This window comes from Cydia splendana, chromosome 3, assembly GCF_910591565.1.
Source record: "Cydia splendana chromosome 3, ilCydSple1.2, whole genome shotgun sequence".
Taxonomy (NCBI): domain Eukaryota; kingdom Metazoa; phylum Arthropoda; class Insecta; order Lepidoptera; family Tortricidae; genus Cydia; species Cydia splendana.
This window is the reverse complement of record NC_085962.1, coordinates 18,350,190-18,421,806: the sequence shown is the minus strand read 5'-3', so window position 1 is coordinate 18,421,806 and position 71,617 is coordinate 18,350,190. Positions and strand designations below refer to the sequence as shown.

Sequence of the window (71,617 nt, the reverse complement as noted above, 5' to 3'; positions counted from 1 at the left end):
ATGATTCCACTTTTTAGGCAAGAGGGTAGAAATTCGTTATGTTACAAGGAACAAAGGAAACCAATTGTACAGAATTACTGCGGCGAAGCGTAATAAAAGGATCTTAACTACAATTAAGCTAAACACACACCTTATTAGGAAGAAATAACTATCTAATGATACAATTATAGTAGCTATAAAATATAATTTTGCAACACTCACCCGAGCGGGGGAAAACACTCACGCACAAAATAAATTTAGAAAACGATAGTTTCTATTGCAAATTATTAATTTTCCGACGGCACATTTTTGGAGTCTTGCTTGAGACCGTTACAATTTAAGATGGAGCGAACACATCGCGCCGCCGCGGAAGTTCAAATGAACGAGCCATATGCATGAACTCCCCTCGCGCCCCGCGATGACGATACATACGTCACATACGTGTTTCGCGATGGATAAGCGCCTACATTGCTACATGAGCAATAATATTACAGTAGAATTATTTGTTTAGTTAGGCACTTATATTTTAGTTTTACCTTTTATAATTTATTTCGCTTTTAAGATTATTCTTAGTATCCTTTATGACAAAATTGATCACTCAGGGAGCGTTGAAACGCTAACGTTACAGGTGATTTTGGAAGATTGTTGGATCGATTTTTCTTATTATGAGTATTACTATATAGCGCCATTTTAAATTGGAATACATTATTTTTGTAGCAGTAGCCTTAAAATCCCATCTCGCCCCCCTTTCATACCATCTCTCCCCATTCATAACCCAACTCTCCCCGCGAACCCTACTCACCCCATTTTACGATATACAAGGAAATACCTATAGGCCTATAGGTAGATTATTTTGCTCGGAGCGAGAGAAAAAGTGAGAAACTCTAAGATTTTTTTTTGCACCGATGTTTCTCTTACCTCTTACCCCTTCTCACCTTAGGGTAATACCAATATAGATGCCCCACTTTTTTAAATAGCTTTACATATAACGTGTTTATAACTCAATAATTTATCATTTTACAGCAAATATACCTTCACTTCATTTTCAAGTTCTAGAAGAGAGTTGGAACTTATTGATATTGAAAAAGGCTGACAAAAGCTCGATCGACCTTAAAAACAGTTAAGTCATTATGACATTACGCCCATTGACGCGGCACTAGCTTGTCGATTTCCGTATTATTTATGTTTATTTATTTTACGCTAATGTTTGGCAAAGTCCGTGAAAGCATATTCTATGGGATCATTGATCTTCTCGACTCCATATCGTTGGAAAGCCTAAATTTATATGATAAAATTACTGACAATTTGATAACAACATTAAGGTTACAATTCTCTAAACCAAAATGCGGTGATAAATTCATGGTATGATTTTAATTTAAAATAAAGAAAAAATTGCTAAATTTTAAGTGGTACAATTTCTTATACAATGGAAAATCCGGAAACGGGAATAGAAGATTCAAAAGTAGCTGAAGGTAAAGAGGCAGTCAAGGAAGCGGTTGAAGGTGAGCACGTAGAAGGAGAACACGGGGAAGGAGAACAAGTCGAGGGTGAACAAGGAGAAGGAGAGCATGTTGAGGGTGAACACGCCGAGGGCGAACAGGTCGAGGGAGAGCAAGTCGAGGGCGAGCAGGTCGAGGGCGAGCAGGTCGAGGGCGAGCATGCCGAGGGCGAGCATGTCGAGGGCGAGCATGTCGAAGGCGAAGAAAAGGATAAGCCATTAGGAGAAGGGGAAGAATTAACCGGCGAAGAAGTTCCGGACTTAGAAAATATCGAAGCCGAACGAACTGAAGAAGAAAAACCCGAAGAGCCTCAAGTAGAGGAAGAAGAACAATATGTGGAGGAACCTCCACCCGACCCGGCAGCACCGTACAACCTAACCGATTCGCAAGAAGCACTGAAGCCTAAGTTTGAGTTGCGGCCTGACCAGTTGGCCGAAGTGGAACAACTATGGGCGCTTTATCAAGACCACACACCTGCTTATTCCGATCTCGACAATTTTATAACTGAAAAAGAACTCATCTACATGTTAAAATGCCTCATTCTTTTGCCCGTAACTCCTGAACAGCTCCAGGAGCTTATAGAATTCTGCGTTAGACCTCCTCATCCTGAAGGTCACATTAACTTTGATCAGTTCGTTAAAATTGTAACTCTTAGGCAACGGAATATTGTTATCGAAGAAGAATTGCGATGTGCTTTAAAGGTTTTCGATAGGGGTAACACTGGGGAAATTAGTAGAGAAGAGTTAAAAGAAGTACTTGCAACACAAGGTCATAAATTTCCACAAAAATACTTGGATAGTCTAATAAAAGAAGTCGATATGAGCAATGATGGTATCCTTGGTGTGGAGGACATTGTAGGCACGATGTGTATCGATTTAAATCCGGATGATTTAATAATGTTAAGAAATATAGTTTACCCGTCCGGAGAACAGCCCGCCACCACCGAAGATTAATACATGAATCATTCAATACGGTCGTATTATCATACTACATATATGTTTGTAACATTTTAAATACATACTTTAAATACAATTACTTGATTTATATTACTAAATTAAAATTAGATAAACATTATAGATATTATGATATGATTAATACCCGTCGCGTCGGACGTCCACCTTACAACAAATTGATGCAAAGCAATTTGGCCCATATTGATCTGTGGAAACACACGTCTGATGCCGAGTCGCTACGACCCAATGTGATACTAGGGCTAGGGCGCTCCACGGCTTAACACCCACTTCCATACCTTCAGGCCCCGTGGTTTCAAGTTCTTCTCTCACTGAGCGTAAGCGTGACCCAGATGGCTGATGTGCGTTGCGTGCCCAGGATTGCGGATATCATGTTTTGGAATTTTAAGTTTTTTTGTAACTTTGTAAGACCGATCAAAAATAAAATAGCGCATTTTTAGAAGCAATTTTCATATGTTAAGCAAGCGAAAATTGTGACATACTTTCTAAGGTGCGTTTTAATACTTTTAATTTAGACATGTACAAAAAGCAACACTCCTAACTACACATCGGTGGACCTTATTACAAAAGGAATAAAGTACACCGATGTACAATTAACAGTGTTGGCTATGGTACCATCAGCCGCAAAAATGCATGGCAAATTTATCAATGAATTCATTCATAATTTCTCCATGTAATTTCGCCCTACGTGATTTTTTTCTATCGAGCGAAAGTCAAAAAATCAGGTTTAGTTTTATGTTTGGTACCTTATAAAAGAAAACGTAGCACATTAAGCGATACTTTATATAATATATTTATAGATATACATACATACAGTGAAAAATTTAATGTTTGTAGGTATGTAAGAGTAAATACAGTTTATGTACTTCACGTAAATGAAAATTGTAGGATAATGACAAAAGCATTTGTTATAATGGCGAATATGTTGAGCAAGAGGCGTGCGTCCATGTACCACATATTGTATACGCAGAAGCGGGGAGTGTCACGTTCTATTATTTTCAGCATTTTCTTAGCTTTCTGTCGCAATGGCCCTGGAAGAATTACATAGGTAAATATACTGTTTATTACACACCAAAAAGAAACAGATTTAGAAACAAAACAATTGATAAAAGGTAGAGCCAGACAACAGGCGGTCGTACCTATCGCTAAACAATCTCTTCAGACAACCTTTCATATTTTTTTTATCCCGACTGAGTTTTTACTTATTGGCTTAACTTTAATCCGCCTAGTGTATGACGTACATAAGTTATTTATTAAGATTTATTCTTAATTTTATTGCCGACTTTTTAAATTTTATTTTAGTCATTATCTCGATGCCACGTAAAGTGGAAACAAATACGACCATCATATATATCCGTACGGGATTAGGGCTAGGGTATTAATAGTCGGCCGGATCAAGAGATCGTTTTGTAAACTCCTAAAATCTTTAATACCATCGAAATCTCATTCCAAACCTGTTCCAAACATGTTTAAATTTACGTACATATTTCTTAAAAAGAGTCTTTCTGCTTGTACAAGCTCAAATGTATTGGTTAAAATAGGTATAGAATAATCTAAATAGGTAATTCAAAAAATTAAAAAAAACAACGGGTTGCACTCCGGGAGTGCCGGCATCAGAAGTGAATACTCAATGACATTGTAACAGTTTTTCGATCAGGTCACGTGTCCGTCTTACGAATTTTCAATCTGTCGAATCTGTCGGTCACGTGACCTGTCGCGAGTTTAACATTTTTTCCCCATCACAAAAAGCGCACAGCGCCGCTAAAGAAGTTTTCACAAAGATTTGTTAGACAATTTTCACAAAAGCATATTATCAGAGTAGCGAATTTTCACATCGCATTTTATCACGATCGTAAATTTCATTAATCGTCTTTTTTAATGCAGCGATTTTTCATGTAGCGTTTTTCAATGCTCGTATATTTTACCAGTTGATCATTATATGACAAGCAAATATTTCTAGTACCTTTTTTTTCGAAACTTTAATTGCCATACTGAATTTTAAGTATTAGTAAAGAGTCTAACGTACGAAACTTTCTTTTCAAAAAATATTTCCTTTACAACTTAACTAGACGGAGCCCCGCTACGCGGGGCTCCTATTTCTGGGCGGTTTGCCCTTCGCGCATCTGAAGCTACCTAACGAACCTAACTTACCTATTGATGATAGATGTGTTTTAAGTGTCTATTGTATATTTAAGTATTTAAGTACTGCGGAATGGAGTATCGAGACAAACCATTCTGGTTTAACGATGCTTTTGGATCAAAATATTATGTAATTGTGATTTATCTCTAATAAATAATAATAATAATTGATTTAGTTTAGTGTGACGTTCGTGAAAATAGTACACTTTGGGGGGAAAAGCCTAGGTAGATAGATACTGGAAATATTTGCTTGTGATATAATGATCAACTGGTAAAATATACGAGCATTGAAAAACGCTACATGAAAAATCGCTGCATTAAAAAAGTCGATTAATGAAATTTGCGATCGTGATAAAATGCGATGTGAAAATTCGCTACTCGGAAAATATGCTTTTGTGAAAATTGTCTAACAAATCTTCACAGAAATCCCCGACAAAATTATAGTGGATTAATGCCTATTTAAGAACCGTCGTTGGCTTTAAGCATCTGGAAAAGGTGATCATCTGGAAAGCAATGGTTTATTTCATTTGTCCCTCAGGCCTCAGCAACTTACATGTGCGACCTGCCGCCAAAATTCCAGGGGGAAAACGATAACAATATTTTTTTTCCTAATATTCGAAATTATTAATTACTAAGTACCTACTTATGATATCTATTCAGAAAATAGGTAATTCGTATTTCAGCTATACACGTACAACCTCGATAGTGCTTTCCTCAAAAATTGCGTGGTAATATGTACAACCCAAAAAACAATAATAAAGGAGAAAATTCATTGTCATCCTGTTTCTCCTGGACTCAACCATATTCACCGTCTAAGTAACGAGACAGAATAGTGTTCGACAGCTTTTTTGTTTTGTCCACTTCACGTAGAAACATTTCGCTGCGAATGCTGAGCAAGAGAAGCAAACAGATGTTCAAAGCAGTCATCGTGGCCATGATCAAAAAGTCCAATATCAAAGCTCTCTGGAATTTTTTTAATGGATTTAATCGATGTAGTAGTTGATACCAAATGCGCCTAGCCCAATTTATGTTAGATAAGTTTTTCAAAAATTCTGAAAAAGAGATTTTAAGTAAGTAGGAATCGTAGGATTATTTGCATAAATTTGACTCTATGGAAATTAAAATCGAAAATACCATAAATCGGCCTTTGCATGCTTTCCTTAATTAAAGTATTTTATTAATGAGTAGAGTCCGTATAAACTAACTGCACCGACTTGGTAACGAGAATGTGGAGCACAAAATATAATCCTTAATACATATATACCTATCTAATGGAAGTTGATAGGCTTTTGTGAGTAAGAAGGAAGAAAACACATTTATACTTGGTCAAGCAGATCTTGTCAGTAGAAAAAGGCGGCAAATTTGAAAAATGTAGGCGCGAAGGGATATCGTCCCATAGAAAATTTGAATTTCGCGCCTTTTTTACTGACAAGATTTGCATGACCAGCTATATTAATATTTTTTTAGTAAGCACCACCATAGACGTCAAAAAGTTTCGCAGTTAAGGGGCCCACACACAGATTACCAGTTCGCCGGACGATACCAGCCTGTCAGTTATTCGGAGCTGTCAAATTTTGCATTTAACTGACAGGCCGATATCGTCCGGCGGACTGGTAATCTGTGGGCCCCTTTAGACTTTCGGTGCAGTATTAGCCTAGAGGAACTCTATTGGAATCTTGGAATACATACCAGAGGAATATTGCTCTGCAGTGTAATAATTGTATATCGAAAAGAAACCACCATATATGCAACAAATAACTGGCAAAATAAATAAATCTAAAAAATACACACGTATATTATTTTATGGACCTCAACCAATAATTATGTAGTTTTATTGATAACAAAACAAGTCTCAGGTACCTGAAACCGATATTGATTTTGAAAGGAATTAAATGTAGAAAAAATCTCGTTTAAATATATGTCTGTCGCGCTCGATTCTAAATCCTGACGCGTATTGCGTAGATTAATGGACTGTACAAGTAATGTCCTTCCTCCTCGCTCCGAATTCAAATGGTTGGAAATAATAGAATTAACACGATTCATTCGATCAATGAAAAATTTAATGTGACTAGAGCAGCAACCCATTTCGAAAACGAAAGAAACGAGAGCCCAGTTGTTGCCAAGTATCTCATGAACTCCGATAAGTCCGTAGGTCAGGTAGATAGTGACGCAGATCATTACACTAAAGACCGACAACAACGATAATACAGATGTGAGGTTCTGCTTGTAATGACTCATATCATTTGACCAATTTATTTTCATAATTCGATCGACATTCTGCATTTTTTGGTACAATTCCACATTTCCCTGGTTGTTTATAAATCGACAATGAAGTACGCTTAGAGAGAACGTGAAATGTAGGCTAGATAAACCTATAAGATATATGTAGGTCAATTGGAGTCCGGTAATAAATCTTTTTGAATAGGTAACGATCAAGGATCTGCCAAGAAAAGTCGATGCAATAACCAAGGCGATTGTGTAGATCTTTTGAACGACAGTTGGAGCGGTCACTACTTGGTCGCGTATGTTCACTCGACACGATCCTAATATTATCTGGACAATACGAAATGGCGCAAATACTTTAATAAAACCCTTATTCAAAATATCCTTTCCGGGTACATCTCCTGTTGTGAACCTATTTATATTATTGACTGATGCAGACATATTAAAAGAATTCGTATTAGTATTTATTTCACTATGATGCGTCTTTATGATAGTGCCATTTAAACTAAAATGTCTGATAGTTAATGACTTAAAGTTCCATTAGTTAGGTACTTACATCGGCAAAGAAATAACGCTATTAACAACCTATAAAAGTAATTGCGTTTTATATTCATGAGAAAATATAGTTATTAAGTTATTACGTTGATCTATTACGCCTACTGTAGGTAGGTGTGCTGTCAGAAAATTTCCAAAATTTCAAAACTTCCACATGGTAAAATTTCAGAAACTTCTCGTGTGTTTTTGTATGCGAATCGAAATTATCCATTTTATTGCCAATTAGTTCTGTTAATGTTGCCTTAACCCTAAGCTTTTGAAACTATGGGAATTCCTGCAATACGGGAAATATGACATCTGTACATTTTGACACCATTACTAGAGTTGGTCTGTGTTCCGAACAGACTCTATTTAACATAATTTTACATGTGGATTTTATTACATTTTGGACATTGTGATACCTTGACATTCTCACATTAGGACACCATAACATCCAGACTTATAGACAAAAGGGTAATTGTTATATCTGGACCTTCCGTCGTCAGGCCATCATTACATTCGGAATAATTTACGATGTACATGACACCTAGCCTTTCCGACACTTAGACATATGCATATTATGCATATGTCCCTAAACGGGTACCTACCTATCAGTAGCGGCGGCTTCATACAACCCGATTCCCACCGGCTTGCCTAAAATTTATTGCTACATATATATCCATAACAAAAACACTCCGTATTACCTTGTAATCGATAACACGATTTACTAAAGCTTCACTATTGATTAAATTTCAACTAATCATAGCGGGCGCGCGGGCGACTAAGTTTAAGCTTTAGTATTCATTCATGAGCCACCACACACATACGAAAACTCACGCACACGCTCATAAAGTTCGCTAAAGAAAGTCCGCGTATTTACGCATCAAAATAACACGGTTTTGTATCGAGTTATTCATTTAAATAAAAACCTTAAACGTAATATGATAAGGTTTATATTGGAAAAATGCACGCACACAGTCAAAGTCCGCGAGTGGCGTGAGTGCTGTACACCATGCTTCATTTGAATTTAAACCTTAAATACAAATAGGTAAGATTTATATTGGAGTGTAATGTTTCACAATTTTGAATCGAGTCGCGTTTGCCGCTCGTGTGGTTAATGTTGCCGTACCAAAACATTGAATTGAATTAATGGGTAAATTTTTTATGTATTTTGCTATTATTAATACCAAATTTTCAAAAAACCTTTAAAAAAAGAAATTTTATTACAAAATCTAAGAATATTATGGAGTCGCAAGTTTAGTTAAGGTAATTTGATAACGAGGGTTTCTTCGAAGAAAGTACTGTTTATAAATTTGTAGTAATAGGTTTTGGAAGTCCGTAGGTCGTGGGTGAAAATGGAATAATATTATGACAACACTTCCGTTCCGGTTATTGCCAAGATTTGTTGTTATTGTTGTTTTTATTAGAGTTTTATAGGTTTTAATGAGATTTTACTTAGTTGTGTGCATATATTTATATATAAAGACTAAAGCAGTGAATTTTTGAGTGTTATTAGTGTTGCGTATTGTTCGTGCAGGTGTTTCAAGGTCAGTCCTTGTTTTTAACAAGCTTTTATTAGGTCGATCTGTATGTAACTAATGTAATGGAATCTAAGGTAACTAATTTAAACATCTTCCAAGGATCGTAGCGTCATGAAAATTGACAGCTGTATGTAGTTCTGCTGACAATACAATAATATCATACTGTCGAACTGATCTGATGATGGAGACAGGAGGTCGCCATAAGAACTCTGTGATGAAACAACGCAACCTAATTGTGTTAGGGGTTTTTAGAATTGTCTCGATGAGTATTAGTTGTCTGTCGTAAGAAAAGTATAGTCAGCGATAAAAGCTTGTACCAAAAATGAAATTTTTGCAAAAAACTTATTAGTTAGGATTGTTAGGAATTTAGGAGTAGGAATCCGCTTTTGTCATACACGACATACACTGTTTATGTGACGTCAGTGATGACAAGTATGGCAAAGGTGGTTATACACTAACTGCAAAAGAACGAACTCAAGGACACACCTAGCGCTTTACTTTACCTTCGCTTATCATGAAAAAATAAGTACATAATGTAGGTGTTTCATGTAGGTGTTTTTTTTTGCTCCGAGTTGTCTAGCGAAAAATTCCACGCGCCGCTACTGCTACCTATATTAAGTATACTATACGGCGTACACGCAAGTTGGTGGAAAACAAACTTACTATAAGTATTTACAGGAAAGCAAATTGCAGAAGAATGACTAAGAAGGTGGAGAGATGATATTGGATAAGTTGGGCAAGAGTCTCGCGTCGACATGCCACATCCCGTACATATGTTTATGAATATGTTTGTAGTACATTTTTAGTAGAAATAATAATAGTCATAGTAATGCAGATGATACTCGTAGTATAGAACTTTTGTAGCAATGTTGGCGGGGTGACAAACCGGTCTTTGATGTCCAGACGACATGATCCAAGTATTTTTTGGACAACACGGTACGGGTGACAGAGTTTTATGAACTTTTCGTCCAAGATATCATATGACAGACATTCAGATAATTGGTTACATCTAGTTCTCGTTATAAATACCATAGTTAGGCTAATTCAGTTGGAAAAATATACATGAGTCGTGACTCTAGTAGTCACAAATGAATATTGAAGGTTATTGTTATGTCATGGGCCTTATTTCATAGAAATTATATATGCCGAAGTCGAAACAAAATTAGCTATTAGCAATATTAAGATTACATTATTATATCATTAACAATTCACATTACAGTAGCTCCATTATGTCTCAGATAACATCGCTTAATTTAAGTTAATTTTATATCATTATCCACAATATTTCAAACAAAATAGGTAATAATGACGTACTTTATTACAGAGCGGTAATTGAAACTAAACAACTGACTAATGAAACACAATAACTAATTTCATAAGTATAAGTTGGTATAAGTAAATTAATTTAATAAACCTCAACCAATGTTCGTAAATTTTGCCAGTACCTAATTTAAAGTTATATTTTTAAAGTACCTAGATATATATTTTAAGAGGGAGGAGGAGATAACAGAACGAGATGGTCTTATGGAACTTTCAGTAGGAATAGTAGAGAAAGTGCTGTGCTATTGTCTTTTTCATATAGAATCGCTTTTCATTTCTGCCTGACTACTTATAAAATCCCGACTGAATCACGTGATCAATAATCACCTGTCAAAGAAGTATCGGAAGCTTCGTCCCGGGCCCGGATCGTTCTAATGTGGGTCATGCCCTTAAAACGTGTTTTTAATATCGTCGCATTACGTTTGTTCTGTGCTTGTAGGGGACTGGCGCATGCATGTGGCAACTCTATGTAGGTATACTTGCTTAGAGAATTTTCAAATTTTGTTCTGGTAAGTGCCTGTCCGAGTACATGACGTCTATAAATTTAAGTCATTGTCAATAGAGTAACAGAGGGGTACCGTCTGTTAGGCATTAGCATGTCGAGTCTGTGCTGAGAGAAGAGTCGTAGAATTATGGGTTCCTTACATTCCACGACTCTTCTTTTTCCGCACAGACTCTATATAGGACGTTTACCATGCCTACCTTAATTCTTAAGTCATTCGGCCCGATTCGAACTTAAAGGTACGTCAATTAATAGATCTAGAAACGATATGGATTAGATATGATATGAATGTGACATTTCTTCAAACAAAAACGTCACTTTTGACACTGACACATCTAATCCATATCGTTTCTAGATCTATTAATTGACGTATGTTAATGTTCGAATCGGGCAGATGTTAGCAGTCAATCATCGCTCTATTTTTAGAGCACCGTACAAAACTTTGTTCACGGTGCTCTTATGGGATCACTTCGGTCTTGCAAATCGGTTAAATGCGTTTTTCTCAAAGACCGTTTGATGTAGGTACCTGAAATTTGGAATAGTTATGGCAAGTACCATCACTAACACTGTGAATAAGTCGAAACTGCTTATTTCTGATTTTAGGGGGAATTTTAGGGGGTTAGAGGGTTAGGCTGAATTTTATTTTCAATTGTAAGAATCGTGTGAGGTACCATTAGAAAGCTTGCAAAAAATTGAGTCGATGGACTGATTTTGACTTCATTTTAGAATGCAATAGTTTCGATAAAAAATGCATTTAAAGTTGCAAGTTTTCATACAAAATTTTTCACCTCTGTCCTGTCGATTTTCGCGAAAACTATAGCTAACAGGCAGCTGACCAGTCAATATCCAACTAAAACAAGTATGGAGACGGCGGGAAAATTATCAGGTTAACTCTATCTTTATTAGTTTTTAAACTGCAGCCTGATCTTTGGTTGCTTAGGGCTAGCTAACTGATGCTTACACTGGTCATTCATATTAGGAAGTAGTTTTAGTGAGAAAGATCCTTACTTAAAACTTTGGCATTGAAATTTATGACTTATGTCTTTGATACAAAGTTTAATTCTACTTACTTTTTTTTTAAACATTTATTTACATACAATATATATACAGTGGTACTACTAAACGAAATTAATAACTAGCTTAAATCTAAAATAGGCCCTTGAGGCATTGTACCAAGGATGCTGGCGGCATTTCCTCGCTGTATCGCAATGCTGATACGTTGTGCGAGGTAGCCGCCAGCTCTTCGGTCACCAGTTACGTCAACCAGACGCTTCGCGATTTCTGCGAACAACTTATGCGCGCTGGGACCCCATGGACCTAGAGTTTCAACACCAAATGGTACAAAATGGTACTCTCTACCGAGGCTCTTATATTTGTTACGTTTTAGAATTTCGGCGCTTTCCGCCGCTCCGCCCGCTTTTACAGTAGTCCGTTGGAGGTGGGACGGTGCCAGTGTGTCTACGCAGGTAGCATCCCACACCAACATCCGTCCCAAGCTCCAAGGAACTAAGGACACTCCATCGGGCCTCTTGCCATCATCTCTGATAATGCCAGTCGGCTCAAGAAGAGCAGGCACATTGATGGTGGCAAGAGACCGACGGACTATGTCATTCTACTTACTTACTTTTGTGAGATATTTCATTTTTTTTCTGAATAGCCTACTATAAGTATGAGAGAGTAAAAGATCTGCAAAATGCAACCTTGTTATAAAGCAAATAAGTTTAAATTTTGAACGGGCTTTCCAACCAATAGACTATCGCAGTGTGCTCAGTAAGAATCATATTTATTATTGGAGTTTATCAGTACAAATTTAAATTAAGAATTCCGTTCTTCACTGTCGTTGTGTTTTTTTTTCACATTAGCGCACATAGAGTTCTTAAAGCGTATAGAGATAATAAAGTCATTTAATATTTATTAACAGCTGCAGCAGTTCTACTAAAATATTTTTTCTTTTAAAAGCTGACTTACAATAAGTCCAAAATTGTGCGGTAAGTTAGGTTTATATTCAAATTATACGCAATTCTTTGTAGCAACTCCGCCAACTGGACGGAAACAGGTACTGGACGGCAAACTGACGCAGTTACCCTACTTGTACTAAAACTTAGACATTTATTAATACTTATTTCTGTGACTTATATGAAACATGAGCAAATTGATTAATACTTTACGTTAATTACATTTTGTGTAAAGCCCCCTCCACACTCGTGCGCGAATTGCGGCGCGAAGCCGCGAACGCGAGTGTGGCGTCGATTTTCGTAGACAGCGAAATCGACTCCACACTCACGTTCGCGGCTTCGCCCGCGATTCACGCGCATAGTCTGGAGGGGGCTTCAGAAACAAGCCTAAACGTCAAAAACCGAGAAATGCCGAATCACAGACTTAATTGTAATATTATTCCTTTTTGAGTCGTGCCTGCCCAGTCTACAAGTTTAAAATACAACAATTGCGACTATATCAAAGATTATCATGAGGTCGTATGTATACCCAGTATTTTTGACGGATTTAGTTTTTCATGCTCGAAGTTGCCTGTCAACTCTGACGTATATTAAATTGTCAACTATTTGGTGTTTGAAAGAATCAATAATTGGCAAAGTGCCCTGGCAGAAAAAGCCATTCTCACAAAAAAAGAATCAATAATAATGAAAATGTTCAGAAAAGTGGAAGAATATACTTCAATATGTTATGGATGCTAGTAAGATGTAAAAACAACAGTTTAGCGGAATATCAGTTTACGAAATGGTTTGTACAAATTACAGAGAAATTCATAATTAATAATTTGTTTCTACTACAAATGTGCTTTCACCAAACGTTTTAGATAAACGGTAGGCCTATATTATATAAACGTTCTTAATTTCGGTTGGCCGAAATGGGACTTACGATTTTTCCTCTTTTCACCTCCAAGATGAGGTTGATTGTTAGTGTTAGAAAGCTGTAATTTGCTATGGATATACAATCAACGCGACAAGATGGTAAATAAAATCTTTAATCTCTAAAAAATATATCTAAGGTAGAAGCTTTATAACTTCTACATTACCTATACTAGCCCAGAGCCCTTTAATAAAAGTCCAAACTCCAAGGTCCCAGAGCTCCCAGACATTACCTTCTTATTTCCTAATAGTGAATAAAATGTACTTATGGGATAAATTAGTATAAGTATCCAAACTTAAAACCACCTATAGTCCTGTAGCGCTGGCTATATTTTGAGCCCTAACTTAAAGTAATATTAAAGTCAATTATTTTTTCGCTTACGAATAGTGTTTTAAGATGTTAATCTTACATTTTGTTTTGTGTCACAGATATTATTTGCTTTTTAAGTAATTTAACAATTTGTGGTAATTATTTTTATTTTGAATTATTTTGAAGAAAAGAATATTCTAGAGAAAACATGTAACTGTATCCCATTTAGGATAGTTTTTTTAATGTGAAAACATAGTTTGTGTCAATTACGTCCATTGCAATCGGATACTATGCCATACTATTCAAAATGACTCAAAAAATAATTAAAGTAAAAAAAAATTGCTGACATCGCATTTAATCGTGTCAAAATGTACATTACATGTTTTTGTGTCTTATTAAGGCATAGCTTCATAAGATTTTTGATAATTTTGTTCTAACAGGCTATTACCATAACAAAAGAATATTAAAGTTACTAGAGTTCACATCTTATTAATTTAAAAGGCGGGATAAATAAGAAATATGAATTTGTGTCAGTTTCATCCATTGCATAAACAAATAATACAAAAATAATGTTTGCGTTCATACGACGCTAGCGGGTGGCTCTAAACAGGCAGTGCAGGGGGGGCGGGCGCGGCGGGCGCGGCGCGACCTTGGCGTGGCGGCGGGTAAGGGCCTCTCTCTAAAAACCACACGTTGTGTACGCAGCGCATGTTTACTTCGCCTGTGCGCGAAATGAATATTACTTCTTGAACTTAATTTATATTAATGTTATTAATATTTTTATTTCTATATCTAACTTCAATATGTCTTAATTATATGGACTAATCAATTTTAATACAAACATGTATAATTTTTTTTTCCTTATAAATAGCATAAACCAGTCTTTCCATACTTAACGTAAATTATGCACATTATTTTTTTAATGTATTTTTTTTTGTTCTTAGCATTTTTTTTATAATAGGTATTATTAATTTCACGTATTGAGGTTATTTAATGCCTGTTTATTCTGATGTTTTGAATACATTTACCTTAAATAATAATTACCAACACTTTTGATAGTTCAAGCTTCTTGGATAATAATTTACCTTTGGGTTCAATTGGCGTAAAGGACGTTTTGGCGAAAATTAGTTATATCCACTACCGTAGGCTCAAAGGGCTTAACTGACAAAACGCAATTTTTCAGGAGAGCCAACAAACAGTTTTGTTTTGAGAAACGAAATCAGACCTTTTTTGTTTGCTTGAATTAACTGATGCGGCTTATTCCTAACTTTTTGAGGTATTTTAAACTGATTTCTTAAACTTATAATACAATGCTTATTTACGAAAATAGCATGTTTGTTTATCTTATTAGAAAAAGGGCGTAATGTACTAAAAATTAAACTGTTTTAGTACCATTTGGCGTAAATCCAACAATTTTGTTGCAATATTGATAACTTGCATTTAGGGAACACTATACTTCTAAGTACTATAATTTACATTTTTTTTCCGAAAAATTATAGAGATGTATTCACTGTTAAGTTTCCCCCATTTTTGTTATTTTGGATACTTAAACGTCGAAAAGGTCGTTTTCTTAGCCACAAAAACAATGTTTTTTTTTATTTGTTTATATTATTTCATGGGCGAGGGGCCTCTCGCGCATAAGAGGAGGCCTGTGCTCAGCAGTGGGACGTATATAGCCGAAATGATGATGATGATGATGATGATATTATTTCAACAGAATCACTGCTGTCCCACCATTTATGTATATTGATATACTTACAACAATTTGTAACAAATTAATTTTACTATAGAAAGTATTACGCGTTATTTCTGTTTGTAATGTTAATTGGATTATAAATTTTACTTTTACATGCTAAAATATTATTAGGTACAATAGTAGTTTTGAAATTTCGTATGTCTATTCAGTAAAACTTAATGAATATGATCGCATATTTATGACATTACATTAGAGTAGAAAAAGGCATACGGCCAGGCTTACGTACTTCTATGGATTTAAAAGCAAACGTTATACCCAGACAGTAACTTTCATATTTAAGGTTAATCCTGTAAATTAGGGTTTAAACAAAAAAGTATTAATATTATAATCAATATTACCAATAACCCAGTCACAAACAAAACTAATAGTATTAGCCATAATTATCATTTGAATATAGTCATGTTTAATCATTTTCCTAAAACTGATGAAAAAGTACCCACTAGTTCAGTTTAAATTATCAAAATTTAGTAACCCTATAAAGAAAGCAATGAGCACATGAGCAGGTAATGCAAGTACCTACTTAATGAAAAAATTGACAAGGTCATCCCACTTAAACACAAAAAAGGAACAATTATAAACCCGAAATTATACATAGTATGGAGCCGTATCTCTTACATTGAATTATCTAACACTCGTATAAATATCCATTAGTTGTGGGCGTAACGTACATTTAGCACTCAAAAAGCTACTGCAAAGAGGCGTAACGTACAAAAAATTACCACATATTTAATAAAATTTCCGATGCAAAAGGGCGTATCGCACACAAAGTTGGGAGTTACGCAGTTGAATTCGCAGATCCGGCCAAATGCGTTGGAAAATTGTGTTCAAGCATTGATTTTTCATAGGGCTTAACGGATATTTTTTCCAAGTTATCGAGATTTTAAATATATTATTCGATAGAGAAAAAAATACTGAGTATAAATAACTGCATTTTCGCAATTTTGTCCCTTACGCCCTTTGAGCCTACGGTAGTCGTTATATACAGTTTTGTTCAGAATTCCAAGCGCTTTCGTTCTGTATTTTGAAAATTTCGATATCTCTTAAAAAGTTGCCTTTACGACCCAATTTTTGCACTATGAGATTGCAACAACAGCTTATCACAAGGGGCGTAAATGACCAGGTATAAATTAGAAATTCATAGATATTATCGTAAAGGTTACCGCTAAATATAAATATTGTTGTAAATGACTTACATGTCTTTTGTCGTCCGACTACGGCAACGCAAAAGGAGGGTTATGATTTTGACCGGTATGTATGTATGTTCATCTGTTCGCTCATAACTTCTAAAGTACTCATTATAATTTGATAAACGATATGTCATTCAAATCATCTTAATCGTCCGCTGGTTATAGGCTATATGACGTCACAAAAAATGAACACTGCGCCCTCTAGAGGTCATAAAGTCACGAACCAAAAAAATAAAAATAAGTAATGATGACGTGTTGTATATCGTTTGAAAGAGCTCAATTAGCACATTTCAAATATATAAATATTGTTAGCTTTTGCTTTCAAAGCATTTACGCTAAAAGTTTTTTCGGCAGTTATCTTTGTTCATGGGGGTAAAGGTCTAGAATGCCTAATAAATAAATAGTTTTATGGGTCCTTTATTACTAAAATGTAATGTTTGCTCTTCAAATTAAAAACCTCAGCTCGGTGTTTTTCAACAACTATCATCGTTTTACTCGGAGTGGAATTTCTTATAGTATATTATACATATAATTTCTTATATTCTATAATATCGTTGTTTATCGACTAAGTGCCAGTTGCACCAACCACATTTGACGGACTGATCAACATCAGCCGGCGCGCCCCGGCGCTTTATTATGAAACTTTCCATACATAAAAATTTAGCGAACTCTTTAACGATACGAACAGTTTGGTGCAACCGACCCTAAGCCAATCTGTGTAGCGAATGTCCTATAAAATCATTCATTCATTCAATTGTTTCATAATCGTTCTAACAGAAAATATATTTAAACGTTTGAAATTATAAATTATTGCAGCTAAAGGTAACGGGGTCTAAATAACACAGAAATTACTACTTAAATAGGAATTTTCAAACCGTATTTTAAAATAAGACCACTTGAAATAGTGAACCAATTATTACCTATTATAACATACTGTATAGAATTATAGTCTTTTGTTAATTAAGTAAACGTCCAAATGCTTGATAATAATACGCTCATTCTAATCATCGCTAGGCGATATATTACTTCCCTTGTTATGATTAAAAGCTGTTATGTTATGATTGTTATAAGGCAGTGGGACATTTACTTTACCTTCATTCCCGAATATTAGGTACTTTTTGAGCATGTAATTATTTTGTATTATTTGTGATTTCTTCTTTATTTAATTTAGGTCTTAAGTTAGGGTTTTACAATGTGAGTATAAAAGTACAATATAAAAACACTTACAAATCATTACAAAAAATATATAAACACATTATCAAAACCTAACCTAGGGTGCCGCCGGCAGCGGGGCAGGGCCCAAGCTGCCGGTAGTCAGGGCCGCAGAGTGAGGAACTGACGTACTATACGCGCCGTGTCCAAAATTACTGCCTTCTGCATCTGACCCTTGATCCAACCACCCAGCGAGAGTCTCTCTAGGTGTTGGTCGACTCTTCGCTATGAGGCCATTCACCAACACGACTATAGGAACAATCATCGTATAATCAACATCCCACACGGCGGTTATCTCATGAGCTAAGTCGAGGTACTTACTGGACATGTCCTTCTCGGCCTTCACGAGATTCTCATCATGGGGGATGGTGACGTCGACGAGCACGGCCCGGCGCTGCGATCGATCTATCAACACGATTTCAGGCTTATTGGCTACAATAGTTCTGTCAGTGATGATAGATCGATCCCAATAGAGCGTGGTACGGCCATTTTCGAGAACTGGCGCAGCTGAGAACTTCGCGGTCCACAAGGCCGTATAGCCAAGGCAAGCTGCTGGTGAATAATTCTGGCTACGAGATTATGTCTGTGCAAGTACTCGCCGTTAGCAAGATGAAAACAACCGGAAATAATATGCCTGTGTTTTCTTTATTATTACTATATTATCAAAAAAAAAATAATTATAGCTCTAATCGGGATATACCTGGCATAATCAACTACCGTTTGATACATTTTTAAGCTTCGTAACAGTAAATTATGCTGAGAAGAGTTAACATGTGTACCGTGACTGGTAACTAATACACCCCGAATGTGGTATAAAATAGTCTGATAACGTAACTTACGACCCCCTAATAAACAAGATTCACTAAATTATCAATAATTTCATGGGCGTAAAGAGGCGAAAACAGGTTAAAGAGACTAACATTTTGAGTACTTTTCCAATACACATCAAAAACATTGCTCGATAAACAACAAAAATATATTATAAACATTAAAAAAAAAAAAGTTTTTCGCGTCTCCTGAAAAGTCGCATTTTGTCCTTTACGCCAATTGAACCAAAAGGTATCGTATAATCGTAATAATATATATTACTAAAATTAATAAAATCAGTCTTTGTGTTGTGTATCAACAAGGTACATATTATAGTTGCACATGTAAGTGCAAATATTTTCATTGCATTCAATTCATGCTATGTTGTGGGGGGCGTGGCTAACGATAATCGCAAGCCAACATTTTTTCTCATGATTATACCAACCCGGTGGAGGCCGTATCACCAAAATAATTAAAACAATTATTCTGCTCCTCAAACGAACATATATTTTTTTCAATAACTTTTTTTAATTTATGAAGTCTTGTACCTATTCAATGTACACCATCATCATTGTAATTGACGTTGCTTGCCACGCTTTATACATCACAAAATTAGCAATACATTGCATCTTAAAATAATCTTAAAAAGTGTACTAAATATCGAATATCAGTTATTTTTAAAAGTCGCTGATGTGACATTCTCATTCAAAAGGTAGGGACCACTTTGTCGTTTACCATAAAGACGAAATTTTATTTTATCTTTATACAAATAGCCTGTCAGAGAGTCCTTATGGCAAGGATAAAGTGCTACATTTTGATTGCGTACGTCACGAATGTTGGTCAGTATGAGGAGCCTACATTTTATTTTTAAATATACTTACAACATACTTACTCCCACACTATGAAAAGATTTAATGTAATTATGCCTCCGAATTAAATAAATACACTGTAATGGCTCCTCTACACGATGGGCCAACGCCGGCCACTCCAAGGGACGCATTTATGCGTTAGAGGGAGCAAGTGATATTGCTATCTCATTCTACCGCATGGTTGCATCCCTTGGAGTGGCCGGCGTTGGCCCATCGTGTAAAGGGGCCATAATGTTCATCTAACAAGCACCTTACCCGCGTAGGTAGCCTTCCCCGCGTACGCCGTTCATGCAAAGTTTTATTTAGCCAAATAGTAAAAACCGTTGTTGAAAATGACCCAAATTATGAATGTTGTCTTGATGTGGCATTATAATAATGTAGACGTAAACTTAATAACATGAATTTTTTTTTGTGGCAGATACATGATGTTTATAAGAAAAAAAAATATTAAAAATAAAAGCGGTGGGTGAATTTGACACACATTTGATGGAATAACATATTATAATATCCTGTGAAGTAAAACACTTCACTTACCGACTATAATTTTATTTAAGGCATTTTAGGGTCACTATTAGGTATTTATTAAATGTCATTATACCCGTGGATAATAATGACACAAAATGCGTGTGTACGTCGGAAGCCACTTTGCTTTTACAGGGAAACAAAGAATTTCATCTCGAATATTTTTTTTACCAAATGCTGTTTAAAAAAAGAAATACCTAAATTTCTACCTAAGCAAATACCTAGGATGACACAAATTATTATTATTAGGTTTGGTATGTGGTCTGGAAACTATATGTAAAAAATAAGCAACATTAATAATCTTATAACTTCAAAAGTTATTGCTACCGGACTACTAGGGATGTGTCGTACGGTGCTCTGAACACCGTAGTCTTGACTTCGTGCTTGGCCAATTATTTCAATAAGAATTACGGTTTAAAAATCGAATGTGTAGAAAGGAATGTCAACTGAAAGGAATGTCAACATTTTAAGTTATCGCGGTTCGAAAAGAACGATGTACACAGGTACATAATTAACCATATTATTTTCGTGTGCGTATAGGTATTTTTAAAGTGAGAAAAGGAGTTGTATTTATAATTGCAGCGGTAACAGAAGTTGTAACTAATAGTGCATTGAGGGCTTTACATTTTGAAATTAAAATCTCATTTTCCATAAAAAATGCCTTGACATGTTCTTTCCGTGTACCCTTCAAGTGGTTCAAGGTTTAATATTTTCTGTATCTCTATGCTGTTTTTTCTGTATTTTATAAAATATAGATTCTATTATAAACTCAATGACTTTATTAACCGATATCATATCATATACTTCCTTTACAAAAACGTGAATTGTAAAATAATCAAAATGAAACTAGTGATCAGTTTGAAAACATCAATGATGAGTTGTGCGTCCATGCTCCACATGCCGTACACGGAGAAGTCCGGAGGCGTCTCTTCTATTAGCTTCAACATATTCTTAGCTGTCGTCCTTAAGGGGCCTGAAACACATAGGATGTTCGAGTTAATAGTAAGGTACGACGCCCATTATTGTATAAATATTTCGCAACGACTGGCGATAAATTAAAACACGACCGAAGGGACGAGTTTAGAATGACCTATTCGCACATGTACCACATGTAACGTACAACGTTTTACAGTAGATTCATATGGCCCTTTAAGTTTTCGACATACTGCTGTATTCGAACTTCAAGATATTCACTTGAATATGACTTGAAGAGCAAAACAACTCTACTGCTACAATTTCTAGAGTATACGTTGCTCCGACAAGTTCCAAAATTCCAAATTCATCTCTGGCTAATATACACAAGAGACGACACGTACTAGATCCATTCTAGATACGTTATAGTTTAGATATCAACTAGTTCTCTTTTGCAGCGCAATTCGGGCAACCAATGTCACTTTTACGTTAGATAGAGTAAGATATCTATTAGATGTGAATTGGATCTCTAAGTCATATCCTGTGGAAATCGTTTAACAGTATCTCCAGAATCGGGCAAATGTTAAATTTGACAGGTAGATCTTAAACATATCGTTATCGTATCTTAGTGATGTCTAATAGATGTCTATTTCAAAATCCGAATCGGGCCCATAGTCACGTAATGTGCTGATTATCGCATTAGTGCGGAAAAGTAGCGCCATATGTACTGTAAAGTATATATTTTAAAATAATGTTTACCGTCGGCGTAGCGACACATTATCAATATGGAGAGATGTTTTGTTTTGCGAACTTCACGCATAAAAGCCTCGGATCCAGAAGTCAGCCATAGAAGTAGAAGCATATATATCAATGCCAGTGCTAGAAGTTTAATAAAGACAAGTACGTACATTCTCTGAAAGATACAAATAATAATTAAGGGTCTATATTTGGATGGAAATTGAATTTAAAAAAGGAATAATCTAGACTCTAGAGTTAAGTACCTTGTCAGTTTCCTCGGATTGCAACGAGATAATGCCGTGTTGAAAAGTAAATAGAATCCAAAAAACGAAAAATGCACAAAATAACAACATCTGAAAAAGATTTAATTATAATAATTAATAAATTGTATTTAAATATAAACTTAATACAAACAGGAGGTATGTACTTGCGACTAAAAAATATCAACATGTAAGAATTACTTAGGACCATTCATCAGCCTTTCATTCGAATAAATTTTAAATATAAATTTGTGAAATACTATGATGTTTAAGTTAATTTCATCACAATTGCTCAAAGATTTACCTGGAAACTATATCGCTCCTTAAATAACACAAACCCCGTGAATATCTCTTTTAGATAAATGTCTGTGGGGTCACAATCCTGCGATACTGTCGATATTATAAGTCGATTGGCAGTTTCGAATACATTACTCAAAATTGCAATATCACATTTCGATTCTCTGGTATGCATGTTGATTTGAGAATTTAGCTGACACACCCTAGTGTAGAAAAAACGCATATGACTTGAAGAGCAAAACATCTCTACTGCTACAATTTCTAGAGTATACGTTGCTCCGACAAATTCCAAAATTCCAAATTCATCTCTGGTTAATATATATGAGGCTATGAAGACGAGCGCAAAAACTAAAGCCAAAGAGTAAGCAGTTATTCGATTTCGTTTTTGAAGCATGATATTGATAGGGCTATTCTTTCCCATAATACGATCTATTTTCTGCATCTGAAGGTACAAATTTATATTACCCCCATTATAGCAGAAACGTGCGTTAATTAAGAATCCGGCAAATATTACTTCAATTGACAAAAATGCTATGGTAAACATATATACCATTTTGCGATTGTCAGTAAACCTGACCTTGTATGATATAATAAGTTGCAAAATAGAAATTGTCATCATTATTAACCACACCATTGTATAGCATTTGTGAAATTTTGTGGGCGGAGTAACTAATCCATCTTTGATATCTACTCGACTTAAACCTAACAATTTCTGGAGTTTTAGAAAAGGTTCAACAACTTTTATGAAATCTTCGTCCAAAAATCTGTTTGGATTGGACTCTTGTCTGACGCTTTCGTCTGGGTTTGTATTTGCTGACAAAACCATCACGAAAGAAATGTGTTGGACTATGTGCTGTGTGTTATCTAATGAATAATATTAGCTTATGCTTACTAATACATTAAGTTACAATGACAAATTTTTCATTATTGTATCTCACAAATAATTACGATATTATTATATCACTTTCTATATAATAAAGTAGAACTACTTCCGTAATTTCCGTAATGACAAAATGGAGGAGCATTAGAAACGTTACAGGAATAATTAAACTCTAGACACAATATTTATTTCATTCGAAATAATACAAATTACAACTACCTAACACTTACAAATTAAATTTAAAATAGACAAACAAACACATACAGTGACAAACATTAACTATAATGAATATGTTTGTCACTGTATGTCGCTTTACGTACATGGCACGAGGTACATTCAAGGAGAAAAAGAATATGAAAAAAATATTTTTCACCTCAGCAGTTCGGACAAGGGTACTTTACTACCTAAAAACAGTGAGCAAAATGCGATTTTGCTCTATTAAGAAAAAGATACCTACTGAGTAGGTACCTTTTTCTTTCGTACCTCAAAAGTATTTTTTTTACAGTGGATTGATCAAACAAACACTATTATCATTTTTATCGTGATAACCAATTTGATATTTCTCATTTATCTTAAAGAACACGTCCAAAAAGGTCATTCTCTGACTATAGGGTCTGGTGCCCATAGCGAGATCGCTGTCTATGAGCAGGTAGTTCCAATGCTCAGCGGTGACAGGATCCCATTTCACTGGCAGAAGGTCTGTTATTTCGGGAGTTGGATTTCTGAAAGTTAATAATTATAATTATAATTTGTGTAAACATGTCCTAATATTATTTATTTATTTATTTATTATGTAAATATGTTTTAATTTCCTAAGAAAGTAAATAGCCTACGCTATGCATGCTATTGTATTTTTCAAATAGCTTGGGTACGGTGATAGCTGTCATCTCAATACAATTTTGATTTTTTATGTTATAAACTAGCTGTGCCCGCGGCTCCGCCCGCGTGGAATTCGGTCTGTGTCAGTAAGCGGCTAATTTCTAATCCTAATTTCTCTCCCTCTCCCCTGGAGGCGGAACTTGAAGTAAAGTTGACAGATGGATATGCTAGATGATTGCATGTAGTCCAGATAAAATATTTTACAGTTACCACTAAATAAAACTACACTCCAAAATCAATAGTTTTTTTCACCCTTATTCAAATTTTACACGTGATTTAAACGACAGAGTAGTAGCTAGGTGTACCTATATCGGACGATACAGTAAGGTATACGCGCGCGAGCGATAGCGAAGAGGCCTACCTGGCTAGAGCGCCACTCACCGTGGTCTTCTTCAGACTCCTGAGGAAGACCACGTGCCCCTTGTAACCTCAATGCGTTGCGAGACTTTCGCGAATGATTCGATTTTTTTCGGGAAGGCATGGAAATGCGTATAAAATGCGAGTCCCAAATCGTTTGACTCCGCAAACGACCAGGGCCGGATTAAGTTATTTTGATGCCCTAAGCATTTCTAGACCATGGTGCCCCCTCTCCCTAGGGTCATCAAGATTACATTGATTTTTATTTGGTAAATTAACGTTCATTGCCGCATTACAGCTGAGGATGGAAATCAGTCACATCATTTTATCACGAAAATTGACAGTGCCGCATCAGTAACGTTGCAACAGAGTACCTAATGATGCTGCAGTCGCCACCCGAATGTTACCTTTATCATATCTTAGAATGTTATGTTATAGAAAACGCGGGCGAAGCGTGCGCAAAAATTTTTCGATATAAAAACGCAATTTGATAGACAGTTAGTTGGTTATACATTTTTACTTTTAGTATGGAAATCAGTTACATAATTTTATCACGATAATTGACAGTGTTGCAGCAGTAACGTAGCAACAGAGTAATGCTGCTGCAGTCGCCACCCGAATGTCACCTTTGTCACATAATAGAAAGTAATTGGAAACGTGAGCGAAGCGAGCGCGAAAATTTTTCGATTTAAAAAACGCAATTTGATAGACAGTTGTACAATTTTACTTTTAGTATGGAATCTTTCATTTTATCACGAAAATTGACGATGACAGTGCTGCAGCAGTAACGTTGTAACAGAATAATGCTGCTGCAGTCGCCACCCGAATGTCACCATTATCATATATTAGGAAGTTATTGAAAACGCGAGCGAAGCGAGCGCGAAAATTTTTCGATATAAAAAACGCAATTTGATAGACAGTTGTACATTTTTACTTTTAGTATGGAAATCAGTCACATCATTATATCACGAAAATTGACAGTGCTGCAGCAGTAACGTTACAGCAGAATAATGCTAAATTTTTCGATACAAAAAAAAAACACAATTTAATAGACAGTTGTACATTTTTACTTTTACCTAATGCTGCTGTAGTCGTCACCCGAATGTCACCTTTATTATATCTCAAAAAGGTATTGAAAACGCGAGCGAAGCGAGCGCGAAAATTTTTCGATATAATAACCACAATTTGATAGACAGTTGTACATTTTTACTGTTAGTCCCACCCAGGCGCGAATCCAGGATTTCATACAGAGAAGGGATGGGATAGATTTTTATCAGCCTAGCTTCGCATAGGGCTCGATATTTAAGGGTCTTTTTTTGCCTACGGTTTTGGTGCCCCCTAGACGTGGTGCCCTAAGCAAGTGCTTATTTTGCTTAAAAAGGTTAATACGGCACTGCAAATGACAGAGGTCAATGTTTTTTTTTTCAAAGTACCCACCTTCGTGGCCGGCGATACGTATGAATATGGATTGGATATGGATGCGATATAATTACAATCAGGTATAATTCATGACGGAGAAAATTAATAATTTTAAATAATTATACAATTATACGCGTGTTGATATGTGTGTTTATTTTACCACTACGTAACTACGTAAACTCATTTTTAGTTTTCTTGATTACTTAATGTTTACTCAGTACCCCAAAAGATGGCACTGTGCAATGAGGGGCAATTAATTTACTGTCGTTTAATTTTGTTGTATTATTAAATCAACATAATTATTCAATTAAATTTGTTGATATCCATACACCCTCTTCTAAACTTAGAGTTAATTTGGCAAAATCCCTCCTCGGTGGCTTATTCAGGTCAACACGTATTAAATTCAGCGCCATCTGTTAGTTTACCAGGGTACTCTATAGTGGTAGCACATATTTGAAAAAAGTTTGCCCCTCCTTCCTGAGTAGCGCCATAAGATTCAGGGGCAAACTTAAGTCAGTCGAGTATTGTGGCTACCCCCCCTTTTAGGGGTTGAATTTTTATAGCCTATAACCTGGCCGGGGATGTTCTTGACAGATTAGTTAAGTTTGCATCAAAATCCGTTCAGCCGTTTTCACGTGATGCGCGTTCAAATAAACAGACAAACAGATAAACAGATAAACATACAAACAGACAAAAATTCTAAAAACTGTTGGAACGTGTTCTGTTATCGATTCTAAGTATCCCCAGCCAACTTTTTTTCAAATATCTTCCATGTACAGACTTTCGACCCTCTTCAGCTTTATTATATGTATAGAAGATTGTTTGGAAATGACAACTGTCACCGTATCCAAGCTATGTGATAAATAATAAAGCACTAAGTAGAGGAACCAAATATGTAGTATTATATTATTCAAAAACATGTTTAACATAAAAAGAAACAGTAAGCAAGGCATCTTGACAGTCTTGTGTAAGTAAGCCCGTCCCATGTCTCCTTAAAAACACTTTAAGGAGACAGGAAGAAGACAGAAGGGACACGGCAAATGGCCATGCTATAATACAGTGATGACCGGTGATCGTACATTTTCCAGCATTTTTGGTGCAGCAGAGTGGTGTTAACGGAATTGGTTTAGATAATTTCAACTGAAATGGTAAATTAAGGTTAATATTAACGTAATTAACGCTAATTAATCATTAGGGTTGAAGTTATTTATAACAATTCCGTTAACACCACTCTGCTGCACCAAAAATGCTGGAAAATGTACGATCACTGGTGATGACTTAGGAAGCGTAATTGTAATACGAGGGCAAAACATTGATGGCCCATAATGATATTAACAAATCGCAATTCAGCATCGATACAGACGCGATACGGTATCCGTAGAGTTGCTATGTAATTCACCTTGTTCTGTTCAAATCGGTGCAAAGTAAGTTAGACGGTCTATAAAATTATAAAGAATTATACAGTGTGACTTTTCTGCCTTTTCACATACCCGCCGTGGGCGCTCTTTATGTAGAAGGTAAGTACTGGAAATTAGGTCAACAAATTAGCATAGCATGAAGTAAATCGAATAAACATACCCATATTTTACATAATTTGTCCACATGGTAGTCATTACATCGATTATGCGACGATCTTCCTCAGACATGAATGGTTGCAAGAACGCCACGTCATACAAGTAGCCAATCTCATCTGCGTGTGTGGCTCCCCCGATGGTAATATTTAATTTGTATTTCGCATAATTTCTATCTCCAACATAAGCAAAGAGATAAGAAAATATTGTTTTTGCACCACTGGTAATGTATTTTCTCAAGCTTCTTAGGACAGGATAATTACCTTGTAAATCTGAAGCTAAGTTTATAATCTGCTGTCTTGTCTCTACGTCTACTTCACTGTCTCCAAAGTAAAAGTGTCTCAAAACTGTTCTCATTGCGTCGTATGTGCAGTTGCCGAAATCAAAAAATCCCTTAATGTATTTCTTAAACAAATCATTATCCTTTAAATAGCTGGCATCAACATTGCCATAACTTCGGAGTTCTTCTTCCTCGTTAAATCCGGTTAAAATAGAGATATTTTTAACTCTCGGGGCTAGTAAATTTACAGGGTAATCAGTTACAATCGATTCGACGTTCTCAAAACTTCTTTCTACACACACCTTAAATGTCAAATTATTTTTCTCTGAAGCAGCAATAACATCATTGGTATCGACTGTGGCAAGAAATGCCAAGGCATTATTTAAGTCATTTGTATCCAAACCTAAGTATCTAGACAATATCAATGGTCCTTCTTCTCCCGGATTAATAAACAAAAATGGTGTCAAAACTGTTCCGCTTTCTAAAATAGCTTGTTGAAACAAATTCTCCTCAACCGAGTGGATGTGCAGATCGACTGACATGGAACCGGCGCTTTGACCAGATAAAGTAATTTTGTTAGTGTCGCCTCCAAAATCTTCTATGTTATCTTTGATCCATCTCAAAGCTAATCGTTGATCTTTTATTCCCTGATTACCAGGGACTTTTGGGTTATTGAGACACATAAATCCGTAAGGACCCAAACGATGGTTTAGCGTTACTAGAATAATATTATGCTTGACTAAAAACTTGGGACCAAAAATGTATCTCCCACCCGAACCAAATTGGAGTGCTCCGCCGAAAATGAAGACTAATACTGGAAGCGGATTGCTGGAGGGGTCAACTGTGGGCACGTAAATATTAAGGGTAAGACAGTCGAGAGTTCCAACGAGGGTTTTGTTGAATTCTTCTCTTTGAGGGCACATTACTGAATCATCGAAAGCTTCGAAAATATCTTTAAACTTTGGATAAGGAGATGACAGCTGAAACAATCAATACGAGATAGTGTGATCATTTGGTTTATAGTTTCCAATTATTTTGGGTAGGGTACGTAAGGTTAACTGTAGGTACTATCAGGCCATATGCAATCGGCATATTTCAAATAATAAGAATGAGATTGTACAGTCGCCCACACTGTTAACTGTACATCGGTGGACCTTATGCCTTTTGTAATAAGGTCCACTGATGTATAGTCAGGAGTGTTGCTGTGTGTACTACATTTACCTAGAATACAACTTACCTATTTTATTATAATATAATATGTCAACTTACCCCAAATGGGAATTTTTTATCAATTTTGCCGTAAGGTATACCCAAAAACATGTTGTAGTGTCCATCAAGTGCTTGAAGACCTCGTATTTTGCCCACTTTGCTAGTCACTAAAGGGCCTCTTGCTGAAACTGCATTCCTCTTAAAGTTATTATCATTATTAATTTAAAAGTAAAATAGTAAATGACTTTTCCAATGGATATTACGGCTGTTATGCATAGTTCTGTGTCGAGTGTAACTAACTAAAGTCCAAAGGTAAAAAAGGTGATTGACAATCGGGTTTGTAAATTGTCGATTGCGATTGCGAATCGCGTTCTGAGATCGACAATAACAAAATTAGTCGTCTCCGGATCGCTTTCTAACTTCAACATTTATTCAACAAATAGGCCACAAAGGCACTTTTACACGTCAGCATGGAATTTAAATAAATAAAAAACAAAAACACATCAACAATTATAAAATACAACTAACTAAAAGTAGGTAATTTTAAAAGTTTAATAAATTACCAGTTGAAACCTTTGCACAGAACTGAATAATGAGCAATCCATATAGGGTAAACTTTATTTTCGCCATTATATTACAGCGGTGCACCGTCTTTGTTTAAGTATATTTCTGAAACGAAAAAATAAAAGAAGTAGGTACCTACGTATAAATTATTTAAATGAAGTTAAAACATACGTAATTACTAATTCTTCTTCTTCTTCCAGTGCCATCTCCTACCGGAGGTCGGCTATCATGAGGGCTGTACGAACGTTAGACACAGCTGCGCGGAATAATGAGCGTGTGCTCTGTTTGAACCATGTTCGGAGATTTTTGAGAATTACTAATTACGTACTTACAATTATAGAACGACATTAAGACAAGTCGTTGTTTAAACTAGGTACAATTAATAAAGTACGTGGCCAAAATCAACCTATATTTAGTTTAAATAAAAAAATCTTACCATGAACGATGTAGGTATCTACTGCAGGGCACTATTCATTTCAATAATACATGCTCAGACAAAACTTTAACACTGTGTGTGTGAATTATGAATGAATTACTGCTTTTTATTTTCGTTACTTTCTGGTCACTCTGCCCAACATTTACACCAGGTGTCACTTGTGTCTTATATCTACATAACCAGACCCCGTTATCAGTGGTGAAATTTTATTGAAAATGCAAGGGTTGGCACTGCACATATTAAACATGTATAGAATCATTCGGGGTAAGAGTACGCTGTGGGTAAGAGATCGCAGTGTGCCGTCCACCGGCAAAGGTGATGGGAATGAAGTGCGTATTAGCAGGATTTGATGTCTTTTGTGTCGATATTTTTGAACCACGTGAACTGCGGACGCAAAGCGAATGCAGTTCGACACACGTCGCATTATTGATGTATAATTATAAATAACCTCTATAATTCATTTAAGTCAAGTTTTGATGCAATAAGTAAGCATTACTCAACATCTAAAGTAAAGTATTAATAGTTATTTAATATTCTTATATTAACGTGGATAGGTATTGATCAGACAATTTCATAAATATTCGTTAAACTTTATTTTATTGACAATTCCATTGAAATTTTCTTGATGCGAACAATTACCCCACATGCGTACTTTTACCCAATAGCTTGCGGAATTTTACCCGCACGGTGGCGGAGTGAGTGCCAACCCTTGCATTTCAATAAAATTTCACCACTGATAGCGGGATCTGCTTACAATTATAGAACGACATTAAGACAACTCGTTGTTTAAACTAGGTACATTAATAACGTACGTGGCCAAAATCAACCTATATATTAGTTTAAATAAAAAATCTTACCATGAACGATGTATCTACTGGGCACTATTAATTTCAATAATATATGCTCAGACAAAACTAACACTGCGTGTGTGAAATATGAATGAATAACTGCTTCTTATTTTCGTTGCTTTTTGGTGACTCTACTCAAGATTTAAACAAGTGTCACATGTCTTATACATATCTACATAACAATACAAGTCGTCTACAATGCCTGGCATGCGGAATCAGACACGGCCTTAGCCAAAAGTGGCACACTATTTCGTCTTATTTAGTTATAAAAGATCATTATAAATTTACCGCTGGGGAGACAGTGTGGAAGCGGATCTGCTTCAGCTTCAAGCCGATAATTGGCAGGAAACTGCGCAGGATCGGGAAAAGTGGCGTGCTCTCGTTTCGGAGGCCAAGACCCTCTTTCGGTCGCTGAGCCATATTAGTTAGTTATACATTTTCGATTTCAACATTAAACAATGGCATTGGTTGTAGATGGGTGGATTTCAAAATCCTGCGAAAACTTATGGTTCGGTCTTTATAAAAAAAACTAGTAGGTTGTGCGAGTTGCAACTTTTTAATATGTTTTTAAGAACTATTATCTTCATGTTCCTTCAATTACCATCTCCAATAACTTAATAGTTTTTTTTATATAAAATGTTTTATGTGTCTAAAGTCATCACCGTCTCCCGGAAAAATCTGAACCTTTTTGTTTGCAGTGAAAATTATAGCATACCTATCGTACGATTGCGATTTTTCTTTTACTTATATCTTTTCCATGTTGTTGTTTAACACATGAAAAAATATGTAATAATTCCTTCACCGAGAAAGTACATTTAAAAATATTTAAAATTTTGTCACGAATATTCGTCAACACCGTCATGGTAATGTCAATGTGAGCTTATCTCCGTGTATGAACAACGAAATACCGCTAAAGGTCCTTGCCCTATTTTTCACTTTAATATAGAATGCCAAAAAATATTTCACTATAAAGTCACATCATTGAATCGTGAGAAATATTACGAACAAATTTGTAAAACGTAGTTTGTCACAAAAGAGCATCATCACCGTTATGCTTTGGTTTAAAAAAGTTACAAATGATATATTAGAAATAATTATTGAAATGAATAGCAAGCTACATGAAGTTTATTGTGTAGCATAGACATTAACTACTATTATTCGTATTCTAGAAATAAAAACAAGAAACTCTCAAATCGTCAACACCATACCCATCATCACCGGGAAAAAATGACGACCGGTGATGATTTCATGTGTATGGTGATGACGATTCTCAGAAACTTTTCTAGTTAATATTTTGCTATAATTCATTATGAAATTAAGCTGTATGTTTGAAAAACGTTCTCTATGTCTTCTAACACTATATAATGTCTACCTTATAAATGTAGAAGAAGATATGACTATTTCTTTCACACTAGAGGATGGTTAGTTTTTAAATAATATTTTGACTGAAGTAGCCAAAATTTAGGTCACTTAGAACTTAGAACATACAAATGTTTTTTTTTTTTTTACTAGCCCATGTGTGTGTCCCACTGCTGGGCAAAGGCCTCCCCTCTCCCTTTCCAGTCCTCCCTGTGCTGAGCAAGATCCCGCCAATTCCGCTGGAATGCATCCAGGTCGTCCCGCCATCTCTTTCTCGGTCTGCCTCTGCCTCGACTACCCAGGGGATGCCAGCTAGTGGCTATTTTGGCCCATCTGTCACATGCATCCGGCAGACATGTCCAGCCCAGTCCCACTTTAGCCTGGCGGTCTTCACCCCAACATCAACGACTCGGGTTTTTGAGCGAAGCTCTGTGTTCCTCACCCTGTCAGATCTTCGGACACCCAGGATACTTCGCTCCATTGCCCTTTGGCAAACCTTGAGCCGGGATTTCTGAGCCTCAGTTAGTGACCAGGTTTGGGCACCATAGGTGAGGATGGGCAAGATGCACATGTCGACGAGCTTGCGCTTCAGTGCAATTGGGAGTTTACCCTTCTGTCTGTGCTTCTTGCTGTTGGTCATTAACTGGGTTTTGGATCTATTCATCGTTAGACCAACCTCAAGGCTTGCGTTGCTAAGTTCCTGTAGCATACATTGCAGTTCGGTCGCCGATGTTGAGAAGAGTACGTTGTCGTCCGCGAATCGAAGGTTTGTCAACCTCTTATCGCCGACCTCGATACCCTTTGTCTCCCAAGAGACCGCCAGTTTTTTGAAAACTTCCTCCAGGCAGCTGGTGAACAATTTAGGAGAGAGCGGGTCACCCTGCTTCACTCCCTTAAGGATTTTAAATTTGGGACCTGGTGCGTGCAGCTTGATGCTGGCCGTGCTACTTTTGTTTATTTTTTATTATCTAATAATGTAAATCGTGCAACTTAGAGTCTGTAATTGCATGTTAGTCGTGTTAAAACAAAGTATTTAAACAAGCAACATATATTAAGTTTTAAGCGACCATAGGCTACGGTACTGGCTCACTATCGTGATGGCCTTATGTTTTTTGATAATATTATATTAATTGGTGTATATAATTACAGCAATTAATAATTATACCATTGGGTAGTCACCGGACCCAATACCTAACATTTTGTAACTTATGACATGCATTACAAGTAGGGGTATTGCAACGTATAAAACACTGATTATGTATTAATGTTTAGCTATTAAACAACATATATATGGATTTAAATCATTATAGCTATTTTTAAAGTTAATTTATAAAACAACAAAAATACAAACTTATGCAATGAATCAAATTATCAAAAAAAAAGTAATACATCATAAAAATTAAGCTCACTGGTAAGCCAGCAATTTTATAATATGACTAGACGGGCCCGCAGCTCCGCTCGCGTAAATGAAATAAAGAGTGTGTCGTGTCAACCCTGCCAGGGTTCATAACGGTGATAGGGATTTCTTATTTGTACCCGTTATTTGGATAGCTTAATACGCAAAATATCTGAAAAAAATTATGTCATTTGATAAAAGGCAAAATTATACTTTTTCATCTACGTAGTTATTTATTTAAAACTCAAATTATTATTTATTTTTATAAGCCTAATTGCAAAAACGTTCATTAGATTAATTTCCGCCTTAAGACGAATATGGACGACCACCGCCCATAAATCGCCTTTTGGTACAAAACAAAACACACCATTTTTCTCGGTCTTGCGATAGCTCTCGCCAGTCCCCATGGCCGAGGATAAGCAGATCTCGAGCAACTACGTCGTTCCAGCGGTAGGTAAAGTTTGAATAATCTCAGGTGAATTTTTCGAGTTCGGGTGCTAATCCGTTAAACAAAAGTCTTTGTTTCTTTTAAGAGCGGTCTACAGCCACGTGCCAAAGCAACCATGTCGTTTAAAAAGCAACTATCGTGATAGAATTAAGGTTCAAATTCATATGACAGCTTGTTCAGAGAACAATTAGGGTGGTCTTGTTTTTAGAGATAGCAAAAACGTGTTATCTCTGAATGAGCTGATTCAAGAATTTGAACCATATAATTAGAATGGTAAATTTGCTTTTTAAATGGGTTTGTTCCCGTTACTTACGTCGGGGCTATTAGCAGTAAGCATTGTAACCACTGCATAAAGGAAACAATATCTTTTGTTTAACAGATTAGGGTCCGAGCCCGAAAAATTCACCTGAGATTATTCAAACTATACCTATGACGTCCAATTGGGCGTCTCCCATTTCGTTGTCCCAAGTACGCTCTCGTCACGGCACGATCCTCTCCCATTCTCTCTAAATGTCCGAGCCAATGTAAGCTTAGCCACTTTTGTCTCTCAGTATTCCGCCAGTATATCGGAACACATCCTTATTTCTATAGCAACAGAGTTATATTACGATATTTGGCCGACTGCTGACTGTACGTTTGCTTATTTTTACCAGGTCGTTTCGCTCAAAAATATCTGAACATGCACTTAAATTTTATCTACCTACATTATAACTTGCTATCAACTTTGTATTTTTGGCCCATCTCGGCAGCCCGGTCCCCGGACGAATTTGTTTGCCGAAGCTGTGAAAGTAAATCTGAATAACATAACTCAAAAAGAAATTTAAAACAACAAAATACAAATTACTAGTGTAGGTTAAGTTTTATTTTAATTATTTTTAGGGTTTTTTTTTATTTTTATGTATAATTTAAACATTTTAATTGTAATGTTTATTAGGTAAATAAAAGGGCTGCTATTTAACTGATCACCAGATTTAGTAAAATTTAATACCAAAAAAATCTATTTTACCACCCTAAAATCATGAATGATCACCAAAATTATAACACCATTTTAATGTGAAATGATTACCAATTTTATTACATTTTACTATCCTTTTAAAGGAAATGACACCAAAATAATCATTATTAACCCAAAAATAGTCAATGATTACCAAATTTCAATCCCCATTTTAATGTGAAATGATAACCAAATTTTTACATCTTGCTATCCTATTAAAGAAAATGACACCAAAATAATCATTGTAAACCCAAAAATAGTAAATGACCACCAAAATTAGAACTCCATTTTAATGTAAAATGATAACCAAATTTTTAAATCTTGCTATCCTATTAAAGCAAATGGCTCCAAAATAATCATTGTAAACGCAAAAATAGTAAATGATCACAAAATTGTAACCACATTTTAATTAAAAATGTGCAAACATTTAATATATCGTTATCCTATTAAATTAATTAATCCACTTCGTCACCTTTTTCTAGTAGCATTTTATTTCTGTAACAGTCGCAGTTCTAACCTAACCTAACCCACTTTTCTAGTAGCATTTTGTTTCTGTAAGGGTCGCAGTTCAAACCTAACCTAACCCACTTTTCTAGTAGCATTTCTTTTCTGCAAGGGTCGCAGTTCAAACCTAACCTAACCCACTTTTCTAGTAGCATTTCGTTTCTGTATGGGTCGCAGTTCAAACCTAACCTAACCCACTTTTCTAGTAGCATTTCTTTTCTGTAAGGGTCGCAGTTCAAACCTAACCTAACCCACTTTTCTAGTAGCGTTTCGTATCTGTATGGGTAGCAGTTGAAACTTAACCTAACCTACTTTTCTTTTCTGTAAGGGTCGCAGTTCAAACCTAACCTAACCCACTTTTCTAGTAGCATATCGTTTCTGTATGGGTCGCAGTTCAAACCTAACCTAACCCACTTTTCTAGTAGCATTTCGTTTCTGTATGGGTCGCAGTTCAAACCTAACCTAACCCACTTTTCTAGTAGCATTTCTTTTCTGTATGGGTCGCAGTTCAAACCTAACCTAACCCACTTTTCTAGTAGCATTTCTTTTCTGTAAGGGTCGCAGTTCAAACCTAACCTAACCCACTTTTCTAGTAGCGTTTCGTATCTGTATGGGTAGCAGTTGAAACTTAACCTAACCTACTTTTCTAGTACCATTTCGTTTCTGTAAGGGTCGCAGTGCTAACCTAACCTAACCCACTTACCTGATAGCAGTTTAACTTACTTTTCTAGTAGCATAACGAAATGCTACTAGAAAAGTAGATTAGGTTAGGTAGGTATGCGGTGCGGGCTACGGGGGGTTGAGCGGGAGGGGCTAGTAATTTTGGCATCAGTTTACTTTATTTGGTAATATGTATAAATTTTTTGGTAATCATAGTGGTTTATTTAGGTGAAAATATCGCATTAATTTGGTCTTCAAGATTTGGTGATCGTTAATGATTTTTGGTGATCATTCAATATATTTGGTATTTGAATACAATTTGAAGTGCAGTCGTAATTAAAGTGGTGGTACTTTTGTATTTTTAGGCCTTATTTTTTTGGTGTTCAGTAATTTTTTTTGGTAAGCATGATTTTTTTATTTAGGGTACCAAAGTATTTTTTGGTGGTCATTATATTTGTAGCCAAATAAAAGTGGAATTACTAATGATATTGATAAGTCATTATCAGTCATTATATGGCATGTCACTCGTATGGGCATAAACTAAGGTAAAAGGTTGAGGTTGACAGCACTTTTTATTTTACTTCGAGTAAAAAAGACCGAAATCACTGCATACCAACATAACAAACATAATTTTGGTTATTTGAAGTTCGAAACGAAACCAACCGAGAGTTTCCGGAAATAGCCGATAGTCGTAACATGAAGAATGTTATGAAAATTTCTTTTGCTTATTGTAAATTAAATACGCATCGAAAGCGATAGTTTTTATGCTCTAGTTATATTCTCATACTTAGATAATAGATTAGAACAGTTTTTTCTTATCATACGTGCGTCGTATTTGAGAAACGTGTCAAAAACTTTTTTAGAAATTTGTAAGGCGCCATCTCGCTTCTTCCCTCGTTTTTTATCCCGTTCTGGTTTTTCAATTTTATATATATGATATAAATACCAAGTTATGCAGTAGATAAAAGAAGATGTGGGTTTAAACTGATAATAAGAGTACAATATTGTTAATATGATTTAACATTGAAAAAACCCAAAAAAATAAATGAATACATAAATTGCCTATTTCGGAATATAAATTATTTAAAATTATACAATAAAAATACTTGTTATATATTTATTTATATGAATAAAATGTATTTTTTATAATTTTCTAAAAATAATTTATGTAGCTAGTCTTATGTTCAAAAACATGTTCTTATTTGTAATGTTTATTAAAGTTCTAAAGCCTTACAATTAAAAAAAGCTTTTGTTTTTTTAATACGTTTTTAATACATATATAAATTAGTTCCCAAATCGTCATTACCGTACATGCAGCGTCATTACCGTCTATAAAAGAGTCATTACCATACCATGATTGGCATCACCATCTTGCGTTTTTATTTTCCGAAAGCGATAACTTCAAATATAAGCCACAAATGATTGTATAAATACCATAAATATCCTCAATATACAGCCCCCTATTACTTTACCCAGCTAGAATCGTGTTAAATTAAACATTTAAAAAATTTTTTTTTTGTATGGTGAAATTTTTTGTGATGAAATCCACCCAGATGCTATCTATATTTAGGTACATGTAAGAACACATATAACTACTTATGCTTAATCTATATTTACATATACTTATGGGCCACAAGTTTCAATTAGCTAGTAATAGTTTGTTTGATCTGTAATTATGACTATAAATATTTTAAAATAAATAATTAAGGCTTGTTGTAATTAATATAGGTAGCTAAAGATTAGAAAACAGAAGGCAACAGTTTGTACTAGGTATCGATTTTATAAATTTTACCTAGGCTTAAATATAAGATTAAGATAGTTTATTATTCAAATAGGCATAATTACAGTGCGCTTATGAACGTCAAATAAAGCTACACCGGCTCCAACCCTACACCTCTGCCACTTATTTATTTATTTATTAAACTTTACACACACGTTCACAGTATTACACCAAAGCACTTATGTGGTATCCATATTAAAATTAAAATAGTCATTACAAAAATCGATAAAAAGTTTAACTACAAAATGTATAATAGCTTACAAAGAAAATAAACCAAGTGATTCTTTTTATAGTATAGTATAAAATAACAACTACTGTAACCAAAAAGAGAACAGCATATTCGGATGTATTTCATCATTTTCTTCAATCCTGATAAAAAATCTTCTTCATATTAATAATATAGGCAGGTAGCAAGTGCGCTTGATTTATAAAGTAGCAAATTGAAGAAGAACAATAGTGTAAGTGGCGGTTATGGCGAAGATGTGAAGAGGCAAACGGTTATCCACCGTGTAAATATTATATATTGTAAAAGTGGACGTTGTCTCCAGTAGCATTAAAATGTGTTGGACATTCTTCTGTAGTTTATCTGTAATATTAAATTAAATTAATTTTGATGTAAATGACGGCTACATAATTTAAATATAACTTATAAAAAAGCTGTTATATTGCCATTAAAAATACCATACAAATGTTTTCGAATACAAATACACCGCCTACGCGCGTGGAACTCGTGGAAAAAATGTCGTCAATTATATTATTAATATTCAGCGTATTCAGCGCAAATCACGACACGTTGTCGTTTTGACTCTACGAAGTTTTTCCGCTACATAAGGGAAATCCATGTCATCGGCTACGACGTAGCGCTACGACCGTAGCTCAGCGGTGAATATGTTAAGAAATATAAACACTGAAAACATTTTATTGTTTATAAGTTTTATAACTCGCCGTTAGAAGCTTCCAGTCTGGGTATATAGCCAGGTATTAGGTAATTGTAGTGAATAAAATTATATAAATTTCGATATATAGCTATTATAGAAACAAATTACATTAAATTACACTACTGTAATGGTTATCAATGCCATTTAGCCCGTAGATTGATATCTGTCGATTATGATGGTGACCGACGATTATCCTCTATCAACGAAACCGTATCAAATTATTAAAAGTGCCTCGCTATGGTTATTATGGTCATTAAAAAAATTATATCGTTAATTCTTTCTCCAACCCCCATAGTAGGTTTCTAAATGCGATGACACTTTATATGTTAAATTACTAAAAATAATAAAATTATTTAAGGGGCCCACAAATCCAGTTCGCCGGACGATATCAGCCTGTCAGTTAATCGTAAAAGGTGACAGTGGCGAACAACTGACAGGCTGATATCGTCCAGCGAACTGCTGCCTAGCCAAGGTTACAATCGCTATCGCTTCGACAACGAAAAGCATTATGTATCTCTATCACTCTTCCGTATTAGTGCGACAGTGACAGTTGCGTTTCGATCGCTACGGAGCGTAAGCGATCGGCATCTTGGCTACGCGGCCAGGTAATCTGTGGGCCGTGGGCCCCTTTAGGATACCGCAGCAGTTTATGTAACTGTACATAATTAGGCATTAAATCACTCGTGTGATGCGATATTGTTTATATGAAACACGCTTTCAGCTCGTTTCATAAACCCACAATCGTATTATAATGCCTTTCAATGACAATACTATAAATTAGCCTAGGCAAGGCATACCTCGAATTAAGTAAGTTTTTCTCAAAGGAATAAATTTCTTACGAGCCTCCAATTAGCGCGGGCGTGGGCGTTGACAACACATTGTAGCATATGCTCCTTGTCACGCGCATTTTTGAAGTTATTATACTTGCAAGAAAGCTCAATGTAAAGATCGATGTCATGCCAAGAAGGAAAATTATCAAGCATATTATCAAATAGTTTGTGTCAGCGTTCTGAAAAATATGATGCACAACTTAAGTGCCCATCAACGTGCGCACTAGCGCCACTGCTAAATAATCGTGATTATTTAAATTTAACGAAAGATATTTCAAAGGGGGAATCTATGAACTCAAAACAAAAACGGCCGTTTTAACTTAGGGCGCATATAGATTGACGAATCCAGCAACATAAAAACTAATTTGATTTATTCAAAAGGTGCTTAAAAACAAAATACAGTACGTAGCGGCCCCCCTTTTTAAATATCTTTCGTTAAATTTAAATAATCACGATTATTTAGCAGTGGCGTTAGTGTGCACGTTGATCGGCTCTTAACAGGAGAGACGGTGTTCTGCTAAACCCGCACAAAAGTAGGTACCTACATAAATAAATTAATAAATCTTACACGACTTAAGGGGCCCACTGATTAACAGTCCGCCGGACGGTATCGGCCTGTCAGTTAGAACAAAATTTTGACAGTTCCGAACAACTGGCAGACCGATACCGTCCGGCGGACTGTTAATCAGTGGGCCCCTAGTCCCGTGGTAAGGCTTATGGTTCATGGAGAGTTAGCTCAAGTATGTACTAGTTTAAGACGGTGCTTGATTCTTATAATTTTTATGTGTATTGTTCGAAATATTAGCTTAGTTTTAGATTAGTTATGGTTTATGTTGCTACGGTCTAGTAGGGTCCATGTATGTACTGACTAAAATATAAGAACAGCTTGTAATACCATGGATGCAATAAACGATTATGATTATGTTGTGGGTACTAGACGACGATATATAATAGATAGAATTACATACTCGTAAGTAATAAAATACCTACTACGCTACTACTAAAGATCTTACCTTGTCTCTGATTGCCGTTACAATATTCAGCATCATTATAAAATCACTGATTAATATTTGACACGTGAATGACAGAATCTGTAAATATTAAGAATTTTTTACTTGCACGTAGTTATGTAGGAATAACTGTTGCTGCATAGAATTACTGTTAAATACTACATTAATTAAGTACCTCTAGTCCTCTACAGATTACTTCATGGTAGGTAAATATCTATTTACCTTACCTACCTGAAACTGGAATAATCGAATGCAATCTGCCCAAGAGTCCAAAATGTAATGTATAGCAAGTACGAGCTGGTCCTGATCCTGTTCCCTTTCTCGATAATATTGTGAAGCCGCCAACGATATATTCGCATGCCTCAGTCTCTTAGCTTCTTTTTCCAATGTAACATTGACATAGTTTAATCTCTTCGCCAAGAACAATAGGATTGTTGCCGCTAATATATTTTCCATATAAGATGGCATAGTCGAAAACTGGACAAAGAAAAGAGCAGGACATACGCTCCGCATGCTTGTTATATTAAGTGCATATACGCATATACACCAACAGACGGGGATAACAACAGCTAATAAAGCAGAAAGTAAATACATTTTCCTATTACAGTTTACAGCTGCGGGCATTTTGACTACACGGTCAATTTTCTGCAATTTTACATAGATCTGGCTATTCAAAGTACCGTCGCAGAAGTTATTTCGAAAGGCAATAACGGCATTGCTCATTACGAAGATAAACTCGCAAATTTGCAAAGTATATACTTTTGAAATACCTTCAAGTTTAATCTCGCAGTACAACTCAAAGTAAACGACAGCTATAATATTAAGTGCCCATACAACAGAGCTGTAGATCTGATAGTATATAGATGGAGCTGTAACGTATTTATGTTCTATTTTGACCCGATGGAAACCCGCTAAATACTGTACCCCGTGGATTGGTTCAAATATTTTGATGAATTCATCTTCCAAAATGTCAGACGACAACTTTTCCATAGTCTGTTCCGAGACTAGTTTAGGAATCAACCTGAAAACTTTCCACGACTGACCGTCCGAATGTCCGAAATTAAATTATTCTCTAGGGTATATAAACTATCAATTTAATTGAATTGACAAGGATCATATACATACACTACGAGTATTAGGTACACTTCCTATAGCTACATTCGGCCAGCATAATTAATAATAAAATAAAACCTTAAAATTGACAAGTAACAATTAATCGAACCTAGTAAATAATTTAAAGTGGGTAAGTAGGTACTTATTAGCTACTTAGATATGTATGTATGTATGTATGATCTATGCACACTTTTATAATTATGTAAATGCCTGTACATGTATGTATGTAATGTAAATGCCTTTTAAATTACCGCTTGTATTTTAAATTGTATACATTAGGTACTGCGACAAGTGCTGCTGTATACTACCTATTCGTCTTCCAAAACGTTATGTGTCCATAAAATTTAATAAGCTATCATTGTATCTTTATTGTGTCAATTCTGGATAATACCTATCCGAAATTGCCAACATTTCGACGATTCGGACGTAATATGACTACACTGTTTAGTCGATACCGGACAAACACAACGTAAACATAACAATAAACAAGCTCGCAAAATGTCGGTCCGTGAATATTTATCAGAGAACTTACTAGATAATAACTTTGTAAAGTTAATATCACCTGTTTATACGGCGCAATTAATTTTAGGAACTAGCTGTTTAGTAATGAGCGGAAATCTCGTATCAACTATAACATTTTATCAAAAAATATACTCCATAATTTGGATCATTACCGTGAGCGGATCATTTTACTACTTTGTACTATCGTATTACAATTCTTACTATGATAAAGAAAAAACTCTTTTTTACACCTTTGCATTTGGTTTGTTGGTTCAGTACGTATCATATTTGTTAAATATATTTCACGCCAGATTTTTTAAATCAGAAGAAAGTGTAGGGGTTTTTCTGAAAATACAGAAAATTGACCGCTTCCTCGAGATTAAAAACTTGAACGTTGTAGATCCGGGTTATTATCTGAACAGATTGTGGCTTGGGTACATAATAACAAATTTCGGTAGCGGATTTTCAATATTCGTATACAGCCAAATAGATAAACCACTCTTCACTATACCAATGGGGTGTGCAATACTGAGCTTATACCTAGAGTTAGTATTAACTGGCAGCTGTATTTATTATTTGGCACAACGATTGCAGCATTTAAACACAATTATTGAAAAAAACATCGTAAACAAAAAGCATAAGGTTGAAATTAGAAAAATTGAAGTACCAGGTTTCCCTGTTACTGCGGGAGAAGCACATAAAATTATAGGTTTGAAAGATCTTACTAAAATACTGACGTCTATTCTGAAATTATTTCACGAGTCGTCCAATCTATTTACGTTTGAGGTGAGTAGGTGCCTACACATGAAACTAATTTTTTTTCAAGTAACACTGTCTGAAGATATAACATTTTTATTTTATCTAGTTTGTGACTTTTCTAGTGCCCTAGCCCTCTCCTAGGTTGATAGCTAAAAAACAAACATCCTGTAGATATATTGGTTATTTTATGAGTATTATGATCTATGAAAAACAAGGGGGCAAAAATGTAAAGCTCAAGATTCCACTTTTCGAACCACTCGCTACGCTCGAGGTTCAATTTGGAATGTTTCGCTTGCTCGGGTATTAATATTAGCACGAGTAGGATGCCTCGTACTGGATGACACAAAATGACTATCGATATGTTTCTCAGATTTTCAACTTGGTTGTCACAATGCTAATCTGGACATTCCTGGTGATCGAATCGACCGTCGTAGGATTAAGAAGCAAGGTAGGTGGATGTACTTTAATGTTCCTTTTTGGAAAATTATTATATACTAAAGGCTGACACGGTGGCTAAAAATAACTGCATCCCCGTTGCCAGAGAGGTTTTGGGATTATACTGAGCAACTTTTACTATGGGACTAATACCGAAATCGCGAAAAAAAAATTTGGCTGTTTCATACATTTTGGCTAGTCCATTTTCTATGGGAGGATAAAATTTTTTTTGCGTGTTCGGTGTTGGTCCCATAGTAAAAGTTGCTCAGTATAATCCCAAAACCTCCCTGGCAACGGCAATGCAGTTATTTTTTTGCCACCGGGTACCTAGGTACCTAGGTGATAGACTAAACCCCTTATTCATAAACGCGCTACAAACCTCAATTAGCTAATAATCGTTTGTACCTATCTGTAATTAAAAACATACCGGTCAAAATCATAACCCTCCTTTTGCGTTGCCGTAGTCGGGTAAAAAAAATTGTAATTACTTATACCAACTTATACCTACATATTATCTGTAATTATGACTTATGTATTTGTAAGAAAGGGATAAAACATAATTTAACTAAATCAGGCCCGTAAAGTTTTTTGAAGGGGGTTAATATTTATTGTTGTATTTCAGCTGGTCTCACTACTAGCCTCAGTGATCCTTATGTTGTGGATAGCGTTCTACTTCACTCAACTGATGTCCGTGGCCATCTCTTGCGATTGGTTTGCTAAGCAGGTGCGGGACACAAAGAGATTGGCAGTGCATGCGTTATCGGTTTGTCATGAAGGTTAGTAGTGAGGGAAGTAGTGTCACCCAATGTATGGGACGTGCAAATTTTGGTATCGGATGAATTCACTTGGCACAGATGTAGTATAGGTAAAGCTAAGCCAATCCAACCCGGTAGCCATCCGCCACCCCCTGGTGGGTAGGCAGGGGGGCATCCAAAGTTACACGCCGCATATCGGCTTCTATTTACCTACCACCTCGAGTTTGATATCATTTCCAGATAAATCGGGCATGAGGAATTCAATGTACAATGTTTTGAGACATTTAATGTACTTACAGTTTAATAGAAAAAAATAAAAATATTGACGAACAAATCAAAATCGGTTTGCAATTTTTTTATTGAACTATTACTATTATCAGCCGAATCTACAAATGCTAGAAATAGCTAGTTTGTTAGTGCACGACACCTTGCACTTTGTGACTATGCACTGAAACTTGGCACAGTTGATTCTTAGCTGGTCATGAGCAGATACAGACCGGGAGACCTCGAGAGCCACGTCTCATTTAGTGGGGAGGAGGGGGGGAAGTTCGACGCCGCCGCGCTTCACTTGGAGCAACATTTCTCTAAAACTGTACCTATTAGGGCATGTGATATATCATTTTCGGTTAAATTAAGGATGAGGAATTTTTTTTTGGAACCAAAACAATGCACTTTCTAACAAAAAAAAAACATAAAGTAGAAAAGACAAAAAAACGTATCTTGGATTTTTTCATAATTACCAATTTTTTTTTTAAGTGTAGTAGGAATCTGAAAACAAAAAATATAGTTGTAAAGCTACACTTATTACGTTTAAGAAAATATATAGTTTATTATACAAAACTGTTGATAAATGGGAGATAAAAAATAATATTAAGCGTGGGCCAGAGTGATTTCAATACAAAATATTATGAATGTGGGAAAGTTACTTATAATTTGTTCTACAAGCGTTTATTTTTAGTTTTTCGTAAATAACTCGTAAACGGTAGCCCACAGCAAAAAAATATCTTTTACGTAAATAATCTGTTTCAGATTTCTTATAAAATAAGTGCTCCTTTTTTTCGCTAAGGTCAATATTAAAAAAAATATTGTAGGGAGAAAATAAATACTAAGGTCCTCTTTTTTAGTCATTCGTAAATAACTCGTAAAGGATGTCCAATAGCAAAAAATATTTTAACACAAGAATAATTAGCATAAAATTTCCTACAAAAAAGGTTATTCAAACTTTTTCGCTAGGATCAATATTTAAAAAGGGGACCTTAGAATTTATTTTCTCTCTTTAATATCGTTTTTAATATTGATCCTAGCGAAAAAGTTCGAATGACCTTTTTTGTAGGAAATTTTATGTAAATTATTCATGTACTAAAAATTTTTTTTGCTATTGGCCTCCGTTTACGAGTTATTTACGAATGACTAAAAAAGGGGACCTAAGTATTTATTTTCTCCCTTCAATATTTTTTTAAATATTGATGGTACCGAAAAACTGTAGTACTTATTTTATAAGAAATCTGAAACAGATTATTTACGTAAAAGATATTTTTTTGCTGTGGGCTACCGTTTACGAGTTATTTACGAAAAACAAGAAAAATAAACGATTGTAGAACAAATTATAAGTAACTTTACCACATTCATAATATTTTGTATTGAGATCACTCTGACCCACGCTTAATATTATTTTTTATCTCCCATTTATCAACAGTCTTGTATATTAAACTATATATTTTCTTAAACGTAATAAGTGTAGCTTTACGACTGTATTTTTTGTTTTCAGATTCCTGCTACACTTTAAAAAAAAATTGGTAATTATGAAAAAATCAAAAATACGTTTTTTAGTCTTTTCTACTTTATGCTTTTTTATTGTTAGAAAGTGCATTGTTTTTGTTCCAAAACTAGATTCCTCATCCTTAATTTATCCGAAAATGATATATTACATTCCCTAATAGGTATAGTTTTAGAGAAATGTTGCTCCAAGTGAAGCGCGGCAGCGTCGAACTTTCCCCCTCCCCCCTCACTAAATGAGAGGTGGCTCTCGACGGCTCCCGGTCTGTATCTGCTCAAGACCAGCTAAGAATCAACTGTGCCAAGTTTCAGCGCATAGTCTCAAAGTGCAAGGTCCCCATACAACGGTGTGCAGTAACAAAGCAGCTAAAAGTTGAAATTTGCACACCAGGTTACATTTATAATGTGTACAAGAGATAAGAAGCGATTTTGAAATCCAAGAAAACTGATTTCAGCGTTTTTGAAAATTCATCCCCTAAGGTGGCGAAATAGGGGTTGATAATTTGTATGGAGATCAAAATTTTTTTCGTGTGGGGCTTGAAACTTTTTATATGCGCATATTATTAGAATACACAAGAAAAGTAATTTCAGCGTTTTTAAAAATTCATCCTCTAACGGCGTTAAAAAGGAGTTGAAAGCTTGAATCCATTACAAATTACTTTGACTGCCCCCCTGCCTACCTGCCAGGGGGTGGCGGATGTCTACCGGGCTCAATTAGCTTAGCTTTACGTATATTACATCTGTGCTAAGTGAATTCATCCGATACCAAAATTTGCACCTTATAACTGTCGGCCCGATTCGAACTTTAAGATAGGTAAATTGATAGGTCTATAAACAATATGGACACTGACACATCTAATCCATATCGTTTCTAGATCTATTAATTGACGTATCTTAAAGTTCGTATTGGGCATGTGTTATATGCCTGCAAGGGTGGAACCATTGTCACTTCACTATCATCTCTGCTATCATGTACTTATAGTAGGGGATTTTTGTGTTTACTCGAGCGCGTCAGATTAAGATATGAGTGATATCTTGCTACCCCGTGTAGTCTACCTTTACCCCTTTGAGCCATCTATGTTGGGCCCTTGGTTGGTGGGGTTCAACAAATTGTTAAGCAGATTGTGGATTTGATCATATTAGTCCAAATTAACCCTATAAATGTGCTATTACTAAATCTGATAATTATTTGCACGCATTTCCTTAATCTGACGGTTACAATGTAAAAATTAGGCGTCAAACGTGTGTTCGTCAGATTAAGAAAATGCCTACAAATAAGTGTTATATTAAGTTCTAGAAAAAATACGAGTAAAGCATTAACGTGGACAAAAACGACCAAACCCACAAACTGGTTAACGATTTTTTAACCCTCCACCAACCTCCCGAAATTAAAAATAAATTGTAGACGCTTTCCGGCTCGCTGGAAAAAAAACTTTATATAAGTTTTTTTTCTTCTTATCATCTAATATTTCGATTCCAATAGGTCTGTACGACGCTCGAGTATCTACACATTTAGCGTCGTCGGCTCCCCAACTATTAGCCAATAGGTTAGGACTTACGTAGACACAGTGAGGTAACCTTGAGACAAATGAAGTGAATTTTTCAGCAAGAAAAGGAATGTATACCGTATCTGACTTCAAACATATCAGCACATATAAATTTGCCATATGGGGGTTTTCGGGGGCGCAAAATCGATCTAGCTAGGTCTTATCTATGGGAAAACGCGCATTTTAGAGTTTTTAGGCCTACATATTTTTCCGAGTAAAGCTCGGCCTCCCAGATATCAGATATTAAACACATTCATTGCTACTAAGTGCTACGGGTTACGCTCGTAGCGCGTAGCCACGGTTTCGCCGTATGGAGCGCGTAGTCGCTACGAACAGTGTACCCGATAGTCGGGTTCTTGACGCTGATGTGTTAAAGCAGCAATAACTATATTCCAGACAAGGACGCAGATATCCGCAAAGCGGCGTGGGAGCTGCTACAGCTTATAGAGTTTGAGAAGCCAGTTTTCTCGGTGTATGGTATTTTCACTCTGAACACCAGGTTGCCCATTCAGCTCATTAGCGTCATCACCACAAATGTACTAGTTCTAATTCAATATACTTCTAATGCTCTAAATACTAATTAACCATTCACTACTTAAGTTTGTTGTACAACTCTACTACTCTCGTTTTCTTGTGATATCCTAAGTTTGCTTTTATGAATAAATATAAAAACTGTAAAGATGTATTAGCATATATCTCATAAGCATAACTCACTTGCTGAGCTCACAATAATACCTACGTTAACTTAGCAACCAGTTTGGGCTCATTACAATTGTCTCGAGGATGATTTGATAGACGATACGTGCAAAGGACAGGTGTACATTTTACAATAACTTGACCCGTATTATTTGAGATTGGGCATATTTTTTCTTACCTATTATAAATCTAATATCAAAATTGATACCTATAAATCATATAATTTAACTTCTAAAATAAATTAATGTATGGTTACGTATTGTCTATTATAGCAATACTTAATGTAAGTTACAGATGTAGAACATAATTATTTTCCATCGTTTTTATTTCACCAAAACGTACGAACGTGTCTTGATATTTCAGTCAGTCTCGGTACAAAAAAGTACTGAGGTTGAATGAAGTAGCATGACAAATACGAACGTTTCCGAGAAAATACGATGGAAAACATCTGTACTGTGTTTTCTGTGTTTGGTGTAATGTTTAGAAAAGTGTTAAATTAAAGGCAATAATAGTAAACTAGTATTTATATTTTCTAAAAACCAGTCCAGAGTATAAACTACGTAAGCAATAAAAAACGCACTATATAAACATATAACAACATTGAATATTTCTCATTCACCTCTTTTATGCTTAATGTTAATATAAATTAGTCTGTCAAGCCATTTCCGTCAGTAGAAAAAAGCGGGAAATTTAAAAAATGTAAGCGCGAAGGGTAATCATCCCATAGAAAATTTGACTTTCGCGCCTTTTTCAACTGACAAAGTTGTTTGACCGGCTATAACAACAATTTTTCCAAAAATACGAAAACGTTAGGATAAAAGACGTTAACGGTATATCTACAACCCTCTAGAAAAATGCTTTGTTTTTTTTTATTTAAATGCTTTGTTTTTTATGAATGGCAAGAGTTCAAAAAATATTGTTCGTCATAATTTATTGTGGTTACAGATAAAAATAACCACCACAAACTTCCTTGCAAAGATGGACGCAGAAGTTTTGCCGATTTTACAGTCGCCATCAGATGTATCGGAGCGGTAAAGGCGTTCACAAATATCTGAACACGATTCTATTGTCAAGGCGTTAGAGTGCGTGTTCAGATATTGTGAACACCTTGGCCGCTCCGATATATCTGATGGCGACTGTACATACTAACTCATCACATATAAAAATCTACAATATCTCCTATATTGTGACTAACATGGGGCCGTTTTATAAAGAACTTAGGGTCAGTTGCACCAACCACATAAGGGGCTGTCCATAAATTACGTCATCGATTTTTGACAATTTTGGACCCCCCCTCCCCTAAAATCATCCAAAAATCATGCCTCCAAGGACCCCGTTTCCTCCTACGTCGTGCTACCGTTATCCGATGTCCAGACCCCCCCCCCCTAATTTGAAATGACGTAATTTATGAATAGCCCCTAAGGAATAAATTGCGTTGAATTATTACATGCTGACAAACGGCCAGTTGCACTGATGCTGCAATGAGGTGGATTACTAATATTATAGTCTGTATCTTTAGGTATTTAAATAAAAGTAAACCAAGTCGTCCCTCAAATGGCTCCTTAAGCCAGTTGAGGGTAGATGAAAACATTACACGATCAAATAATGTAGGTTGAAGTCAGGCCGTTCAGTGAGAGATCCAGGCGCTTTTGTATTTGGTTGGTTAACCGATAAATGTTATAACTACCTGAAAATGTACAAATTGATTGTTTACTAGTATTTAAATACCTAAAGATACAGAGTGTAGGTATATCCACTATCACGCGAATGAAACATAGGTAACTAATATTCAGCTAAACTATTAGCTTTGCACCCATGCATACAAATGTGTGCTAAAGCTAATAGCTTAGCTGACTGTACAATCAACTGTAAAAATATGGGTGTAGCCAACTTATTCAAAAATATGTCCCATAGTTCTTAACTCGCTGACATAAGAGCTATGGGACATATTTTTGAGATGATTTGTGCACCCATATTTTTACAGTTGACTGTACAATGCTTACGCTCAGTAGCGCCATCAATACTATTTCTTGTCAGACCTACACAAATGCCTGGGCTTACGTGATTTAATTAGGTTTTAATAGGCGAAGCGTAGGTGTTCCTGGAAGCCGAGCTTCTCGAGCGCCGGCGTGCAGGCGAAGTTGATCATGGGCGGCGGCCCGCACATCAGCACCAGCGTGTCGTCGCCCGCAGGGAACATGTGTGCGCCGATCATCTCGTCGTTGATGAAGCCCGTGCTGTACTTCCACCCTGAAACGTCAATATTTATTGTCGTTTAAAATGTTAAGTTACCACTACCTCCGAGACAAGAGGGGGGAGAGGTCACGAGATTTTTTAGAATATATGTATGTAAAAAATCATAAAAACGCCTGCCAGGTTCTTGAAATTTTGGGAACTCGGGAGTCAAGGGGTTAACGGCCAAGTCATGACAATGACAGCATTTAAAGCATCGAACATCCTAGAGGTAAAGTCTGATTTTTAGAAGCACAGGCCCACAACAACAACTTTTAGAAGCACATACCCTAATTCGAATCTGATTCCAATCAAATTGACAACTGTCAGTGTAATACTAATTTACACAGTAAAACAATACAAACTTTTACATCAAACAGCAGCATTAAAACTGTCAAAAAGAACATTAATTATCTATTTCTACCCTCATCTATTATTTGATTTAGACCAAAACTACGCGAATAGGTGAGAATTTTATTCGTATATTTTATACAATAAATAAAATATTCGAACACCATATAATACCTATTATTGTTCAAGTCTGAAATAAACATCAGTTATTAAGTGACAATAACAGTTTTGTGTATAGAAAACGTGTCATAACTTCTATTATTCTGATGGATGTCTTGTCATCTCGTGCCGAGGGCGCAAAATATGACCGTCGTCATGAATTGCGTCTATTTATCCCGGTGTTTCTTCTTGAAACTATTTGTAAAATTATCTAAACGAAAACGAGTGTGACGTCTTTCAGGGTAAATATTTCACGCCTCAACACTAAACAAAATGGCAATTTAAACATTTAACTTTTAATATCTTCATGATTTGTGTTATGTTTTAAGGCGATATGCTCATAATTTGTCATCTTTTAGTAACTGTTAAATTTATTTTTTCCTCTATGTGTTGACTGGTTTAATTTAATTATCGTCTGTATTCCTTATTAGCTTTTTTAAGTTAATTATAAGTTAGGTCCCCACTGAAAATCAGCGCTGCGGCTTACCGTAGCATTACGCTGAGTGGGCGTTATCCTTTTTAACGTTCATCTGATCTATGTCTTGTTTGTAATTAACTGGTTTGGTTTGACGTAAATAAATATATGTTCTTTCTTTATAGAAATCCATTGCATTGATTGAATATTCTTAGGCATACACTAACCTGGGTCAGCCCTATCGATGGTGTACCACAGCTTGAACTGGTTAGGGTGGTTGTTGGCGTAGTTCTCCAGCTCGTTCCTCAACAGGATGTCCTCCTCAGTCTGGTTGGCGAACAGCAGCCTGAGTTCCGTGTGGTCGTTGACGTCGCTGCAGATGTGGCGTACCAGCTGGAGCATGGGAGTGATACCGGTTCCACCTATAAAAATACACATAAAATTACATTGCTCTTCGCTCATTGCATGACCGTGGCCCGCATGGCCGCTCTAGTGGTTGTGGGACATATTGATTATTTGACAGTTGGTAGCTGCCAAATAGTATGAAGATGTCCCACAAAAGTTCATATTCTCACCACGAGTGTTGGCGTGGCTTGTATATCCCCTACCACCAACTTCGCACATAACCATTAAGGGACCGTATAGGCGTGCACATTGGAAGGTATGCTTGACTTTACACTAAAACTACAGGTCTCTACTGACGTGCTACTGACCTTGCAACAAATCGCATGCGATTTTTAATACATTGCGGCTTCTGGTAGATCAATTGAATTCGTTGTAATTGAAGACGAGAAATGTAATTAATAACTAATGGGCGGACGACGGATGCAATATACGTCAAAATCCTGTCAAACGATATACGTAATGCTTCGTAATAAGACGTATATTGCATCCGTCGTCCGCCCATTATTAATAACACATGCGATTTGTTGTAAGGTGAGTATAGTGACACTAATAATTCTAATAAAGAAGGAGAGCTTGTGCTGCTCCCTACAGTCCTTTTGACAGCGCCATTTCTCTAACGATGTTGGACTAAAATTATTAGAGTGTGGTCATATAAATTTATAATAGTATTATTAGTCAAATACCGTTCGGAAAAATTCGGGTCCCCATTTAGAAATACTACCCCTGTAGTATTTCTAAATGGGGACCCGATTCTTTCTCACAATTTATTGTAGAAATTAAATAAAGAGGAATAAAATACCTACCCATATGATTATTTACACTCACGGATAAAGTGCCAAAAGCACACTGCCTAGTATGGGCGATAAGGTCTTGCGTACATATTTTTGGCACTTTATCCGTGTCGAATTATTGATATTTAATAATTTGGCCTTGCAGTGCCAGATTTCTTGTTAAATATGTATACCTATAGGTACAGTCGCTACTAAAAGATAAAAAGGAGCGGCCAAGGTCAACGCCTCTATTATCAAAACGATAAAGATTCAGATATTTTGAGCACCTTCATGGCCGCTCCGAAAGGTATATACCTGAAAGCGATTGTACGACAAAACAAAACAATTAAAACGTTGTTCACATGGTGGGAAACAGCTAACATCCAGGAGGCGCTCACGCAGCAAAATGAAATAGATTCATGGCTGTTTGCAGTTTGCAACTATCAAGCTGAATGTAGCATAAAGGATGACTCACGCTAGACCGGGCCGAGGCGTCCGACATGCCATTTTTCTATGACGGCTTGGTGATCATGTGGTGCTTTCCATAGAAAACGAAGCGCCGGAAGCTCCGGCTCGGCCCCTGCCCGGTCTGAGTCATCCTTAATGCGTAGTCTGGCTTGCTTAGGCTCAATAGCGCTCTGAATCCATTTATTTCTTCTTGACGTACTGTAGATAATTTAAGTAACAATAGCTATGGGTTAACTATGCGCATAAAATTAAACATACCAGCAATCATATTCAACTTCTTAACAACCACTTTGGTAGGCGGGTCCTTCCTAAGTTTCTTGATGAGGAACTGGCCATTGCCCGCGTACTGCAGACGCCCCGAGGGTCCCCGCACGTCGATCGTTTCTCCGAGCTTCATGTTTTCCAAGTGTTGGGACATCTTGCCACCATCGGGGAATTTCGGGTGCACATTTTTGAAGTACACCTGCAAATTTAAGTTTTATGATTATAGCATAGTATACAATTTAAATTATTCGCTGTTGTGTGGTTTGGTTGTATGTACTTGTACATACATACAAAAAGATTCCTAATTGTTTTCTAAGACAAAATTCGTGCTCTCGTTTAACAACTGATGTAGATGGCGCTGTACGGCTCCGAACTATGTTATGCGGTAAGTAACTCTAGTTGTCCACAGTTGATGTTTGACAGTCTAAGGTCCCCCACACTACCGTCTTTTGAGCGTCAGCAACATGTCAGCGCTAGCAGTGAGCAGCAGCCACAGACTCGAGTTGACTAGACGCCGTGGCTTGGGAGACGCTAGTGTGTGGTGGCCCTTAGTGATCACAAAACAGCTGGCACAGTACAAAGCCATCTATTAAGGATCAGCCACACATTGTGAGTTGATAATTTATTGATGGTCATGGTGACAATGGTAAATTTCACGTCATCCATTGAAATAGCTCACGTAATAGCTATCAACGAATTGGTAAAAAGATAAATCATATAATTATGCTAGGTAGATAAAAACTATCATCAAATCATAATTAACTGTATGATGCTAATCATATGTGCGCGTATCACAAGAGTCACGTTACTTCCAGATTGGTAGGTAGGTAATTTATATTAATTTAAATGATAACAAAGGAATTTTAAGAATTTACGTCCATTTGAGTGCAAGTTGTATTTTCGTATCTAAGAATCATAAATATCATAATACAGGCAAAGCTACTTACTGAGTTTCACTATTAATTACCTACTTAAATTATTTATACATGTTACATCACTTATCATCAGAGAAATGTTATATAATCTGTCTCATCACCACACGTTGGCCACTTTTCTAATATCAGTATGAAATAAAAGTACCTAATACCGCTAGTATTTGTTGCATTATCTGAACAATGTCCGTCTGAAGATACTCTACCTACTTCACTTAGAATTCAACCAAATATGCTGACTGTTGATATACAAGGTGACTAAAAAATAAGTGCATTCACATTGCCAGCAAGGTTTTACGTTTTATAATGAGCAACTTTTACTATGGGACCAACCCAATAATTAAGAAAAAAATTTGGCTGTTTCATACATTTTGGCTGGTCCATTTTCTATGGGAGGGTAAATTTTTTTTTCGCGATTTGGGGATTGGTCGCATATCTAGTAAAAGTTGCTCAGTATAATCCCAAAACCTCCCTGGCAACGGGAATGCACTTATCTTTTGGCGACCGTGTATAAGATTTTTAGTTTGGTTTTGTTACTATTAGTTTCCCTAATTCAAAGCAAAATCTGCAAGAGCATTACCTTTATAACCAGATCCACATATCCTTTTTCTTCATCACTGGACACCGGGGTATATGCTCTGATGACCAGATCATCAGCCAGCTTCACTGATAAGTGGATATGCTGTCCTATGGGCAGGCCTGAAATGGAAAGAGATTAAATAGTTGGGTTGTTCGCGGATGGTCTGGAACGCAAAATGATAGGGGTCATCCATTAATTACGTCACACGAATTTCTAGGTTTTTTTACCCCTCCCCCCCTCCTTGTCACACTTGGTCACATTTAGCAAACCCCTCCCCCCTGGTGTGACGTCACATTTCTTCAACGAAATCGGCAAATATTTATTTAATATTTTATCAAAATCGATTATCGTTTCAAAACCTTGTTATTTAAATGATAATTAGCGTATAAAATAATTTAAATACATTTTTGGTTACTGATGAAGTTAAAGTGACGTCACAAAGTTTATGACTCCCCCTCCCCCTTGTCACAACATGTCACATTTTCTTGACCCCCTCCCGCCCCCTAAACGTGTGATGTAATTAATGGATGACCCCCTAGTGTAATATTTTGCCTATATCACTTTTAGTCTACATCGCGAATGGTCCAAAACGCAAAATGCCTACTCGTTTTATCTTTACGTTAGCGATGTCGACGGAGCCCCGCTGTCGCGGGGCTCCTATTCTGTGGTGTTTGGCCTTCGGCCATTTGAAGATAACAAACGAACCTAACCTACCCTAGTGATATAAAAAAGTGGTCATTTTGCATTCTAGACCGTTCGTGATGTAGACTAAAAGGGATATAGGCAAAATATTACACTAGTCATTTTGCATTCTAGACCGTCGGCGACTATACCAAATAGTCAATAGGATTTTTTCAAATTAATAAATATTTATTCAAAAAACAGGACATTTAATATCCACTTCCAGTCTTAGAATTACTTAGGTTATAAATGATACTTTATAGATTGTTAATAGACCGAAACAATTTTCGGTGGGTAAAACCATGTTTTTCCACACAGACCTTTAAAGACAAAAATTTTAAGGAAATAATAATTTCTTTAGGTATTTTCCCAGATTGAACAGATGGCAGTGCAACCCTGGATACAGGTAACATAAATAAACACTATTCAACTCAACAAGTGCTAAGATACCATTCTTGAGTATCTAATTGCATTAGTTACATAGTACTGTCTACCATCGCTCACACTGTTAACTGTACATTGGTGGACCTTATGCCTTGTGTAATAAGGTCCACCGATGTATAGTTAGGAGTGTTGCTGTTTGTATGTGTTATAATTACAGTAATTAGCAGATAAAAGTGCTTGTTTTCCTGTTTACATTAAATTAATTCAGTTTGTTGACCAAAAACTGCTAGTAACAAAAATCACATACAAACTCTTGTTATTTTAAATTTATTCTAAGCATATAATAGCATCGTTTGCAGACATATCTGCTTGTTAAAAATTAAAATTAGTATGGGTAGCACATCGTAACTGGTGAATTTCCAACATGACTTGGAACTCCGGTAGCCATTTAAGAAGTGTAACACTCTTGCGGTAGATATCGCTAAGGTCCCCTTGACCTATAAATCATGGTGGAAAGATTTGCTGGCAATGGATGAGGTCTTGGTGGCTCAGATGGCAGAGCGCTGGAGTATCGATCCAGGGGCCGTGAGTTCAAGTCTCACACAAGACAATAATTTTTCCACTTTTAAATTTATTCTAAGCTTAACAGCATTGTTCGCAGACGTTTCTGCTTGTTAAAAATTAAAATTCTTGAACAGTTTAAGACCATTGTACCGACGTTGCAATTGGCATGCAGTCGGCGTGCATTTCCCTTACAAATTGCAGTCGGGTTGCAGTCCGTCTGTATCGGCCCTACTCAAATGGGGCTTTAAGTTAGATCCTGATTTCAAGCAGAATATTTGACTGTGTTTAAAAACTTTCAGAGGGTGCATTAAATGTATAAATTGATTACCTATGTCAGGGGTCACCAATTAGTTTCTTCAGGGGTCAGATTTTTTAAAATAATGTGACCATCACGGTCCGTTTCTACTTGAGTTTATTAAATATGTATTAAAATTATATAGGTTGGCGGTCCGCATCCGGACCGCGGTCCGCCATTTGGTGACCCCTGACCTATGTTATATTAAAACATAAATAAAACAATTTACTTACCTAATACATGATCTTTGCTTGGCAATCCAAACCGGAACCGTCTTGTGTCATGACTGATCTCCTCTCGTTCAATGAGCGGCAGTGCGTATTTCGCATTGGGATCCACAAGGGTAACCGGGTTCTTGCTTTTGGCCTTCTTCTTGCCCCATAGACAATTAGCTATCACTGTCGCTAGGACTACCGTAGAACCAACAACAATAACTATAGGCAAAACCTGAAATGAAACTGTTCAGTTTAACAATGAAAACATTTTTTCAGCTTTAAAGGATTAAGCGAATACTCTACCGACAAGGGCAAAGCTGTTAAGTTATGATGATGATGATAAAAAATGCAAACTAGTTTGAGATAACCTTAAATTTTTTATGGTCTATCTACTCTAACTAAATGACTTAGTAATGCTGATGACTGACATATAGGTATTATATACTTGATAAAAATTTGTAATGCAATAGTGATATCTATTATCTACATATCTATCTCAACATCCTCAACAATACAAAATATTATACATTGGACAAACATTTTTATTGGATTTCTTAATAACTTTCTTGAAATGGAATGTCCTCTGTTCAAAGTTATGTCTGCTTGTTACTTGACATGAACTAAGTAAAAAATGAGGTTAGTTTAGTACATACTGGCACACTATCTACAAGATCTGCTGTTTCAACTTCCAGGTTACTCATGGTCACAGAAAACCAGTATGTCACTGGTGAAACTGGCTTATAAGTTATAACACTTATAACACAAGAATTGAGAAATACGCTGCAACGTAACGTGTACACTGAATGAACTTAATTTATCAACTGTTTCAAATTCAAATGACATTACTACACAAACACAAAGACCTTGAACTTGGTTATCTAAAGAACTTTGTCACCATTATTCGACATAACCAATGTTTGCATCTCATCATGAATGTAGGTATGTTCGAGACAATCTTGACATGGAAACTAAGCTATCTCTTACTTACTAACCATGTTGGTTGCACCCCTGTTCACGCTATAGCCCGATAACTAACTAACTAAAATAAATATCCTAAGTAGAAACATTTTACCTGTCTGGACTTTCCGATATATGATAATAATGATAAGTATTATCGGCAGTCATCGTACATAATCAATCTGTGTAATAATACTAAATTAATACAGTGTAGGATAACCTACGAAAATGTCGATAAGATTAATAGCAAATAAAAGAACTAAAACAAAAAATATCTTCATGATAAGCATACTTACAAGTTTGCTGTTGAAATTTAAACTCATTTTGACCGATTATTTAATACTAACAATAAAATAACCCTAAAATATACCGCTCGTTCACGAATCACTATCACTCTTGTAGCTATGGTGTGAGGTGTCGACTGAAACTTACGAGACAGACAGATTAAAAATACTAATATTTAAGTTCACTGTCCCAAAACTCGAACACGTTACACTTTCACAATTTTAACGATGACGCCCTGACAAACAAAAATAGGAATTTCAAGGGATAGGTGTTGATAAGTTGTCCCTATTTAGGGCTTTAGGTAAGTATTGGCACAGGTATGTCATGCCCAAACTTTCCCTTTCATCACATGAATATTATCTTCATTCCTACTTTAAGTCTTCTCCAATATAAATTAAGTAAAAGCTTTCTTTGATTGTAGTCAAGTACTCAAGTCAAATTGTATTATGGCGGCATTTTCACAGAAACCACAAACAAGCCACTGGTTTTTTTTCTTATTATGGACTTGAGGACCACTGGTTTATGCTTATGTTTTATGACCTTCCCACTACACACTATACAATTTTGCTCGCGATTTTTGATTGGCATTTTTTCATACATAACTTCTACTTTTTAGGGTTCCGTAGCCAAATGGCAAAAAACGGAACCCTTATGGATTCGTCATGTCTGTCCGTCTGTCCGTGTATGTCACAGCCACTTTTTTCCGAAACTATAAGAACTATACTGTTGAAACTTGGTAAGTAGATGTATTCTGTGAACCGCATTAAGATTTTCCACAAAAATAGAAATAAAACCATAAATTTTGGGGGTTCCCCATACTTAGAACTGAAACTCAAAAATGTTTTTTTCATCAAACCCATACGTGTGGGGTATGGATAGGTCTTCAAAAAATGATATTGAGGTTTCTAACATAATTTTTTTCTAAACTGAATAGTTTGCGCGAGAGACACTTCCAAAGTGGTAAAATGTGTATCCCCCCTGTAACTTATAAAATAAGAGAAAGATAAAACTAAAAAAAATATATGATGTACATTACCATGCAAACTTCCACCGAAAATTGGTTTGAACGAGATCTAGTAATTAGTTTTTTTTAATACGTCATAAATCGTAAACCGCAATTTTATTATGTTACTTGCTGCTACGGAACCCTTCATGGGCGAGTCCGACTCGCACTTGGCTGCTTTTCTTTTTTCTTTGTACGGGTTGTATAGCCCGCTCCACACTGAGGGGCTACCGCGAAAACCGAAATTCGCAAATTGCGGGGATCTTACTCTTTTACTCCAATGAAGGCGTAATTAGAGTGACAGAGAAAAATGCCCGCAATTGACGATTTTCGGTATTGGCGGTAGCCCTACTGAACTCGTGCGCGAATCGCGGATTAGGAATCCGAATTGGGAATACAGATACGGAAACCTGAATGCTCTTTTTTCATACAAAATGTTCGATTAGTCGCATGTACGTTCTGTATTTTTCTGAACGGGAAAAATACCTGAAGTTCGTTAAGCCCCCTCCAGACTATGCGCGTGAATCGCGGGCGAAGCCGCGAACGCGAGTGTGGCGTCAATTTCGCAGATTGGTCACGCCTTCGCGCCTTGTTCTCCGTTTTTTGTCGGTATTTCGGCCTGCGTCAAAGGAGACGAGAAGCGCGAACTTGCAAGACTCCACATTACACAATATTTTGGCTCCTCTGTGGCAAGATAAATATTAATTATATTATGATTATATTATATTAAGCAGCTGTATTTTACGGTTTTAGGCCAAGCGCGCACCACGACTTTTTGTCGCGCGATAATTTAGTCGCAGAAATGTAACGTATGTGTTTATATGGCAGTGCGCGCATATGCGACAAAAAAATCGATGCGATTTTAAAATTGTGATTTGTCACATTTTTCCGCGACTGCTCGCGACGCGATTGTCGCAAAGTGAATTGCAGCATACGGAGTTGTATGGCCCTGCGCGCACTGCGATAATAAAATCGCACCCCGTACCTCAGTCGGCACTTCGCTCTCCAAGCCTCAACATGTCGGAACCTGCTTCTCCGATGGAGTCTCAAGATGAGACGCTAGATGTTGACCATTCAATTATGGAAGTAGAAGTATGGTATAAATACTCAAAGTTATACGGCGATCGCATATTAAAGACACGTTTCATGACAAACGACTGGTACGAAATCCATGTTGAGAATGAACAAATCGTCGACTTTTTCATCGCAGTGCGCGCAGTGAATTTTCTGCGATATATTACAGCGCGATTCTAAAATCGTGTCGAAAAAATTAAAATCGTGGTGCTCGCTTGGCCTTACAATAAAACAAAATGGAAAAACAGCTAAATCACGTATGATGCCATAGATAACTTACAGTTAAACTCGATCAGCTGATGCTTTTCCGTCATATTGCCGCAAACCAAACTGCGAAATCGCCGTGATAGTGTGCGAATGTGGAGTCATACGTCAACTTCGCGATATGTTCGCTCCGCGACGTCGCGCCGCGATTCACGCACATAGTCTGGAGGGGGCTTTACGAAGCGCAACCGCGAAAATCGAAGTTAGCAAATTGCGGACATCTTTCTCTGTCACTCTTATTACGCCTTCATTGTAGTAAAAGAGAAAGATCCCCGCAATTTGCGAATTTCAGTTTTAGCGCCAATCGCGGCTTCGCGCCGCGATTCGCGCACGAGTGTGGAGCGGGCTTTAAGCCTGGGCTATAACCGCGAAAATCGAAGTTCGCAAATTGCGGGCATTTTTCTCTGTCACTCTAATTACGCCTTCATTGGAGTAAAAGAGAAAGATCCCCGCAATTTGCGAATTTCGGTTTTCGCGGTAGCCCCTCTGGCCGCACACGTTCGGCATTTTCCGTACGGAACGACATGTGCAAGTGACACAGCGCTATGAATTTGTAAAGCAACGTCCCGTTCCCGAACGTGTGCGACCAGAGTAATAGGGGATATTACTGCAATGTTCTGCCGCCAGAGTGCAGCACTACCGACTCAGTAAATTCATAGACTAACTTATACATACTGTGCCTTAAACTGTTTTTTGACAAGTTTTCACAGACAATAAAATATGACATTGATGCATCAAGGCGGTTTGTTAACAAGGGCCTACCGGTAAATGCGAAAATCGAAATTTGGTTATTTGCCTCTTTATCGCTCGAATATGCAAGAGCGATAGAGAAGTTAGATAACAGAATTTCGATTTTCTTGTTTCGCGGTAGGCCATGTGTCAATGTGGTTTGTTTACTGTATGTGCCACAAAGGTGCCATCTACGCAGAGCTTTGCCTAATATTCCCTATTAGAACCGATGAAAGTAGGTACTTAACGTTTATTTCGGTTAATCGACCTAAATCATAATCATATCGCTAATAAAAATTCATGAAAGGCCCCTGTACACAATGGGCCAGTGCCGGCCAGTCCAAGGGACGCAGCCATGCGGTAGAATGAGATAGCAATAGTGAGGGAGCAAGTGATTGCTCCCTCTAACGCAAAAATGCGTCCCCCAGAACTGACACTGACACAAGTGACACTTTTTTGTATCAGAGGGATGACTGAATTAAGCAAGTTATGTGAACCGCTTTAAGCCCCCTCCACATTCGGCTTGGCGCCGCAATTCGTGCACGAGTGTGGAGCGGGCTTTAGATTTTAGAATATTCGGCGATGAACTAGAAAATGCGTGAAATTTGTTGCAATGTGAGTGAAGCTCATCATGCTGCACTGCACTGGTTCTGGTCTTCTGGTACCACAGCCGACTGGCAGGTTGTAGAACGTAGTGTTTATTGCTCTTTGGCAGGCTGAAACAAGAAAAGCGGAAGAAAAAAAAACACAAGAGAGATTTTAGTCAGTGCTCTCCGTGGGCTTATATTTTTTTTAATGTCGAAAACACGGCGATAATCTATCTTCAGTACCAGTTGGTACCAGTATTTGAACTGTTTGAACTTAGGTACCTACTTATTTAGGACGTGTCGTGTGTGATGTGATAATGTGATTTCTAGTTTTGTTAGTTTAAAGAAGAAGACTGCTATATTCGCCGCAGGTTTGCAGCCATGCTTTGCAGTGGGTAAGTCTTTTGCTTCTCAGCATTTTTAACAGTAGGTTATTTTTTTACCGGTTCCTAGGCTCTTGTGCTTGGTTTTATGGTAACGAAAAAACGTTGCGATTATTCTATCGGCGTCAACCGTCGTTTTTCTCATAGAATAGGAGACTGTGAACTGTGACTGCTGCGAAAGGCACGCTCCGAGTGTGTCTGTGTAGGTACTTTCGACATTGACGCCGGCTGCTATGTACCCTGTATGTACTTAATAATATAAGTACATACAGGGAGAAACGAAATCGCAGAGCTGCTGGACCACCCCAGTGTTTTATTTGTAAAGGAAAGACTTGAATATTAATTGAAGTTCTTTATTTTTAGGAAGCCATCTTCGATAACATTCTATTCCAAATTCTAAAACATATTCTAAACATAGACAATATATAAAAACTATAACACCATAGACAATATGGCCAGTATGAATCATGCCCCTTTTTTAATAAAAAATAAAACGCCTCATTGACGTTGACGTGACAGGTGACATCTGACATGACTGGTCATACTGTAACATAAATTTACAAGTTGTTTTTAATCGAAACAATCTTTATAATTAAATACATCTGTGAATAAATGTTAACACAAGTTAAGTTAAATATGACATCAGTGAAAAAGTGATAAGTGTAAATTATACCATTGATATTGGACGACAAAGCAATGTTATAAGATGTACGGATTATAGAGTAACCCTGTATGGTTGTAATTCCTATTAAAGTTATAAATCTAATCGTTTTGGTTTAATTACTTGCCTTCCTGTTCTAGTAGTATAGTTACCAGTAGGCACTCTACGTATAACAGTGTCAGTTATAGGAATATTAGGAATATTGGGACTATTGGCACAATTAGGAATATTGGGACTGTTAGGTGCACAATTAGGTGGTGAAGATTGAAATGAATGTTGATTTTTGGAACTATTGGCGTTTGGTGTTGAACATAAAAACGAATGTTGATTTTGATCAGAATTAAAAGCATAAGAATCATGGTTATTATTTTCAAGATCTTTAGTATTATTGTAACTTATACACTCACTGTCAGAATCAAAAGGATAAGAATCATAGTTATCATCATTATTTTCAAAATCTCTAGTATTTGTGCGAGTTACACTTTGACTGTTCTGTGGACAATAAATATGTTGCTGATTGCGTCTATATAAAACATTATCACTATCTTTTATGACATATGAACGAGGATGATCAGCCTTAGATACTATTCTACCTTTATGCCATTTATTATCAGAAGGTTTTTTCTTGAAATAGACAAAATCATTATCATTCAAAGCAACAGACATCCTAGCATGTTGATTGTAGTAAGATCTCGTTTTATCTAAATTTACCTTCTTATGTTCCAAATGTTCTTTAAAGTTTACTATTTTAGGCTTTAAAATGGTGGCTTTAGCCGGTAGCTTTGTTCTTAATTGCCGCGACATTAGTAATTGAGCAGGAGAACTAAGATTTCCTCTCGGGGAATTCCTATACTGTAGTAAACCAATATAGGGATCTGTTCCTGATTCATCACATTTTCTGAATATATTTTTGACAATCCTAACACTAACTTCAGCGAGACCATTAGATCTTGGCAAGTATGGACTTGAGGTAATATGTTCAAATTCCCAATTGATTGAAAAAGCTTTGAAAGCTTGAGAGTTGAATGGTGGACCATTATCGGTAAGAAGTTGTAATGGAACACCATGGCGAGCAAAGATAGACTTTAAGTTAGTAATAACAATGTTACTATCACTGCCTTTCTGTAAATGAGCGACTTCAATGTAATTGGAGTAAAAATCCACAACAAGTAAGTACTTTTTGGACTTATAGTCAAAGAAATCTGCAGCTACCTTTTCCCAAGGATATATAGGTTGTTCATGCGACATCATTGGATCTTTAGGCTTATTATTCATGAACATAAGGCAATGTTCACATTGTTTTATCTTGGACTCTATATCACTATTGATGTTAGGCCAGTAGACTGTACCTCTAGCCTGACCTTTGGTTTTCTCAATACCTAAATGACCTTCATGTAAAATAGAGAGCATTTCAGATCTCAAAGACATGGGAATGACAACACTTTGACCTTTAAAAACTAAGTTATTAATGACATGAATCTCATCTCTGATGTTCCAATATGGGGAGACAATAGGATCAATTTCCTTTTTAGAATTAGGCCATCCATTTTTGAAATAAAGTTTCAGTTTTTGTAAAGATTCATCTTTATTAGTGTGTTCAAGGATTTTATTCAACTTGTCTTTAGTAATAGCCAAATGAGAAGTTAATAAATTGACATGAATTTCTACATCTTTTTCTAAATCATTGAAATTGAATTCACAATTAGACTCATCTTGTACCGGAGCTCGAGATAAGGTATCAGAGATATACATTTCTGACCCTTTAGTATAAGAAACTACTAAATGATATGCTTGTAAGGCAATCATCATGCGTTGTAGTCTAGCAGGAACCTCGGCTAATGGTTTTTTGAATAAGGTCACCAGCGGTTGGTGATCAGTCTCTACATGAACAATGTTACCATACAAATACTGATGGAATTTCTTAGCACCAAATAAGATAGCAAAAAGTTCTTTTTCTATTTGTGCATAGTTTTCTTGAGACTTGGTAAGGGACTTAGACGCATAAGCTATTGGATTTCTCCCATGAAAAATCACAGCACCGACGGCAGACTTTGAAGCATCAACTGACATTCTTATGGGCTTCTTTAAATCAAAATGAGTAAGGACTGGTGCTTTACAAATTAATGACTTTAGCTTACCAAATTGTTTTTCATGAGATTGTGACCATTGCCAAATATTTTCTTTCTTTACCAAATCTCTAAGAATACTAGTTTCCTCAGCTAAATTTGGAATGTATTGACCTAAGTAATTTACCATTCCTAGGAATCGTTGCAGTTCCTTGACATTTGTTGGACTAGGCATTTCGGTAATGGCTTTTATTTTTGACTTATCAGGAGAAATGCCATGTTTGTTAAACATATGACCCACATAATACACTTCAGACATATTAAATTGACATTTTGACCTATTGAACTTGATGTTCACTTCCTGTGCTCTTTTTAAAAGATTGGCTAATCGTTCGTCATGTTCAGCTTGCGTTTTACCAAAAACTAATAAATCATCTATGAATATCTGAACACCAGGTAAGTCACCAAATAATTGGACCATAGTTCTATGAAAGATTTCAGAACTTGAATTAATTCCGAAAGGTAAACGAAGGAATTTGTACCTGCCAAATGGGGTATTGAATGTACATAAATCGCTACTTTCCTCGTCTAAAGGTATCGTCCAGAATCCTGAGCTAGCATCTAACTTGCTGAAAACTGTCGCTCCATCTATATTTGATCGCAAATCGTTAAAAGTAGGAAACGTATAGTGAGGTCTTTTTATAGCCTCATTCAAGCTACGTGGATCTAAACAGACACGAAGGGTACCATTTGCTTTTTCGACTACGACAATAGAGTTGACCCAATCAGTGGGCTTTTCGATTTTTTCAATGACATTTAATTTTTCCATTTTATTTAATTCATCTTTTAGACGCGTTTGCAAAGCAAAAGGTATTCTTCTAGTGGCACTAATCTTAGGTTTGACACTAGGATCCACATCCAAATGAGCTTTTACGGGTAGACAACCTAAACCTTCAAATAAATTTGGATATTTATCAACGACATTGGGTACTGACCTTGATTTTGAAGATTTTAGACATGACTTTTTAGGATTTTGACCGACCTTTTGTTCTTCAATGTTTAATACCCTTTTGACTATCCCAAATTCATCAATGGTTTGTTGTCCAATAATGGTTCGACTTACAATATCTGCTACCACAAAATAGACCGTTGCTGTTTCATTGTTGGAAAATGTGCATTTTAAGTAGCATCCTCCAACAATGGGTATTTTGTTACCTGTGTAAGAATAAAGTTTATGATTAGCACTAATGATAGGTACATTTTTATCCAAGTCTTCTAGTACAAATCTGGAAATAACATTGATTTCAGCACCTGTGTCAATCTTACATGGCACAGTTTTGTTGTTTACTTTTAAGTTCATTGTCCATTTACTTTTATAGGAAGGGTTATCAATGCTTGCTATGATATAAATATCATTATCCCTGCGGATGCTTACCATGTTGACATTCTTGTTGAAGAAACAGCATTTTTCGTAGTGGTTACTTCGCTTGCAAATTCTGCAAGTGACTCCTTTGGCTGGACACCTAAAACGATGTATTTGCCCACAGCGTGTGCATGTGCTCGTACGCGAGTTGCTGGGACTTCTGTTTTCACGACGGTAGTTGTTGCTGGGACTTCTGTTATCACGACGGTAGTTGTTGCCGTTTGACGTTGACGTTCTTCGAGACTGTGACATGCTTCTTCCAGTTGAGCTATTACGACGATGCTGCTGACGGTATGATTTTGAAACTGCATCAACTGTTTGATTTTCATTACTGTTTATCTTAGATGATCGTTCCTGTGATAATTTCATACTCTTAGCAATTTTGAGGCATTTTTCGATTGTTAAGTTGTCTTCTTGTAGCAGTCTTTGTTTTACTTTTTTATCCGATATCCCAATTACAAATTTGTCTTTTATGAGACTATCTTTTAATCTGTCAAATTCACAATAGTTACTCAAGTTGGTTATTACCGTGACATACTCTTCGAAATCCTCGTCGGAATTTTGCTGTCGTGAGAAGAAGTTATACCTTTCCACGGTTAGGTTTTTAAGAGGATTGAATTTGGCGTCGAATTTTTCTATCACTTCTTTTAGAGTGGCTGTTTTTCTATCTATGGAGAAAGAATTAAATATAGTGAGTCCTTCATCTCCAAGTAGGTTGAGTAATATGGCTACTTTTCTATTTTCTGGGAAGTCGTCGAGCTTGTTTGCTTCCGTGTAAATTTCAAATTTTTGTTTCCATATTCTCCATCTTTCCGGGACTTGACTGTCGATTTTCAAAGGTTTTATTGATCCAATTATTGAAATATCTTTGGCATGGCGTTCATCTTCTTCATTATCCGACTTCTCATCTTCTGACACCATGTTTTATTTGTAAAGGAAAGACTTGAATATTAATTGAAGTTCTTTATTTTTAGGAAGCCATCTTCGATAACATTCTATTCCAAATTCTAAAACATATTCTAAACATAGACAATATATAAAAACTATAACACCATAGACAATATGGCCAGTATGAATCACCCAGGAGTCAAGACACGTCTGTGATCGATGCGGCAAGAAGTGCCGATCGGCCATTGGTCTATACAGTCATCGCAGTCGATGTAGGGTGTAGACTACCTCCTCAAAATACCTTCTTTAGTCGCTGCAACCATGCTGCAACTATCATCTGCAAAGATGCTGTGGCCAATGATGAGTAAGTAGTAGTAGTACTATGCGGTACTGCCAGGATCTACGGCATCATTCCGCAGGGGGATAGTTTGTAATTATTTATTTTAAGATTAGTTTTATTTATTTTTAGATGTAGTTTTTAAGTTTTGTAGGTTACTTAGTTATTTAAATATGTTTTGTTTCTAGGTATGTATATTATAGTAGTACGTACTATTAAGCCTCCTCCACACTCGTGCGCGAATCGCGGCGCGAAGCCGCGAACGCGAGTGTGGAGTCGATTTTCGCAGACAGCGAACTCGACTCCACACTCGCGTTCGCGGCTTCGCCCGCGATTCACGCGCATAGTCTGGAGGGGGCTTTACATTGGTTAAATCAAATCTCATGGCGGTAAGCGTCAAGGCCTGTCCAGACGGGAACAATTTTTCGCCAATCTGATTAAATTTTCCGATCAAATCAGGTGCCACTTTCACCAATTTTATGGTGATATTTGAGCGCTCTAAATAAAAAAAAAATGCCCCCAAACGCGAATACTAGCGTCACAAATTGGTATTCAAATTGGCGGTTGCGTCCGCACGGCCTGATTTGATCGGACAATTTAATCCTTGTCACTGTCTCTCATTTTTAGGGTTCCGTACCCAAAGGGTAAAACGGGACCCTATTACTAAGACTTCACTGTCCGTCCGTCCGTCCGTCCGTCCGTCCGTCCGTCCGTCCGTCCGTCTGTCACCAGTCTGTATCTCACGAACCGTGATAGCTAGACAGTTGAAATTTTCACAGATGATGTATTTCTGTTGCCGCTATAACAACAAATACTAAAAACAGAATAAAATAAAGATTTAAATGGGGCTCCCATACAACAAACGTGATTTTTGACCAAAGTTAAGCAACGTCGGGAGTGGTCAGTACTTGGATGGGTGACCGTTTTTTGTTTGTTTTTTTTTTTCTTTTTTTTTTTGCATTATGGTACGGAACCCTTCGTGCGCGAGTCCGACTCGCACTTGCCCGGTTTTTTTTTATTCCCCACTGTAAATTTTGTATGGATTATGGTGGGCAACAAATAAATTCGACCAATCATAAGCCCCCTCCAGACTATGCGCGTGAATCGCGGGCGAAGCCGCGAACTCGAGTGTGGAGTCGATTTCGTTGTCTGCGAAAATCGACGCCACACTCGCGTTCGCGGCTTCGCGCCGCAATTCGCGCACGAGTGTGGAGGGGGCTATAGTGTCGCATTGCGTATGTTTTGTCCCTCACGGAGGCACGCGTATACCACTTCTATAGGATCCTAGAGTTAGACTAAGAAAAGTCTACAGTGATTTTGATAGCCCACGCAGGGCAAGTGTTATTTATCCGTCATAATTTCATAGACGTTTGACGTTTAAAATGACACTTGTACTGCGTGGGCTATCAAAATCGCTGCAGACTTTTCTTGGTCTAACTCTACCTTCTATGATGTGCATGGAAGGGTATAATAATTATTTAAACGCGGCCAAGTGCGAGTCGGACTCGCCCATGAAGGGTTCCGTAGCAGCAAGTAACATAATAAAATTGCGGTTTACGATTTATTACGTATTAATAAGAACTACTTACTAGATCTCGTTCAAACCAATTTTCGGTGGAAGTTTGCATGGTTACATGATATATTTTTTTTAGTTTTATCATTCTCTTATTTTAGAAGTTGCGGGGGCGGGGGGATACACATTTTACCACTTTGGAAGTGTCTCTCGCGCAAACTATTAATTGTAAGTATAGAAAAAAAAAATACTTATTAGAAAACTCATTTTTGAAGACCTATCCATAGATATCCCACACGTATGGCTTTGATGAAAAAACATTTTTGAATTTCTGTTCTAAGTATGGGGAACCCCCAAATTTTTTTTTTCTGTTTTTGTGAGAACATCTTAATGCGGTTCACAGAATACATCTAAGTACTTACCAAGTTTCAACAGTATAGTTCTTATAGTTTCGGAAAAAAGTGGCTGTGACATACGGACGGACAGACAGACAGACATGATGCATCCATAAGGGTTCCGTTTTTTGCCATTTGGCTACGGAACCCTAAAAATGAATTGCTCGTCCCTAAATTATACAAAAATGATATATGACTTGCCCTAGTTGCTAAGAACAGGAAGAAATATAGCATAGATTGGACCTGGGGAGCCGACCCTTTCGCCCCGCCTTTTTGGGGGTTATGCACGGTATGATCTCGTGGCTACCGGGTCAAATTTAATCAACTTTGTTTGACCTAAGGAACAATCGTGCCAAGCGGCATCGCCTGAGACAAAAATACATGCTCAATGCCCTTACTCACCCTAGTAACATAACAATAGAGATAGCTACAGGCGAGTCATTGTACGAACATCCTTTGTTGTAAGCGTTTTCACTTTAGAAGCCTGAACATTCAGTCTTCTTCTTCCTCGTTCCCTCAATGCTGAGGATCGCGAGCACATGTAACATGTCTCCATTGATTGCGGTCATAAGCCAAGTGGACTGCACGGTGCAGGCTGCCGCCACTCGTCTTCTTCATGGCGTCAGACCATCTCTTACGAGCCCCACCTTGAGCGCGTTTGCCATTCATTCGCCCCAAGATGATACACTGTCTTCTCCATATCATGCATTGGTGATCTCATAATGTGTCCGAAAAATCTAAGGGTTCGTTCATGGCATGATTCGGAGAGCCGTGTGGTAATACTGAGTTCTTCCAAAATAGAGATTTTAGTTCTTCTAGCTGTCCAAGGTCAGCAGTCTTGCAATTCAAGCAATTCGCTTCAAAAGAGCCGCCATTTCCACTTCACTAGACGCAACTACTGTAGTATCATCTGCATACCTGAGGTTACTGACCAATCGACCTCCAACTGCAACACCTCCTTCCCAGCCGTCAAGTGCCTTCCTCATAATGTATTCTCCGTACAGGTTAAAAAGCTTGGGTAACAGAATGCAGCCCTGACGGACGTCCCGTTCTGTGTGGAAATCACTTGATTTGTGATTCTCCAGCTTCACAAAGCATGAACCCTCCAGGTACACATTCTGTATTAGGTAAGCGAGGTGTTCAGGCACGCCCATCTCCACTAGCACATTAAACATGATTCTCCATTGCACATAGTCAAATGCTTTAGCGTAGTCAATGAAGCATAAGACCATTGGCTTCTTAAATGAATTTTCAGTGAACAGAAGGGAATTTATTCTAAAGTACAATCGCCTGCGTTCGCGGTGTTCTACTTTTGAACCTTAATATACTGGAATAGAGTCTAAAATGGTCTAAGAGCTAGCTACGGAAATAATAGGTTTGCAATTTATAGAGCAACGAAATCCCTCTAGTTAGTGTGCCATACTATCATTATTAATTAATCCGGGCGCCTGGCAGCTGTTCAGCTGTGGGCGTGAGAGGTGTCAAATAAATAGGTGTACAATTTATAGAGCTCTGAGTTTGGTGTGATATAATAGGTAAAGGCTCCGTCACACAGGCGCGTTTTGCGGGCGGCGCATGAGCGGGTCGCGCCGCTTTTAGAGGGGGACGGCACGGGAGGACGGGACACATATTTTTTTTCTGTCGGAGCGATTATTTCCGAAAATATTAACTTTATCAAAAAATGTTCGTTCGAGACCCTTATTCGTTGTAAGACCTTTCCAACGATACCCCACACTGTAGGGTTGAAGGGGAAAAAAAATAACACGCCCACTTACGTGTAGGGGAGGTACCCTAAAAAATTTTTTTTTTACATTTTATTGTACGACTTTGTCGGATTTATTAGTTTTTATAACCATGCCAAATTGCAGCTTTCTAACACTAACGATCACAGAGCAAAAAGCCTCGGACAGACAGACAGACATGGCGAAACTATAAGGGTTTCTAGTTG

General features: G+C 36.6%; 8 protein-coding genes across 9 annotated transcripts; 2 read left to right on the top strand and 6 right to left on the bottom strand.

Moving 5' to 3' along the window:
• Window positions 1–1,131: 1,131 nt before the first annotated feature.
• LOC134806862 (uncharacterized) lies at window positions 1,132–2,510 on the top strand. Its single transcript, XM_063780267.1, has one exon. The coding sequence runs from the start codon at window positions 1,406–1,408 to the stop codon at window positions 2,429–2,431; it is 1,026 nt and encodes a 341-aa protein (XP_063636337.1). The 5' UTR covers window positions 1,132–1,405; the 3' UTR covers window positions 2,432–2,510.
• Window positions 2,511–3,312: 802 nt separating this feature from the next.
• On the bottom strand, window positions 3,313–9,943 carry LOC134806688 (uncharacterized). Its single transcript, XM_063780015.1, has 3 exons — window positions 9,685–9,943; window positions 5,398–5,551; window positions 3,313–3,480 (listed from the first exon to the last, which is right to left on the bottom strand). The coding sequence occupies exons 1-3, from the start codon at window positions 9,916–9,918 to the stop codon at window positions 3,317–3,319; spliced, it is 552 nt and encodes a 183-aa protein (XP_063636085.1). The 5' UTR covers window positions 9,919–9,943; the 3' UTR covers window positions 3,313–3,316.
• Window positions 9,944–21,047: 11,104 nt separating this feature from the next.
• Window positions 21,048–22,244, bottom strand: LOC134806687 (uncharacterized). Its single transcript, XM_063780014.1, has 3 exons — window positions 22,152–22,244; window positions 21,910–22,069; window positions 21,048–21,211 (listed from the first exon to the last, which is right to left on the bottom strand). The coding sequence occupies exons 1-3, from the start codon at window positions 22,239–22,241 to the stop codon at window positions 21,048–21,050; spliced, it is 414 nt and encodes a 137-aa protein (XP_063636084.1). The 5' UTR covers window positions 22,242–22,244.
• A 196-nt stretch (window positions 22,245–22,440) lies between these two features.
• LOC134806686 (uncharacterized) lies at window positions 22,441–23,316 on the bottom strand. The gene has a single exon (XM_063780013.1). The coding sequence runs from the start codon at window positions 23,269–23,271 to the stop codon at window positions 22,441–22,443; it is 831 nt and encodes a 276-aa protein (XP_063636083.1). The 5' UTR covers window positions 23,272–23,316.
• A 508-nt stretch (window positions 23,317–23,824) lies between these two features.
• Window positions 23,825–28,864, bottom strand: LOC134806685 (juvenile hormone esterase-like). The gene is made up of 3 exons (XM_063780012.1): window positions 27,815–28,864; window positions 27,559–27,670; window positions 23,825–24,047 (listed from the first exon to the last, which is right to left on the bottom strand). The coding sequence occupies exons 1-3, from the start codon at window positions 28,752–28,754 to the stop codon at window positions 23,825–23,827; spliced, it is 1,275 nt and encodes a 424-aa protein (XP_063636082.1). The 5' UTR covers window positions 28,755–28,864.
• Window positions 28,865–32,566: 3,702 nt separating this feature from the next.
• LOC134806684 (uncharacterized) lies at window positions 32,567–41,835 on the bottom strand. The gene is made up of 2 exons (XM_063780011.1): window positions 41,039–41,835; window positions 32,567–33,139 (listed from the first exon to the last, which is right to left on the bottom strand). Exons 1-2 carry the CDS (start codon window positions 41,795–41,797, stop codon window positions 32,567–32,569), a joined length of 1,332 nt encoding a protein of 443 aa, XP_063636081.1. The 5' UTR covers window positions 41,798–41,835.
• Window positions 41,836–42,418: 583 nt separating this feature from the next.
• LOC134806683 (uncharacterized) lies at window positions 42,419–49,424 on the top strand. The gene is made up of 5 exons (XM_063780009.1): window positions 42,419–43,207; window positions 43,551–43,628; window positions 44,238–44,391; window positions 48,090–48,229; window positions 49,335–49,424. The coding sequence occupies exons 1-5, from the start codon at window positions 42,419–42,421 to the stop codon at window positions 49,422–49,424; spliced, it is 1,251 nt and encodes a 416-aa protein (XP_063636079.1).
• A 930-nt stretch (window positions 49,425–50,354) lies between these two features.
• Window positions 50,355–58,505, bottom strand: LOC134806867 (NADH-cytochrome b5 reductase 2). Of its 2 annotated transcripts, none has more exons than XM_063780276.1 (6): window positions 57,758–57,916; window positions 57,123–57,336; window positions 54,966–55,084; window positions 53,448–53,652; window positions 51,774–51,968; window positions 50,355–50,639 (listed from the first exon to the last, which is right to left on the bottom strand). In XM_063780276.1, exons 1-6 carry the CDS (start codon window positions 57,803–57,805, stop codon window positions 50,467–50,469), a joined length of 954 nt encoding a protein of 317 aa, XP_063636346.1. In that variant the 5' UTR covers window positions 57,806–57,916; the 3' UTR covers window positions 50,355–50,466. The 2 variants fall into 2 exon arrangements, with proteins under 2 accessions (XP_063636346.1, XP_063636347.1); XM_063780277.1 differs by lacking the exon at window positions 57,758–57,916 and adding an exon at window positions 58,358–58,505 and having other exon boundaries at window positions 50,356–50,639.
• Window positions 58,506–71,617: the final 13,112 nt, after the last annotated feature.

Bases quoted from the DNA above. Each gene is read 5' to 3' on its own strand.
- LOC134806862 (XM_063780267.1), top strand. From the start codon at position 1,406: ATGGAAAATCCGGAAACGGGAATAGAAGATTCAAAAGTAGCTGAAGGT.
- LOC134806688 (XM_063780015.1), bottom strand. From the start codon at position 9,918: ATGGTATTTATAACGAGAACTAGATGTAACCAATTATCTGAATGTCTG. The intron at 5,552-9,684 runs GTACTACAAACA...AAAAAATTCCAG, and splicing joins TTATTATTTCTACTAAAAAT to AGAGCTTTGATATTGGACTT. The intron at 3,481-5,397 runs GTGAATATGGTT...TAATTCTTCCAG, and splicing joins TCTGTCTCGTTACTTAGACG to GGCCATTGCGACAGAAAGCT.
- LOC134806687 (XM_063780014.1), bottom strand. From the start codon at position 22,241: ATGTTGTTATTTTGTGCATTTTTCGTTTTTTGGATTCTATTTACTTTT. The intron at 22,070-22,151 runs GTACTTAACTCT...ATTATTTGTATC, and splicing joins AATCCGAGGAAACTGACAAG to TTTCAGAGAATGTACGTACT. The intron at 21,212-21,909 runs GTAAACATTATT...TATGTGTTTCAG, and splicing joins AATGTGTCGCTACGCCGACG to GCCCCTTAAGGACGACAGCT.
- LOC134806686 (XM_063780013.1), bottom strand. From the start codon at position 23,271: ATGGTTTTGTCAGCAAATACAAACCCAGACGAAAGCGTCAGACAAGAG.
- LOC134806685 (XM_063780012.1), bottom strand. From the start codon at position 28,754: ATGTGCCCTCAAAGAGAAGAATTCAACAAAACCCTCGTTGGAACTCTC. The intron at 27,671-27,814 runs GTAATTATCCTG...CCACACACGCAG, and splicing joins CTTAGCTTCAGATTTACAAG to ATGAGATTGGCTACTTGTAT. The intron at 24,048-27,558 runs GTATGTTTATTC...ATTAACTTTCAG, and splicing joins ACAAATTATGTAAAATATGG to AAATCCAACTCCCGAAATAA.
- LOC134806684 (XM_063780011.1), bottom strand. From the start codon at position 41,797: ATGGAAAAGTTGTCGTCTGACATTTTGGAAGATGAATTCATCAAAATA. The intron at 33,140-41,038 runs GTAGGTAAGGTA...AAAATCCTTAAG, and splicing joins TTCGATTATTCCAGTTTCAG to GGAGTGAAGCAGGGTGACCC.
- LOC134806683 (XM_063780009.1), top strand. From the start codon at position 42,419: ATGTCGGTCCGTGAATATTTATCAGAGAACTTACTAGATAATAACTTT. The intron at 43,208-43,550 runs GTGAGTAGGTGC...TATGTTTCTCAG, and splicing joins CCAATCTATTTACGTTTGAG to ATTTTCAACTTGGTTGTCAC. The intron at 48,230-49,334 runs GTACTAGTTCTA...TTGTGGTTACAG, and splicing joins TTAGCGTCATCACCACAAAT to ATAAAAATAACCACCACAAA.
- LOC134806867 (XM_063780276.1), bottom strand. From the start codon at position 57,805: ATGAGTAACCTGGAAGTTGAAACAGCAGATCTTGTAGATAGTGTGCCA. The intron at 55,085-57,122 runs GTAAGTAAATTG...TTTCCATTTCAG, and splicing joins AAGCAAAGATCATGTATTAG to GCCTGCCCATAGGACAGCAT. The intron at 53,653-54,965 runs GTAATGCTCTTG...TTAAATTTGCAG, and splicing joins ATGTGGATCTGGTTATAAAG to GTGTACTTCAAAAATGTGCA.